The sequence below is a fragment of the Eublepharis macularius genome, chromosome 4 (genome assembly GCF_028583425.1).
Source record: "Eublepharis macularius isolate TG4126 chromosome 4, MPM_Emac_v1.0, whole genome shotgun sequence".
NCBI classification, from domain to species: domain Eukaryota; kingdom Metazoa; phylum Chordata; class Lepidosauria; order Squamata; family Eublepharidae; genus Eublepharis; species Eublepharis macularius.
This window is the reverse complement of record NC_072793.1, coordinates 179,024,454-179,077,947: the sequence shown is the minus strand read 5'-3', so window position 1 is coordinate 179,077,947 and position 53,494 is coordinate 179,024,454. Positions and strand designations below refer to the sequence as shown.

Sequence of the window (53,494 nt, the reverse complement as noted above, 5' to 3'; positions counted from 1 at the left end):
TGGGGGGCCATGTTATGGCCCCCCAAAGCAGGTCCCCCTATCCTCCCATAAGAAAGAGAAGGAGCAGCATATTGTTAGCATGCTGCTGCTCATCTTCTTCATTATTTCCTATGGGGAAAAAATGAAGAAGCAGGCTTCCTTTGCCAGGGGTGGCATTTTGCATGCAAAATGCCCCCTTACCCTCAGGGGCCCTTCTCCCACCCTTCCTCCCACCCCCCACCAAGGCTCAGCCTGCTCCCACTTTGGGGGGCCATTTCATGGCCTCCCCAAGTAGGTGCTCTGCTCTCATCTCTACCACTGACAGCTGGGGGAGGCTTGTCTTGCCAGGGGTGGCATTTTGCATGCAAAATGCCCCCCAACCCTCTGGGGCCCTTCTCCCACCCTTCCTCCCACCCCCCACCAAGGCTCAGACTGCTCCCACTTGGGGGGGGGCATTTCATGGCCTCCCCAAGTAGGTGCTCTTTTCTCTACCACTGACAGCTGGGGGAGGCTTGTCTTGCCAGGGGTGGCATTTTGCATGCAAAATGCCCCCCAGCCCTCAAGGGCCCTCCTTCCACCCCTCCTCCCACCCCCCACCAAGGCTCAGCCTGCTCCCACTTGGGGGGGGCCATTTCATGGCCTCCCCAAGTAGGTCCTCTCAGCCCCTAAAGTCCACCCCTTACAGCCCCACACAAACCCAATTCCCCCCCAGCTGCCACACACAGACCCAAATCCCCACATTAGCCCCTCACAGACCCAAATCCCCCCCACCTGCCCCACACCCATAACCCCAGGAACAGGCTGGCAAAGGCCAGCCCTCTCCCTTTGTTCCCTATGCTGGGAACTTCTAAACTCTCTTTCCCTGGGCAATTCTGCACAGCCCAGGGGTACCACAATGGTGGGCACACTTCTGAGTGCCAGCTGGTCCCTGTGAAAGAGCACCTGAACCACAGACACCCTCCCTCAAATTCCCCCACCACCTACAGAGATGGCTGGCCAGCCAGCCCCATTGTTCCCTATGATGGGAACCAACTGCACAACAAAGAATAAAACACGAACAACACAAAATAAAGTTTTTTAAAAATGATTTTCTCCCTTTCAAAGTACAAGTAGGCAAAGCATTATGACACATTACACCAGCAGTCCCCCACACAGAAAAATTAACACAACTCACTTAACATCAGAGAATCACAAAACACGATTCCTGTCAAAAACACTTTATTTCTTGAACAGCTTTACACAGCAGGGGGGCACACCAAAGGGCATGACAGCAGTATCTTACACAAAAATAACACAACTCACTTAACATCAGAGAATCACAAAAGCACAATTCCTGTCAAAAACACTTTATTTCTTGAACAGCTGTAAGATACAGCTTTAGGATACACAGCAGGGGGGCGCACCAAAAGGCATGGCAGCAGTATCTTACACAAAAATAACACAACTCACTTAACATCAGAGAATCACCCCAAAATATTGCTGTCAAAAGCACTTTATTTCCTTAACTGCTTTAGGTTACACAGTAGGAAGGCACAACAGGGCATGAAAGCAGTGTACTACATAAAAATAACACAACTCACTTCACATCAGAGAATCACACAAACACAACTGCTGTCAAAAACGGTGAAGTGGGTTGTATTATTTTGTGTAGTACACTTCTATCATGCCCTTTGGTGTGCCCCCCTGCTGTGTATCCTAAAGCTGTTCAAGAAATACAGTGTTTTTGACAGGAATTGTGCTTTTGTGATTCTCTGATGTTAAGTGAGTTGTGTTAATTTTTCTGTGTGGGGGACTGCTGGTGTAATGTGTCATAATGCTTTGCCTACTTGTACTTTGAAAGGGAGAAAATCATTTTTAAAAAACTTTATTTTGTGTTGTTCGTGTTTTATTCTTTGTTGTGCAGTTGGTTCCCATCATAGGGAACAATGGGGCTGGCTGGCCAGCCATCTCTGTAGGTGGTGGGGGAATTTGAGGGAGGGTGTCTGTGGTTCAGGTGCTCTTTCACAGAGACCAGCTGGCACTCAGAAGTGTGCCCACCATTGTGGTACCCCTGGGCTGTGCAGAATTGCCCAGGGAAAGAGAGTTTAGAAGTTCCCAGCATAGGGAACAAAGGGAGAGGGCTGGCCTTTGCCAGCCTGTTCCTGGGGTTATGGGTGTGGGGCAGGTGGGGGGGATTTGGGTCTGTGAGGGGCTAATGTGGGGATTTGGGTCTGTGTGTGGCAGCTGGGGGGGAATTGGGTTTGTGTGGGGCTGTAAGGGGTGGACTTTAGGGGCTGAGAGGACCTACTTGGGGAGGCCATGAAATGCCCCCCCAAGTGGGAGCAGGCTGAGCCTTGGTGGGGGGTGGGAGGAGGGGTGGGAGGAGGGCCCCTGAGGGATGGGGGCATTTTGCATGCAAAATGCCACCCCTGGCAAGACAAGCCTCCCCCAGCTGTCAGTGGTAGAGAAAAGAGCACCTACTTGGGGAGGCCATGAAATGCCCCCCCGAGTGGGAGCAGTCTGAGCCTTGGTGGGGGGTGGGAGGAAGGGTGGGAGAAGGGCCCCAGAGGGTTGGGGGGCATTTTGCATGCAAAATGCCACCCCTGGCAAGACAAGCCTCCCCCAGCTGTCAGTGGTAGAGATTAGAGCACCTACTTGGGGAGGCCATGAAATGCCCCCCCCCAAGTGGGAGCAGGCTGAGCCTTGGTGGGGGTGGGAGGAGGGGTGGGAGAAGGGCCCCTGAGGGCTGGGGGGCATTTTGCATGCAAAATGCCACCCCTGGCAAAGGAAGCCTGCTTCTTCATTTTTTCCCCATAGGAAATAATGAAGAAGATGAGCAGCAGCATGCTAACAATATGCTGCTCCTTCTCTTTCTTATGGGAGGATAGGGGGACCTGCTTTGGGGGGCCATAACATGGCCCCCCCCCAAAGTCCAATCGGTCTGAAACTTGGGGGGTTTTTAGAGAGGGGTTAGAGGAAGGTCCCCACCAACTTTGGGCTGATTCGGTGAGAAAATGCCTCCCCCAGACGTCCGGGAAGACGGAGGCATTTTCCCATTGAAAAGCCGAAAGAAAGCCGAAAGAAGCCGAAACGTTTCGGCTTTTTTTCTTTTGGCTAGCCGAAACGTTTCGGCTTTCTCTGAAACGTTTCGGCTAACCCGAAAGAAGCCGAAACACTTTTGTTTCGGCTTTCTTTCGGCATTCAGAAAGCCGAAACGCACATCCCTAGTGACGAGGCCTGCACTTTATTCCTCATCCTTTGGTGTTAATTTAACTTGGTCAAGATGATATAAAAATCATTGGACAAGCGGCAGTGATTGAAGGAGACCCATATCAATATGCATGTTTCCATCTGTGGGGCAAGTAACAACCCCATGGGGTTGTTTTAGGTAGGGAAATGATGAGAGGTTAGCTTTAGATCCTCCCTCTGCTTCTGTCATTGCCCTGATCTGAACTGGACTCCTGGGCCAATTCAGCACTTTCTTGAACCATTCTGGCATAGTATAGTATTTTGAATATTCATAGAAAAAACTCTCAAAAAAAGGAGATGCAAGTAGTTCTTCAGCACTGTATCAAAGTAGGAGACACCGGATGTATTGGGTGGACATGCCAACTTTCATCAACTTAGAAGAGTTATTTTTAAAAGAATTTTCTTTAAAAAAACAACTTTAAAAACTTTTTAAAGAACTTTTAAAAAACAACTCAGAATGGAAATAATAGGAGAAGAAACACCAGGGTGGAAGTGTGCCCCCCCCCGTATTGTTCAGCTAAGCAGGATGCATCTGTGTCTGCTCCCATAATCTCTGACATTTGTGTATTGATATGATATATGTGAAGAGTAGAGGTGGACATGAAAAACTCACGGGCTGTTATTCCATGGTGTTTTACAGACCATGGACCATGAACTTTTCATGGTCCAGTGCTGGTTTGTGGACTGACCAATTCATTGGTCTGGGCCAGTGCCAGGAACACTTTAATCCCCCTTGCTCCAGCTGACTAGTGTTCCTGCCAGTCAGCTGGAGAAAGGGGGATTTAAATGTTAAACCACTCCTGGTGCTGCTTGTGAGTGGGGCAGGGAGGCTTTAACACCTCCCCCCCCACGTCTAGATTCACGGACCAACTGACTGGTGAAAAGTCCATGGGGTCTGTGGAACATGGATGCCCCACAACCCAACGGTTTGCAAATGCCAAACCAGCCTGGTCCATCTTAAATTTTGGTTCATTTTCCAGTCTGTGCCCACCTCTAGTGGAAAGTGTCAGAGGCAGCAGCTGTATCCAAGGGCCAGAAATGTTGGTCTCCTTGACTACAGCACTATTCTGCTTAATAATTAGAAGCTCGTCAAACCTAATTTCAAAGTTAGTTGGCAGGCACATCTGCTGCCTGCTCTGATAACGTGCTTGTTGCTGGCCCAATTAAACTTAGTTGCAGGGGACTGCCTGGGTTTGTGCCTAAGGGAATTGCTACTTCTGAGCAGCTCACAGGCTTTCATTTAACCATTGGTTACAGCAAATGCTATTCATTAACGAGAGCAGAATTTTTGCTACTGATTCAACTTGGATCAGAAAGTTTCATCAGGGCCTTCTGACTTCCTTGTTGTCTCTAGGTATCAATAGGCCACAGCTGCGAATACATGTAGTGATTACATTGTGCTACAAGCATCTGCATCCACTTCAAAGTAAAGTTGAAGACTTGTTACCCAATGAGGAGGTCTCCTCACATTGGGATCTCCAGCTGTGTATATGAAGATTGTCCCAGCTAGAGAACTCTTTCAATGACCAAACAGATGTTTCAATCAAAAAGGGGGATTTTTATTGAAAATAATAAAGATTTAACAACACGCAAAACTCACACACAAAAAACACTCAGAGCTAACCTAAGCGACTGCCTCTTGCCATATGTTCCTCGGAGAGCACTTCGTTCGGCAGACCAACATCTGCTGGTGGTCCCTGGCCCCAGGGAGGTTCGTCTTGCCTCAACCAGGGCCAGGAACTCTTCAGCCCTGGCACTGACCTGGTGGAACTCTGTCTGTAGAGACTCAGACCCAGCAAGATTTACTATCTTGCCACTAGGCCTGCAAGGTGGAGTTGTTCTGCCAGGCATACAGTGGTGGAGGCGAGCATCCTCCTCCCTCAGGACCTCCTCCCTCAGGACCTCCCACCAGGGGGGGATATTATCTCCCCGGTCTGCTGAACATCAAGCAGGTACCACTGGGACAAGCACAACTGTGATTAACATATGTTCATGTAAAGGTGTGCAAAGGCCATACATTCACAGAATCATAGAATCAAGGTTGGAAAGTTCCTCTAGGGTCATCTAGTCCAACCCTTGCACAATGCAGGAAATGCACAGTTACCTCCCCCCCCCCAAACACACACACCCAGTGACCCTTACTGCATGTGCAGAAGATGGCAAAACACCTTCAGGATCCCTAGCCAAATTGGCCTGGGGAAAATTGCCAAAGTGGTGATTGGCATTATCCTGGACATGTAATAAGAGGCCACAAGAACTAAGTGCTGATGTACTATCTTTCTGCCAGGCCTGCAAGGTGTAGTTGTTCTGCCAGGCATATGGTGGTGGAGGGAAGCGTCTTCCTCCCTCAATCGGCCTCCCACCAGGGGGGATATTATCCCTCCCCTGGTTTGCTGAACATCAAGCAGCTTATGTGATAGTTACCATCCAGGAAAGGGTGTCCAAGAGAGAGACAGCATTGAGCAACCAGTACATCAACATGGAAAAGCTCAAACAGAGGTCTGAGGGTGGATGCTGGATCCAAGAGCACGCACACACCTATTGCAGAGGGGTAGTCCAATTATACTGTGGAACATAACTTGGGGCAAGATTGCATCTTCTCCCCCCCCCCCCAATGACTTAATGGTTGTTCCAGGAGTGGGACAAAGAATTGGAAAGTTGTCTCCAAGGTGAGATAATGAACTGGGAAAGTCTGATAGAGACTTCTCGGGTGGAACTAAAGTTATCAACAATGATTGATGACCCGTGAAGTAAGGGTGGATAAGGCTGTCAGAGCCCTGAGTCACTTCTGAATAGGAGACTGGATAAGGGAAGATTGGTAGGGTGTTTAACGGTGATTCATTCAGAAACTCCTGGAGGAGAGCCAGTTTGGTGTAGTGGTTAAGAGTGCAGGACTCTAATCTGGAGAGCCAGGTTTGATTCCTCACTCCTCCACTTGAAGCCAGCTGAGTGACCTTGGGTTAGTCACAGCTTCTAGGAGCTCTCTCAGCCCCACCCACCTCACAGGGTGTTTTGTTGTGGGGATAATAATAACGTACTTTGTAAACCGCTCTGAGTGGGCATTAAGCTGTCCTGAAGGGCGGTATATAAATCGAATGTTATTATTATTTGTCTTATGCTCTATGCACAACTTTGGGCTATGGGGGCTGAAAGCTGGCCTCGCCTTTCATCTCACATGCTAGCGACTTTCCATCTCCTGCCCAGGATCTGGTTTCCATATTTCCACCTGCTTGGACAGTATTTTGTGTTTGAAACATTCAGAGAAAGGGCTTATGGCATAGGCATATTCAAGAGTCTTCTTAATATCGTAAGGGCAAGTCTGACCCCTAACACTGTGACCTGAACAAATTAGGCCAGCAATGTAAAGGGGCCCAGGTTCAACTAGTTTAATAATTTGTTCTGTCTGCCATTCTGTTTTCCCACTGCCCCAACACTTTTCCAACAAAGGGAAAGTAAACATGAAACAGTGGAAAGTGCTGGAGTGGAGGAAGTACTACTGTGATAAGCACAACTATGATTTATACACATTCATGTAAAGGTGTGCAGAGGCTGTGCATTCATACATACAAGTGATTACTCTCAGGATAATCACATGAGCTTTGCACAAACATTCTAATAATAACAACAATAATAATAGCATTCGATTTCTATACTGCACTTCAAGATGACTTATCACCCACTCAGAGCCATTGACGAAGTATGTTACTATTATCCCCACAACAACAAACACCGTGTGAGGTGGATGGGGCTGAGAGAGCTCCTAGAAGCTGTGACTTCTGATTGTGCATTTGATCAATGTGCATTGGAGGGGACTGGTTATGAGTGCATTTGTCCTTTCCTCAGTCTCCATCTGCACCCTGCAACCTGCAACAGAACAGAGAACAGAGATTTACCTGGGTAAGCACCAAGACTCAGACTTACCTTGGAGGGTTGCAGGAATTTTATGATTGTAAGAACTTTTACATCTGAAAGGTAAGATGGAGCAGTTTCATTACACTTCCTGGCTGATAAGTGAATTCGCTGTTGCTATTTATTGTTGTAATCCTAGTATATTTATTGTGTGTTTATTGTATTTAAGGAAGTTATCATCTGTACACTTGCCTGGTTTGGATCAAAAAGGATATATTTGTAATGAAATGTTTGATAGTTTTGTAGCACTGAGCACTATATATTTATTAATACTTGTTTAAGTATCCTGTTGATTGTTATTAGGTCCTTGGTGGGGGTTTCTCCTTTGTAGTGAGGCTCATACTGAGGCTGCCTCTTTGTTGTTCAACTCAAACAGCATGCAAAAAGGATTGCATTTGCCCATTAGCTGTCATTATCAATGGCCATGGATGGAAATTATATGATGTGTGTGGGGGGATCTCAACTCTTCTAAGGCACGTTTGTTCTGATGTCATTGCACCATAAAACGGAGTCATGATGGGAAATCACGCAATGAAGATACCATTGTTCCATGAGTTTTGCACGATGGTTAAGATGTGTGAAAACGGCCAAAGATGGTGTCAAGGCAAAAATCTCTAAATCTCAGCTCAGGGGTGTCAAACATAGTCTGTCCACAGGCCACACAGGTTTGCCAGAAAGCACACAGAATCCCTCATTTTTACATGAGAGAGCACCTCTTTGGAATGAAGTGACACAGTCCATTCTGCTACCTCAGGATTCTGCCAGCTCATTCCATTGCTCATGTAGACCCCTCAGAAAAAGCTGAAGTCCAGTCCTATCTTGGGATTTCCCAGCTTTCTTTGCTTTGAAGCTCCCTGATTGCTTTAATGTAGCTTAATTTATCACTTTTAGTATGCTGGTGTTTTGTAGATCACTTCCCTTGTAGAGGATGACTGCTTTGTAGGGGTAGCCTGTATTTCACTATACCCTACTGAGACCCCTTTCCTCCCCTAAACCTGCCTTCCTCAGACTCTACTCCCAAACCTCCTGGAATTTCCCAACAAGAAGTTGGCAACCCTAGGTCCGCCAGATGTTCCTCAGTGGCTCTTCTCACTCTGCCATGAAGCTCCCTTGGTGGCTGTGGGCCAGTCAGCCTAGCTTGTCTCTCGGAATTGTTATAAGGATGTTTTCATTAGTATATACACAAAAGTTGTCTCGGTTGTGTTATTTAGACCTGCTTCTCACCCTTTCATTCTCCTCTCCCCAAAGTTCTGGGAATAAAAAGTTTCTGATATGTCTCCATTCTGAAATCTCCATCCTCTACACATGTAGATGTGCCAGGTTGTTCTTACTGTACTTTTTATAATTCCAAACTTTGAGCAAATGAAGCTTAATGAGATTGTAACATTGATTTTCTGCTACTATTTTAAAATGTTTATCTCAGTGGGTTGGTAATGGGGTCTCTTTAAGCAGGAGGCCTCTGGTATTGCAGGGTTTTTCTCCCTGTGGTGGGTATGTGACTGCAAGCAGAAAGACACAGCCTCAAAATTGTTGCTGAAAAGAATTAAATGGTTTATTGGAAGGCACTATGTGAGAAACAGCAACATGACGCAAATCAAATGCGTGAGACAAGAATACATGGTAAAAGGGGTGTATATAATACCAAGAATGTATTTTTAGCTACAGTAAATAATATGGATTACGCTCATCTTATGTATACACTTAAAGCAAATAACATGGAATATATATAACACGGAATATATATCCTACACTGACCATCTGCAGGGACAATACAAGGGTAGCACTGCACTCATTAGAGGTCAGGGCAGAGGAATGGACTTAATTCTCCTCATATGTGCTTTATTTTCACAACCAGGGGCAACAGTCTCATTCCCATAACTTCTTCTAGTATCCCCTAAAAATATGCCAGCCAAAAGAGGGTATGACAGGAGAAGGTACATTCATTATTGAAGATGAGTGAGATTTCTCTTCCTGTTAGTGTTTGGTCTGCAGTGATAGGACTCCATGCTATCCAAAAAATGTTTTATTGATACAGATTTTCCCTCATCATTAATTTGGAGATAGAGGAAACAGGAAGAATTCCTACACTCTTATATGCAGACGACACTGCTATCATGTCATATACTGAAGAGGGTTGAGAAGAGCCCTCCGGGAATTCACCCTGTACTGTAAGGAAGAACACTTAGCAATCCATTTTTCCAAAATAAAAATACTTGCATTTGCCAGAAGGTTTGTAAAGCACAGATGGCAGACAGAAGGTCACAAGATCAACCAAGTCAAAGTGTTCAACTATTTAGGGATTGCCTTTCAATCATCTGGTTCATGGGCTGCCCAACTTTCTCAGGTAATGGGATATACCCAAAGATCAGCCTTAGCGACATTTTTCCATACGAAAGGGGGATACCACATTAAATATGCACTGGAAATCTTTCAGGGCAGGGTGGTGTATCAGCTTATGTATGGATCGCAGGTCTGTTTATATAATGATTATTCTAGGCTGGAAGCTCTTCAATAAAAATTTCTAAGATCCCGATTTGGAGACAGGTTTGGTTGCTAGCTATAGGTTTCTGGTTGAAGTTAAACTTTTCTCCCCTTAGATTAACTTTGTTAATTTTTGCGGCTAGCTTTCAAACAAAGTGAATGGGAGCAAGAGAAGACAAACTCCAACTTTTAGATTTCTCTACTTCAGCACTTCTACATCTGGGCTATCAAGGAGTCAAAACAATAATCAGAGATGGTGGGATATTTCCTTCCAATTGGATAGATCTTGAGCTCACCTTGTCCCAGCAGTGGGGAACTACAACCAAAACTATGTTCTGCCCTCATATCTCCATACATTGGAATTCCCCAAACATCAGAGAGCTTTTACCCTTGCTCGACTTAATGTTCTCCCACCTGCCCTTCTGGATGGGAGATTTGCTTGCATTCCATATGAGAAATGTCTCTGTCCATGCCACTGTGGCATGGTAGAAAATATTGAGCATGTCCTCTTATACTGTCAATGTTACCAGAACATTTGGAATGTATATATTACTCCACTTCTGCACAATTATCCTAGCCAATTAAATCAATTTTATATGTCACTCTTGCTTGATGACTGTTATAATGAGAGATCTTTTAAAGTGGCTAGATTTTGTGCTCTGGCATGCTTAATTAGGCAGAAGAATATGGTTTTATCCTAGCAATTTTGATTAAGAACTATATTTTATGTATAATATATTTTTATATTTATATCCTATAAATTTACCTCTATAACCAGAATCTAACGTACATGTCTCGATGACTTTGAGTCTGACTTCTGATCTTGGATCATAACAATAAACTATACAATACACAATTTTTAAAAAACAGATCTGAAGAGTTGTGTGCCAGTTATGTTTTCCTTCCTAGTTGCTCTCTGGTGTTCAGTTGAGACCTGAAAATAATAATGTAGCATTTGGGAAAGAAGATACAAGCCAATAAGCCTCCACTAGAGGCCATGATGGAGAAGATCTCCACGGCCACCATGTCTTTCCCTTTGGTGCTCAGATAAGTGGGGACAAAGGAGATCCAAACACTGCAGAAGACCAGCATGCTGAAGGTGATCAGCTTGGCTTCATTGAAAGAATCCGGCAATGTCCGTGCTAGGAAGGCCATCATGAAACTGATGGTGGCCAGAAGACCCATGTAGCCCAGTACAATGTAGAACATGATGTCTGAGCCTTCATTGCACTGTATGATGATATGACTGATTTGGGAGTGCATGTCAGACTCTGGGAAGGGGGGTGAAGTTGCCAGCCACAGCACACAGATGCCAGTTTGAATTAAAGAACAGGGAATGATGACTGACATGGCCAGTCTCTTCCCCACCCATTTCCTCATCTGATTCCCTGGCTTGGTGGCCATGAAGGCAACCACCACAGTGACGGTTTTGGCCAATATGCAAGATACAGCAATGGTGAAGATGATACCAAACAATGTTTGTCGGAGGAGGCAGTTCACTGTCCCAGGCCGGCCGATGAAGAGGAAGGAGCACAGAAAGCCAAGCATCAGAGAGAAGAGCAGGACACAGGTGATGCTTCGATTGTTGGCTTTGACAATGGGTGTGTTCCACTGTGCACCAAAGATCCCCATCACTATAACTGTGGCCACAAAACATAAAATAGCGATAGAAGCCAAGGCTGCTCCCAAGAGGTCCTGGTAGGACAAGTAGGTTATGGATTTCGGAATGCACTGATCCCTTTTCTGGTTTGGATGTTCATCTTCTGGGCATTTCTCACATTGGTCTGCATCTGAAATTCATAATTGTTATAATAATTTGCTAGTGTTATGTTGTCCATTTTAATAATTCCAAATTGTGCAAGTTGAACAATGCTGTTGAGAAGGGTTGTTAAGGGAAATTCTCTCCAATCCTCTTTGCTCAGTTTCTCCCTGGAATCCCCCAATGAGATGAAAAAAGGGAAAGGAGAGCTCCTGACTGAGTTTATGTGCAGGTGGCGGCCCAATCCCACTGGCAGCCATGCTGGCGAAGGCAGGCATTTGATCATGGTACCCACAACCCACCCTCAAAAGCCTGAAAGTTCCAACAGGCGCAAGTATGTGAAGGAATGCAGTCCTAAGTGAACATATCATTTATACCTTAGAAAACAGGTGGGCAAAGGTGAAAATTTTCATCAGGTGGAAGGAGGCCATGAGGCTGTCACTGCATATCCATTTTTCAGAAGGTGGGGGATGGCATATCCCTTGGTACATTCACTGCACAGGCAAGTCCTAGTTATGGGAGTAGGACCAAATTCAAAACATCTGGAGCTTTTCTCTGGTAACTTGATATCTTTTTACTTACCCATCTGGATGGCAACTTTTCCTTCTGGGCATTGAGCACAAGCATAGCAACAAACTTGCTTCCCCTCTTGAACAATCTTGCTGTGTCCGGTGCGGCAGCTCTCAACACATGTGCTGCGTGGAACTCTCTAAAGATAAGCACAAGGAAGGGGTTGAGGATAGAAATGCACTGCTTGTCCTTTACAGCTATGATTCTTGATTCCTACCCGTTTTCCAAAAAGCACACCAGAAATTACATTCCCCCTTCTTGTATATACATACATACATACTTAGAAGGAGTGAAAATTGGTCGAAGGGATGTTAACAACTTGAGATATGCAGATGACACCACATTACTGGCAGAAAGTTGTGAAGATTTGAAACAACTACTGATGAAAGTTAAAGGGGAAAAGTGCCAAAGCAGGATTACAGATGAGCTTCAAGAAGGTACAAGTAAGGAATTACATAATTTAAAGTTGAAAATGAGGAAATTGTTCAAGATTTTCAATTCCTTAGTTACAAAGGCACGGATCTCAACCTTCAAATCCTGGCTTCGCCTACATTTTCGAAGCAGGCCTAATAGTCTCATAATGTATATGTTACACGAGTCTAACACATGTGACTGGTTGAACTATATTGAAAGGAAAATTACATGGATGGGGCTCAATGTAGAAGATCTGTACCTTTTATCTGAGAAGAATGCTTTTGTTAGGATTAAACAGAGGCTAATTGACATGGAGATGCAAGACCTTAGAAGCCTCGCTTCGGGACATTGCTCCTTGGCTCAATCATCAACCAAAGGGGAGACTGCAATGAAGAAATCAGAAGAAAACTGAGACCTCAAAGAGCAGCTACAAGGAAGCTAGAGAAGACCCTTAAAGATAAAGATGTCTCTGGGAATCAAGATAATCCAAACTATGGTTTTCCCCATTATGATGTATGGATATGAAAGTTGGACAGGGAAGAAAGCTGACAGGAAGAAAATGGATTCATTTGAAATGTAGTGCTGGAGGAGAGTGTTGTGGGTACCATGGACATCCAAAAAGACAAATAAGTGGGCACTAGATCAAATCAAGCCTGAATTCTCCTTAGAAGCTAAAATGACAAAACTAAGGCTATCGTACTTTGGTCACATCATGAGAAGTTAAGATTCTCTAGAAAAGTCAATAATGCTAGGAAAAGTGGAGGGCAGCAGGAAAAGAGGAAGACCTAAAACAGGATGGTTTGACTGAATAAAAGAAGCCACAGCCTACAGTTTGCAGGATCTGAGCAAGTCTTTCATTCATAAGATTGCCATAAGTCAGAGGTGACTTGATGGCACATGATATTCTCACACACCCACACTTACTTACCAAGATCAAACAAATGGATAAGAAAAAGAAAAGGAACTGGGTAAGCAGAGGGACCTTGGTTATCATCTTCATAGGCATCTTTCCTTCCCTCACCAAATATCCCTAATCATGTGTCTTTTTTCATGTGTCTGAATTTCCACTCTTTGGCCATTCTCTTCTGATTAATAAAAGACAAGACAAATTTTCAGTCTTCACAGCAAATGGTTTCAATCCTGAACCAGAATTCTTATTCTGAGGAAACGTATGTGAAAGTGCCGCCAAGTCACAACCAACTTATGGCAACACCAGCAAGGGGCTACCAAGGCAAACGAGAAGCAGAGGTGGTTTGCCATTCCCTTCGTATTGAGTAAATACCAGTTTAGAATCCTTCCCATAATTAGAGACAAACACTGCCAGCAAGTAAGCAAAGTAGCACATCATGGAGAAATGTGCTGCGTAACCTGTTCCTTACAGTTTTGAGGTCCCTTATTTCCTAGGGTGATACTTGCTCTGCATTCACTCTGTGTATTGTAGGGAGCAAAATGGTGTTTTTCCTTCCAGGATACTAGTTATCACTACGTGTAGGCTCTTTCCAAGTGTTCCTGCTATCCATGAGATCATATATTGTTTGATAAAGGTATAGACTAAGAAACACAACGAATTTGAACTCACAACATATAGGTTATTATTAGAGGTGTGCTTCTAGAAAAAATTGTTGTGGTTTTGATTCTAGGTTAAGCAGGGAATCCCCTTCCATCCCAATGATTGCTAATTTGGGGCTAGATTGTTACCAGTTCATGATTCAATTCCAGGTGTAGTTTTTCATACTCCAAATTTGGGGGTCTTTGTTTTCAATGGGGGGCCAATTATTCACAGCTGGTGGCAGCTATTTTTAAACATTACATCACTGAACTCATACGGAATACAATCATCGCACTAATCCAACAAACGTAAGTTTCAATCACTTTCAATGAAAGGATTTACTTTTCAACCCCCCAAGTAGGTGGGTTTCTGCACAAATGCAGTTCTCTCCACTGATTCTTATGGAGAGCAAAGCCAAGGCCAAGGAGCACGGTATTGCAAGTTGGTCAGCAATTTTTTTAAAAAATTGTAACGTTAATTTTACGCTTAATCTCTTTCACTGTCTAATTCAGTGCCAATTATACCATGAAAGAGATATTTTCAAGGTTCTTGCAGCTTCATTTTTTGTAATGCAGGCCTCTATTTATTATTACTAAGATGGATATTGTCTCCACTATTTTGCTTAACATATAGTGAGTCTTAAACATTTACAGTATATTGAAATATTATATCTTTACATGAGTATGCAGAAATCCAGGAGAGAATTGAGAATTCAAGCAATGAGAACAGGTGACATAAGAAACTGCTCTCTCTCCCCCCCCTCTCCGTAAGCCATGTAAAGAAAAGTCCATGGACCACACGGGCCAATGATCATGTCCGACATGTCCGCTTGCTTTTTATGGCTCTAGAGGATAGGAATGGTCTACAGCTTTGGAGGACTTATCTATGGCTTGGATTTCCAAGGACATAGAAGGCAGCAAAAAGCGTCTACAATTTTCTAAAATACTGTTATTCATTTTTAAACATATTATTCATACCTGCTGAAATTTGTGATTCCATATCACCAAACTTTGATTAATAGTAAATTCTTCACCTGCAGTTGTTTTAGATTCTATCTGACCAACTTGGATTTTTCGGAAAGTTTGATTTGGGAATGTGACCAAGTTCAGGATATCGTAGCCAGCTGCCAGGTCCCCATTTTCATCAAAAAAGATTTCATCTCCAGCACAATTGTTAAAGCGAACATTTCTTAAAAATGAATAAAGCTAGGTTGGAGAAGAAGCAGTTTATGTTTTAACAAAATCTAGTTAGAAATTATGAATATACTTTTATGGAATTTAACATGGAACCCCCTTTTCTGAAATACGGACTTACAACTGTATTACTATTATCAAATATGAACCAGCCTGATTTTTTTATTTGATCAAAATGCAAAATTTAAAGATAAAAGGAAGCCACCTCATACATCTGACATCCTAATAGAGAAGCTGTTACCCAAATAGGTCTCCCTAAGTAGTTGTGGGGGGGAAAGCAGGTAGCGAGAGGGGGTAACTGAGACCCTTCCTTAGAAAACTCTCTAATAAACAGGCTGATGTTCAACAGAAAAGATTTTTTATTAAGAGAGAAATAAGAGACAGAAAACCTCATACAGCATAAAGACTACATAAGAAACAGATGAGGAAATGGGAAGACAATTACATAGGAAGAGGGATAATTCTCAGACGGGGAGAGAAGAGGAGGTCCATAGAGGAGCAGCAAACTGACCGGCATTTCGCAGAGAGAAGAATCCCGAATGGATTGGGGGTTTCTGGGTGGATCCCAAGGCACTCACAGACTGAGCACATCGTTGGAATGCCCAGTTCTAGGGCCAAAAGGGGCAAAGCTGATGTCTTGAACTGTGACAAAAGAACCGTGACTGACCTGCCATGGCTGAGCATAGAGAAGACCTCCCTCCTCCATCACTCTCTGCTGAGCTCTCGATGAATACATGGCATGGAGAGCATGTGCCACAGCATAGACAGCATTGTAGATGACATAGCTCTGACCAGACATTCCCATTTCAAACACAGTGCCGGGGACGCTGTCAAGCTTCTCTTCGCCTGTACAGTTTTTGGTTTGGGGCCAATAAAGGTTATAAAGTGGCAGTGAACAGTGAAATACGTTCAACCAAAACTGCTGGACAAAATAAATCTTAGATTGATATGGATTGAGGGTCTCAATGAAGTCTTGAAATCCTGGCACTTTATTCGCGTGCAGTGCAAAAGACAAACTTCCATTGAGGGATTTTGGTGCGAATTTCCTTCCAGGTAAAACAGAAGTGATATCCCATTGAGAAGTTGTAATCCAAACTCTCCCTATAGGCAAGCTTGTATTAATCTCAAAACATTGTATAATTAATCGGAAACCATCCATATACTCATCATCCCCATAGATAAGAATGACACTGAGTTTGCTAAACAAGATTTTTAGGCCTATCCCCTCCAAGATTATTTCAAGATACATATTTTCAGCATAACTTCTTGTTGCTGGAATCATTTCTTTCCAAGCAATGCAAATATTACTCTGGAACAACCTTGGGATCATGTTTTGAAGGAACGCTTCTCCACTGTCATCCTCTGATGTGAGGAGGCCGATCCAGTTCCATCCAAAATGCTTCAGGAGATGTACAATCCCAATATATTGAAGTGTTTCATTTGGAACTATCCGGAATAAATAAGGGAACTGAATTTTATCATTCATTGTAGGATGAAAGGAACCATAACTGACCTAAGATGAAAGATCATGACTTCATGAAAGCTGGCGGAAATCTTCATTTATTTCTGAAAATATGCTTCTTCCACCAAATACATACTAATATAAATTCCATGTGTTCCATTTGGTTAGCTAAGAAATGTTATACTTTGTAATGATCCTTATTACCTAAAAGTTCTAATCATGCCATCAAGGCAGGGCAATGAATAATAGTAGTAAATTTATTGTCCTTAGCCATAGGCCGCCACAAGATAAGAAAAACACCCTTCATCTAAGAACAGTCACATCCAGCATGATAGTTCCTGGAGTGGGGGGCCCCAGTGTCAGCTAGAGTGTTCACACAGATCAATAGCTCAGGCTTGATCCGTCCCCCCCCCCATCATGGAAGTTGAGTATTATGGTACCTATTTACAAAAAGGGAGCTAAATCTGACCTGCAAAATTACAGACCAATAAGCTTACTAGATATAGCAGTGAAACTATATAGCAAACATTTGCTGACAAAATTGGCAGATTGAGTGGCCAAAGAACAAAATCATTTATCCCGTGCAAGCGGGATTTGGGAAGTGTCTTGGAACCATAGAATATTCCCAGACTCTCTCTTGATTGGTTTATTCCGGCATTAATGGGCCAGCAAAGTCACTTTATGTAGCATTTGTTGACCTGAGAGGCAATTTCAATTCAAATGACAGGTCCCATTTATGGGCAAAATAGGCCAAATGAAATATAGATAAGAGGCTGTTTTTTCTACTCTGTGAGCTGCAGAAAGATACCTCTAAGATTAGGGTGGGAACTTCTGAATTCCTAACCAACAGTATCCCCATTAATAAAGAGGTAAAGCAGAGTTGCTTGTGGGCTTTGTTATTATTCGGTTTATACATAAATGACATTAACAAGTATGTCTGTGGCCCATAATTCATGTCACTCTCATTGGGAAAACAGAAAATCACAACCCTGCTTTATGTGGATTACATGGCCTTACTCTCCTTGACCAAGATGGTTTTGAGGAGATAATTACATTGACTAGGCCGCTACTGTAGTGAAGAAGCTCTAAAAGGCAACTATATACAGACAAAAGTAGTGATTTTTAGGAGAAAGCTAAAAATCTCCTTCTGGAGCATCTGTCCCCGTGTCTATATTTCAGCATGTCTACAAACACACATACCTGTGGAATCTTGTATGTTGTTAAAATGCTGGCTATCTGGATGGAGTTTTTGGAGGTGAAGCCACCGATGATGGCCATTAGTTTCTTCTTCCTGTCACAGTCGTAATTGACACGAGTCGGCTGTTCGCTGAAGATTAAATCCAGAATGCCTTGAGAGCTTATACGTGAGTCGAAACCATTTTCATAAATTTCTGCTCCCAGTGTAGTGTTGGGTAAGAGTTTGGGATTCTTCTTGATTTCAATAAAGGCAAAAACAAAGGCTAGGATATGCTGATATTGTTTAGTCAAATACCTGCAATGAGAGTTTAGTGTAGTCTCACACCACTTTATCATAAGAAACAGTTGTGGCTTCTATTTTAAAATGCTACTTAGGGCAACAGCAAATACTTTGAGTTGCTATGCTTTTTCTCCCCTCAAGAAGGAGAATTTTATCTTGTGCTACCCCCTCTACTTCAGGAATTCAGTCACTGAATATAATTTTAAGCAGGATTCAAGTCCAGTGGCAACATAGAAGCCAACAAGATTTTCAGAGCTTAAAATCAGAGCATCCTTCTTCAGACATTGAATGAACACTACAGAATAGTTTCCTTTTAGCAGTTGAGATACTAGCAGTTGAGATCTCAGTAACTTCTCTCTCTGAGTCTCAGTGTTCAGAATACGAGGACTGCTTAATGATAGAAATATGGATGGATCAGTATAAATAGGAAATATGTTGGTGGCCATTGGAGAAGAACAAAATGAGAGCCTGGTATGGTGACCACAGGAGGAGAGAAAAGAACCAGAAGATTGGCCCGAGGTCAGGCATAGGAAGGATTCTGCTTGATATGAATTCCCTGGCCAAATCCAGGCTTAAACCTGAGAGCAGCAGCTCTCCCGAAATGGTGGCTGATTGTCAGGTGATGGATAAGAAGGAACCTCCAAGGGATCTGCCGCTTGATTTCTTCACATAAGATTGTGGCACCATGAGTTTAGCAAGGCACTCTCGTCCACGCCCTGACAAGCACAGTACTGGTACCCTGAAAACTGAGGACCATTGCATTCTCCACTTTGCTCAAATTTGTAATGGCTTGAGAAACTTCAGTTTCTCCGCTGGGGGATCGTTTTTCTCCAACTGAATTTTTTGAGTGAAATTCATTATTTGATCATTTGCTTTGAAATGCTTACAACAAATGTGAGCATTCTCCATGTTTTAACACATCACGGTGATGTTAATAATCTAGAATTCTGCAGAATTAGTGTTGGTTCACAAACATATAAGTGCTATGTATAATAATAAAGGGATCCATCCATCTGTCAGTCCATCCATCTACCTGTGGCACAAATAATGCATCAAAAAATGAAATGAGGAGTCTCAAACTTGCCCTCCTGCTTCATAATGACTGTGGGAATTGCTATGCCAAACACAGAGGGAATCATAATATCTTGAGCCATCGATCCCCATCTCCCTCCCCCTGCCTTTTCAATCAAATCCGTGGTTTACTGTGGCAGGTATTATGCATCAGAAAATAAAAGACCCTCAAAATTGGCCTCTGACCTCAAAACAATAATGGTTGTTTCAGTGCCAAAAGCATGAGTAATAGAAACGTTGCAGCCCACTGCCAGGAGTCCCACAAAGGTATTTTGCAATTGAAGTAGAAGTTGACTTTGACAAGCATCTGCAACTATGGTGAGGAGTCATGAAATTAGCCATTGGCACCCAGGTGGTCATGGGAATTCTAGTTCCAGACACATTGGGGAATGTGTGGTCCATGACATTTCAGTTCCTTTCCTGTTTGGCACTGCAACACTCATGACCATCCTAAAGATGGTGGCCAATTTTGAAACATCTAGCTTACTTTTCGGAAAAAATTATGCCTGTCGCCACAGACAGATAGAAGGACATATGAACGGGCAGCCATACAGATGGACAGGTGGATGTTCCCTTATGTACATAAGTAACTGTTCGTGGAGCTTGTGAACAGACTGCATGGAAAATAAAATAAAATAGTCTGAGACAATAGTTCTAAATGTGATGTTAGATGCATGATATTCATTTCATACTTGGAAATCATCATTTTCTGAACATGCATGTGTGAAATCTCAGTCTCCTCTGCTCTGCATGCTCATGTTTCAGTCTCATTAGAATGTTTTAAAAACTCGATGCAGACCTTTTAAACATTACAGAGCTACTCACCATCCAATTGAGGAAAGCTCTGGACGTACTGTAAAGTTGAGTAAAAACATTTTAAGGTGCATAATGGACACACATTCTCCAATGATAATTTTTTCTCTGAAGCTCTGCACGTGCTGTGGAACTCGTGGTTGCCAACTGCTTAAGGATTCTGACCTGTGGCTGGAAGTATAAGGCAGCAATAGCAGGAGGAATAAGAACAGCAGCGTACATCGGAGTGCCAGCAAAAGATTCCAGCTGTAAATCTTCATTTCCTCACATACACCTGCTTGCATTTCTGAGAAAAGCAACAGCCAATTGTCTGCCTTGTAACTTTTACTCTTTGTTCCTATGCCGGCTTTCCTTCTCCACGTTTGCTCTTGGAAAACAATGATACAACTTTAAAGAATCAGAAGTTTTATTCTCACAAAAGAAGAGAAAAATTGTCGTTGTTATTTAAAGCAGCAAAGAGGAGAAATTGAAAAAGAAAATCTATAGACTCCTATCGGCCCAATGCCAGCAGACAACCATCAACTCAGATTTAAGAAGTTTTTGCCTCTCTGTGTTTTCCAATGTGGGCATAAAGAAAAAAGTAGAAAACCTACCTATGACAGATCCTGCCTGATGCAATTCAGTCTGCCACATCTCTGAGGTGCAGCTTGTTTTTATAGACCAAATGCAGGACAGCAGAAGCTCTTGAGCTGAATTTGCCTCTTGATTTTCAAAGTCATCAATCACTCGTGTGTCTACAAAAAGGGAGTTTAATTGTAGTGTTTTAAATAATTGTAGGGCAAATCACCTTCCTTCTCAAACCCTCATGATTTCCCATGCCACAGTGTTCCTTGTTTTTCTCAAAAATGGTTAATGATATTTGCGAGACTTGAACATGGCCGATGCTTTTCTTGAGACCACTGATGTGGCTCAATGGCCCCCCCAAGTTGGAATAAAAGACAGAAACTGTGTTGGGATATAAAACAGGACCACTTTATTAATTAACATAATGTAAAATAGCCTGTCATTGAAGCAAGGGATCTAACTGCCGTACAGGTCAAGTCCTGAGGTCCCAACTGGACCTCCGCCTTGACCTGTCTGGGTGACACCTGCTGCTCCTGGGGTGTTCCATCCAAAGGATGGCTGGGACCCAACGGCCAGGCAAGTGATTCCCCTTTAAAGCACCAATACCTACTAGTCGTGGAGCCTGGGGGCAGTCTTGTCCAGGGGTCCCACCAGGGGTCCCACCAGGCAGTCTGCCCTCACAGCTGGCAGCTGTACAGCCTCACCAGCTGCTCCTGACAGACCCCCCAATTCCTGACTAATGGGAATGTGCCAAGGGGGTCACCGGCCTCCGCAATTTATCCTACCTGCCACTGCTAAGGGTCAAGCCTCTGCTTAGACCCTTTCATCCCACAGGTGGCTTATTTGAGCCCTTGCCACAAATCCTCCAGGAAAATGTTATTGCCACTCACTGACAGGTGGACCCCATCACTACAATATAGGTCAGCCACCTCGGCCTTAATTGTGTGATGTGGCAAATATATCCCCAATCCTTGGTCTAAAGCCTTCTCCAAGGCTCTGTTGGCTCTATGTCGTGCCCTTTCGATCCCAACTGGATCCAAGGCTTCCCGCCACACACAGCATGAAAGAATTGTGGACCACATGATCAGCGTGCCAGGCCAATGCTCGTTAATAAGCTGCAAGTTGGCCTCTGCCTGTAGAGAGAGGGTCTTGCCCTTTACAAGGCCTAGGTCATTGACACCAAGGTGGATGATCAGGATGTCCGGCTGAGGACAGCTCTTCCCCTCGAAGAGGAGGGGCATAAGACCCAACCACCTCAGACCCTGGTGGCCCTGCCATTCCACTGTGGCCCACTGGCTGAGGCCCAACTGTGAGCCGAACTGAGTCCTCTCTGCCTGATGAGCAGCCCAGAAGAACATACTGTGGCTGCAAATAAGGACTCTCATTCATGTGTAGCTAGCCACAGCACCTGAAAAGAAAAGAAATCAAAAAGTGCTTGCCAAACCACTCAAAGGGCGAACATAAGACCGAAAGGCCGCAGACCGCCACCACCCCAGTTTCTGTATGGCTGGCCCTGGGTAACCCATAGCCACTGCCGTAGAGGCAGCCCCAATCCTGAAAGAATGGTTTCTGAATCTCATCCCCGTAAAACACAATTCCATCAATGCCTTCCCCGTAACTGACCAAAACTAATATTTGGTTAGCAGAGTCCCATCCCTGTGACGGAAGAGTGGCCCCTCACCCACTCCCTGCATGGCTATGTAGTGCTGGGCAAAAGCCTGGTTCAGCACATGGGCCCAGTCGAAACAACAACCCCTTACCCTTTTGTTCGGTCTTAGACCTTCATACGCTGAGGGTGACCTCGTCACCCTCAAATATAAGATCCTGCACCATCAAAGTGCGACCCAATCGATCGGCCTGGGACAGAGCAATGAGCTCGCTGACCCTTAATGCCCCCCCAAATGCAGTAAGGGCAGCTGGATGGAATAACGCCGACTTGAACTCCAAGTGGCGTACCTTAGTCCAGATTTGCCCTAAACCCCTAAGAATAGCAGGTGAAATTGGCTGCCTGTCATCCCTGGGCACCCCAACTTCAGGGGACCAACCCTCCAGCATTTTTCTCAATCGGAAATCACCTGTCGTGTCTCCCATCCTTCTGGCCTTGCTGGCAAAGGCCAAAGCTGCCAACTGACCCCTGATAGACTTAATGGCCAAACCCTTACCTTACTGCAACACGCAGAAATGCATAAGGTGCCAGACCGGGATGGGCCATACCTGCTGGAGTCCCAATTCCCTCCTAAAACCTGCAAACTGGCGCACTGTCTGATCATATGACCACCGCATGCTGAGGGCAATTGCCAATTGAATAGCTCTCTTGGCCTCTAGCCTTCAAGGTTCCACAGCTCCAGTGGCATCGCGGCCGGTAAAGCGTCGGCCTTGGGGGCAAGCTGCCAAAATCGGCCCATTTGAAAGTGAGAGAGAGCATCTTCCATGGTATTGTCCAACCCTGGGATGTGCCTGGCTGTGAACAGAATATTTAATTGCAAGCACTGGAGGGTGATAGCCCGGACCAACCTCATGACCCTTACGGACCTGGATGTAAGGGACCAAAGGTCATGAACCACCGCCTGGTTGTTGCACCAAAAGTGGACAGGGTGGTTTGCCAGTTCATTCCCCCACAAATGCACTGCCACCAGGATTGGGAACAGTTCCAGGAATGTACGGTCCCTGCATAGGCCTCTTTTGACCCAGTGCTCCGGCCAACACTCAGCACACCAGTGTCCACGAAAATAGACACCAAACCCCAGAGATCCTGCGGCATCTGAAGACACCTGCATGTCAGCTGCCAACATGAGAGATTCCCTCCAAAAGGAAACCCCATTGAAATCCCAGAGGAATTCCTCCCAGACTTCTAGGTCTGCCCGCATTCCTCTACTAATCTTGAGTTGATGATGGGGGAGCCAGAGACCGCCCCCCCATCACATCGCACAGGCCCCTGAGAAATGCTGTCCCTGGCGCAACCACCCAGCAGGCAAAATTCAAATGCCCAACCATCTGTTGCAGCTCCTGTAACGTAACCTTCCTCCTTTCCTTAAAAAAGGCAAGCCATGTCCAAGATCACGTCACTTCTTGGCCAGCAACGAAGAGGTCTGCCTGACCGTGTCGAGCTCAATTCCCAAAAAGGTGAGAGTGGTAGTTGGACCCTCTGCTTTCTCATGGGCAAGGGGCACACCCAACTCTTCCGCCAAAGCAATGAAACCAGACAACAGGCGGTAACACTGCCCCCCCTCCAGGTGGCCCAACGAAAAGGAAGTCATCTAAATAATGGGCTGTGGCCTGGCACTGAAGCCGTGACCTGAGGGCCCATTTGAGAAAAGAGCTGAAATGCTCGAAAGCTGCACATGAAATAGAGCAGCCCATAGACAGCACCCTATCCATATAAAACTGGCCTTCAAACAAGAAGCCAAGCAACTCGAAGTTGTCTGGGTGAACAGGCAGAAGGCAAAATGCAGACTTAATGTCACCTTTCGCCATCTCCGCTCCTACCCCACATTGACACACAATCTTGACCGCCTAGTCAAAGGAAGTACATCTAACCGAGCACAAGTGCTCCGGTATGGCATCATTCACCAACCCCCCTTTTGGGTAGGACAAATGGTGTATGAGCTTTAACTCACCTGCAGCCTTCTTCAGAACTACCCCTAAAGGAGAAACCCTCAAACAAGGGATGGGGGGTATAGGCAAGGGACCCAGAATGTGCCCTTCTGAACATTCTTTAGTTATCTTATTCCAAACTACTTCCTCCATGGCCACAATGGAATGTAAATTGGTGGACATGACAGGGGCCTGTGGGCCCTGGAATGGAATCCTAAAACCAAACCGGAAACCATCCAACAGAAAACGCGCTTCAAGGCGCTTGGGATAATTTAACAGGAGGTGCTCAAGGTCTCTCAGGTTTATAGGGAGGGGACCCTTTTCCAGCCGAAGCTGGGGGACCTCCACCCCTGCCTCTGCCACCACATTTGCCCCTTTTCTGGGCTGCCGGGGGCAGGAAGTGAATGGATGGGGGCCTTTGCAGATTGGACACTGGTGCTTAAAATTGCACACTTTTCTGGAGCACACCCCCTGTGAGCTATACTCCCAACACAAAAGCTGGGGTTGAATCAGCTGCCCTGTGGATGCATGGGTGCCCTGTACATTCTGACCTCTTTGTACTAAGTGACTGCTGTCAGAGCGATCACCCATGTTTGGTTTGGCAGGGGACATGACCTGAAGCCACAGCTGCTGGTGAATCCTGTTCCACTGCCACGTAGGGTTGAGGGCGGCCCGCATATGAAATTCCTTGTCATATTGCAGCCAAGCCACCCCAAAAAAGTCCATATACCCTCTATAAATGATGTCGATGTATTGAAATAACTAAGCCACCCTCCAAGCCTGGATCCTAGCAATAACACCAGCATAAAGCAACATGCCGTGGAGCCAGTTATGCCAGTTACTCTCTATCTTTCTGCGTTTTAACCGTTCCTTATCTCAGTCGTCTAGATCCTCCTTCTTCTTTTTCTCCATTTCCCTGAATAGGAGATTGAAGACATCTACGTACTGTCCCCGGAGGATCTTTTCCCTAGTAGCTGGGGTTAGATGGTCTCCAAGGGGAGACAATCATAGTACTTTGAAGGATCTCAGAAGGAATGTACTTATCCTACAGAACGAGGATAAGTACATTCTGAAATCTCCATCCTCTACACATGTAAGTGCATCAGGTTGTTTTTACTGTACTTTTTATAATTCTAAACTTAGAGCAAATGTAGCTTAATGAGAAGACATGGGCATGAACCAAAAAAATTTAATGAACCTATGGTTTGTGGTTCAGTGCTGACAATGAACCTGAGATTGCGAACCGCAACTAACATTTCCCATTACCGAACCGGTTCACAGTTCATGGTTCGTGGGGGCCAGAATGGCCCCCTTTGCACTTAAACAGCCCATATTCACAGGGAGTGTTTAGCAGGCTCTCCTCCAGCCAGCATCCACGTTTGGTCAAGATTGCAATAGGGATCTTGGAGTTATATGCTCTCCAATCCAAGGCCCCCAGGAAACTCCCACTCAATACAATTAGAGCTACCAGTTGACATTGCCCCAGTGTACAAAGGGTGTACTCGAAGGCAGGCTGCCTCCCTTCTAGTGGGCAGGAAAGTATGGCTCCCACAGACCTGACCAGATCAGACACTAATAATACTGTGTGAGCCCTCAGCCAAGGTGCTCACTGAGCTTGACCCCAGAGCCAGACAGCAGCTCTGGAACCAGAGGAGATAGATCCCTAACCCAAAAATTCTAGCTCAATTATACTCTCTCTCTCTCTCCCCCCAAAGGCTAGCAAGTAGCAAGCAACAGCTCTGTCACACTCCACTGCTCGCTGAAAGTGAAAGCCATCCTGGGATACCAGTGCTTTTTATAAGCAGAGGTCCCACAGAGCAACGCAGGAGGGCTGTGGTTGGCCGTCAGAACTGCCAATCAGGGACAGGGGGTGTTGTGAGCGTGTATGCTCTAATATTAGCTGGGTTAAGGCAGAGGGTGGGAATTGCAGGGGATGGGCATTGCCACCCGCTCTGCATCTAATACCAGCTGGGTAAGGCTGGGGGAAGGTATTGCCACCTGCTCTGCTCCTGATCCCAGCTGCCTGAGGGGGGTGGGTATTACCACCTGCTTTGTTCCTAATAGCAGCTGGGTTAAGGCAGTGGGTGGGCATTTCTACCTGCTCTGCTCCTAATACCAGCTGGTTGAAGGCAGGGGGCAGACATTGCCACCAGCTCTGCTCCTGATCCCAGATGGCTGAAGGGGGGCGGGTATTGCTACCTGCCCCGCTTCTAATACCAGCTGGGTTAAGTTGGAGGTGGGTATTACCACCTGCTCCGCTCCTAATATCAGATGGGATAAGGCATTGAACGGGCGTTGCCTCCGGCTCCTCTGCTAATACCAGCTAGGTTAAGTTGGAGGTGTGCATTGCAACCTGCTCCACTCGCAATATTAGCTGGCTTAAGGTGGGGGTGGGTATAGCCACCTGTTCCTTTCCTAACACCAGCTGGGTAAAGGTATTGGGCAGGCATTGCTACCTGTTCCGCTCCTAACACTAGCTGGATTAAGGCGGGGAGCTGGTATTGCCACCTGTTCCCCTCCTGATCCTGGCCTGGTCTTCCTGCCACAGCACGTTTTCTGGAGGGGCATGGTGCCTTGCCTGGGCTTCCCTCCACAGCAGTGCCCTCTGGTGGTGCAGTAGGGTATAAAGTGAGTTGTCTGAAACATGCTTACTCAATTATATAGTAGGATGAGTTAGATTTTTCTTCCTGTTAGTGTTTGGTTTGCAGTGATAGGATTCCGTGCTATCCAAATAATATTTTATCTATACAGATTTTCCCTCATAATTAATTTGGAGATAGAGGAAACAGAAAGAATTGACTCTTCCTATACTTTTATATGCAGACGACACTGCTATCTTGTCGTTGAAAAGAGCCCTTTGGGAACTCACCCTGTACTGTAAGGAAGAGCACATAACAATCAATTTTTCCCAACAAACAAACCCTTATTTTCCAGAAGGTTTGTAAAACACAGATGGCAGACAGATGGTCACAAGATCAAGCAGTCAAAATGTTCAACTATTTAGGGATTGCCTTTCAATCATCTGGTTCATGGGCTGCCCAACTTGCTCAGGGAATGGGATATACCCAAAGATCAGCCTTAGCAACATTTTTCCATACAAAAGGAGGATCCCACATTCCATATGCACTGGAAATCTTTCAGGGCAGGGTGGTGTCTCAGCTTATGTATGGATCGCAGGTCTGTTTATATAATGATTATTCTAGGCTGGAAGCTCTTCAATTAAAATTTCTAAGATCCCGATTTGGAGACAGGTTTGGCTGCAAACTATTGGTTTCTGGTTGAAGTTAAACTTTTCTCCCCTTAGATTAACTTGGTTAATTTTTGCAGTTAGCTTTCAATCAAAGTGAATGGGAGCAAGAGAGGACAAACTCCAACTTTTAGATTTCTCTAGTTCAGCACTTCTACATTTGGGCTATCAAGGAGCCAAAACAATCATCAGAGACAGTGGGATATTTCCTTCCAATTGGATAGATCTCGAGCTCACCTTGTCCCAGCAGTGGGGAACTACAACCAAAACTATGTTCTGCCCTCATATCTCCATACATTGGAATTCCCCAAACATCAGAGAGCTTTTACCCTTGCTCGACTTAATGTTCTCCCACCTGCCCTTCTGGATGGGAGATATGCTCACATTCCATATGAGAAATGTCTCTGTCCATGCCACTCTGGCTTGGTAGAAAATATTGAGCATGTCCTTTTATACTGTCAGTGTTTCCAAAACATTTGGAATGTATATATTACTCCACTTCTGCTCAATTATCCTTGTCGATCAAATCAATGTTATATTTCACTCTTGCTTGGTGACTGTTATAATGAGATATATCTTTTAAAGTAGCTAGATTTTGTGCTCTGGCATGCTTAAATAGGCAGAAGAATAAGGTTTTATCCTAGCAATTTTGATTAAGAACTATAATTTATGTATAGTATATTTTATATCTATATCCTATAAATTTACATCTATGACTAGATTCTAAGGTATATGTCTCAATGACTTTGATTTTGATTTTTGATCTTGGATTGTAACAATAACCTATACTACATATTTTTAAAAATGGATCTGAAGAGTTGTGTGCCAGTCATTTTTTCCTTCCTAGCTGCTCTCTGGTGTTCAGGTGAGACCTGAAAATAATAATGTAGCATTTCGGAAAGAAGATACAAACCAATAAGCCTCCACTAGAGGCCAAGATGGAGAAGATCTCCACGGCCACCATGTCTTTCCCTTTGGTGCTCAGATAGGTGGGGACAAAGGAGATCCAAACACTGCAGAAGACCAGCATGCTGAAGGTGATCAGCTTGGCTTCATTGAAAGAATCGGACCATGTCCGGGGTAGGAAGACCACTATGAAACTGATGGTGGCCAGAAGACCCATGTAGCCCAGTACTATGTAGAACATGACGTCCGAGCCTTCGTTGCATTGAATGATGATATAACTCACTTGGGAATGCATGTCAAACTCTGAGAAGGGAGGCACAATTGCCAACCACAGCGCACAGATATCACTTTGAATTAAACAGCTGGGAATGATGAGTGACATGGCCAGTCTCTTTCCCACCCATTTTCTCATCCTGTTCTCTGGCTTGGTGGCCATGAAGGCAACCACCACAGTGACAGTTTTAGCCAATATGCAAGATACAGCAATGGTGAAGATGTGCCAAACAACGTTTGCCGGAGGAGGCAGGTCACTGTCCCAGGCTGGCCAATGAATAGGAAAGAGCACGGAAAGCCGAGCAGTAGAGAGGAGAGCAGGGCAATTGTTGGCTTTGACAATGGGTGAGTTCCAGTGTGCACCAAAGATCCCCATCACTGTAATTGTGGCCATGAAAAATAAAACAGCGATAGAAGCCAAGCCTGCTCCCAAGAGGTCCTGGTAGGATAAGTAAGTTCTGGATTTTGGAACACACTGATCCTTTTTCTGGTTTGGATATTTGTCTTCTGGGCATTTCTCACATTGGTCTGCATCTGAAATTCATAACTGTTAGAAACATTTACAACCATGAAACTGTTGTCCATTTTAATCAGTTGAAAGATGTTGCTGAGTAGGGTTGTTAAGAAAAATTCTCTTCATTCCTCTTTGCTCAGTTTCTCCCTGGAATCCCCCAATGAGATGAAAGAAGGGAAAGTAGAGATCCTGACCCAAGTTATGTTCTTTTTTTCATTAATAGATTTTTATTGGATGGGTCAATATATATATTCAATTTCAAATACAAATACATTCCATGTCAATTCCCCTGTGTATATTTCCCCACTCCTCCCCTCCCCCTTTTCAATAATGACTTCCAACAGCACTCCAACCACCCATTATTAATAATACCTTATTTTTATACTAAAGTTGTTCTCTTATTATTATTAGTAAAGATCTTAATTATATCTTACTTAATTTCTTTAAAACCCCTCGAAAGACCATAATTGTCCCTTAACATCCCATTTCTTTTCCATATATTTTTTCAACTTTTTCCAATCTTCCAAAAATGCTTCTGGATCTTGCTCCTTCAAATTTCTTGTTAGTTTGTCCATTTCAGCCATGTACAACAATTTCCTTGTCCATTCTTCAATTTCAGGTATTTCTTCTCTCTTCCAGTACTGAGCATATATTATTCTAGCTGCTGATATCATATAATATAACAATATTTTATCATTTCTATTAACATCTTCCAAATGCAACGATAATAACAACATTTCTGAATTTTTTGCAACATTATAACGAAGTATCAAAGACATCTCAGTACATATTTTGGTCCAAAAGTCTCTAGCCTTATGACAAGTCCACCACATATGAAATAGAGAACCTTCATGTTCCTTACATTTCCTTATCATACCACATATATGCATGCCATCCAAATAATTTATTATAACCTTCCAAAGTTAGTAGTTTATGATTGGTTAAAGACACCCATTCTTTTGGCCAGACTAAACATATCGCTTCATGGTAAAGTCGAAGATCAGGTAACTGCATTCCACCTCTTCCCTTAGCATCACAAAGAACTTTCATCTTTACTCTTGGTTTCTTTCCTGCTCACACAAATTCCGGTATCTTCTGCCATTTTTCAAATTGTTTTTTATCTTTTACAGTTGGTATTGTTTGCATTAGGAACATCATTCTAGGCAACACGTTCATTTTAACTGTGACAATCCGACCTAACCACGACAAGTTTAGTTTATTCCATTTTATCATATCTCTTTCAATTTGTGTCCAGAGTTTTTCATAGTTATTCTTAAATAAATCAATATTTTTAGCTGTCAGCTCTATTCCCAAATATTTAGTCTTGTGTGCCACTTCTCAGTTTATTATTTCACTTAGTTCCTGTTGTTTCTTCTTGGTCATGTTCTTAGTTATTATTTTTGACTTCTTTTTATTTATATAGAAGCCTGCCAAATCTCCAAATTCCTTAATTTTTTCCAGTAATCTTGGCAGAGTTTGTAGTGGATCTTCTACTATAAACATCACATTGTCTGCAAACGCTCTTAGTTTATAAGAAGATCCCTTTAATTTTTATTCCTCTTATGTCATCATCTTCTCTGATCTGCCTTAGTAATATTTCTAAGACCATTACAAATAACAACGGTGATAGTGGACATCCTTGTCTTGTACTTTTTCTTATTTCAAACGTCTCTGTCAGGTCATCATTGACACAGATTGTCGCTCTTTGTTCCTTGTATATTGTTTTTACTGCTTCTATAAATTCTTTGCCTAGGTCCATTTTTTCCATTGATGGGAATGTGAAGTCACAGTTCAAATTGTCAAAGGCCTTCTCTGCATCTGCAAAGAAAAAGCCAACTTCTTTGTCTGGTCGCTTATCAAAATATTCAATGGCATTTATAACCACTCTCAAGTTGTCCTTTAGTTGTCTGTTTGGTAGGAATCCAGCCTGGTCTTCTCCTATAAAGTCCATTAACCATATTTTAAGCCTGTCTGCTAATATTCTTGCCATTATTTTACAGTCATTGTTTATAAGCAAAATTGGTCTGCAATTTTTCACATCTGTCAAGTCTTGTAATTCTTTTGGGATGAAAGCAATACTCACTTCATTCCATGTATCTGGAAGTCCTTTTCCTTGAAGTATGTCATTCATTATATTTTTTAATATCGGTACAAGGTCTTCCTTCATTACTTTGTAGAATTTAGCAGTGATCCCATCTGGTCCTGGTGCTTTCCCAATCTTTGCTGCTTCTATTGCTCATACGATTTCTTCCTCTGTTACTGGAGCATTCAGTCTCTGCTTCATTACTTCTGTTATCTTCGGTAGATCTGTTTTTTGCAAATATCAGTCTATTTCTTCCAGATTTACTGCCTTCCTCTGGAATAATTTCGCATAATATTTGTAGAAGGCATGCTTAATTGTTTGATGATCTTTCAATTCCTTTCCTTCCTTCATTATCCTACTAATGATTTTCTTCTCTTTTTTCTAGGTACTTCCCTGGTTTATTTGCTCCTTCAAATGACTTATGTTTTAATACCTTTAAATTCCATTCCTATTCCTTGTTGCTAATGGCTCTTATTTGCTCCTGCAGTATTTTATTTTCTTGTCTTATTGATTTTTTCCCAGGTTTTTTCTTTAGTTCTTGTTCTTTTTTATGCAATTTCTCCTGTATTTCATGCCATTTCTCTTGTTTTCTTTTCTTGTCCTTGTTGTTTAATAAAATTAAATTTCCTCTTATAATTGCCTTGTATGTGTCCCTTACCATTTGGATTGAAACTTCATTATTATTATTTATTCAAAAATGTTTTGTCTCCTCTCTCAAATAGCTCAAGTTGTCCTGATTTTGTAATAGATCTTCATTTATTCTCCATCTTACTTTTCTCTGACCCATTATTGCTTTCCATAATATTGGATTATGGTCTGAACTCACCCTTGGTTATGTACAGATGTCCCCTGCTACGATTGCAACAGAAGTTTGGATTGTCTGTTGCAGGCAGAACTCAACTGATAATAAAGCTAGAAGCCTCAAAATTGACAAAGTGCTTCAGGGTGGTCATGGGAGTTGCAGAGGCATGGTTTAAACGGCATTGGGAACATCCTGGCCCCCATGATCCATTGAAAACCCAGCCCCTCCTTTTTGCTTTGGAAGCTATAGGTATATACGGCATGCATAATTCACCAAATAGGAGCCACAAAATTAGCCATAGACCACCCTCTTTTTTTTCTTTGGACTTAATGGTTGCAGGCATAACTCACTGGAAAATAAAGTAAGGGCTGGTTTTAAGAAGATAGTGAGACTTGGAGTAACAAATTAAGGGAATCATGCCATCCTGGAATAAATAAATCCTGGAGTAGATTATCTCTGAAATAAAACTGGTCATTGCAATGGAAAGAAAGGTTTAACTTACAGGAGACCAACACAAGCAGCCAGCAGAGACAGGGAAGGGAAGAAAATATTCTCTCTATGACAACATGAAGGGGGCGGGGTTAATACTTACTTGACCTATCAGAGCCTGTCTGGTGCAGTGGTTAGAATATTGGATAAGGATGAAGGAGATCCGGGTTCTAATGCTACCAGGGTTCTAATGCTGACTGACTTTGAATCGGTCACACCTTCTTGGCCTGACCTACCTCACAGGGTTGTTGTGGTGAGGACACCTTGGAGAACAGTGATCCAGAGGAGTTAGCTGTGTTCGTCTGTAGTAGCAGAATAGTAAAGAGTCCAGTAGCACCTTTAAGACCAACTAACTTTACTGTAGCATAAACTTTCTAGAACCACAGTTCTCTGCATCTGATGCAGAGAGCTGTGATTCTCGAAAGCTTATGCTACAATAAAGTTGGGTAGTCTTAAAGCTGCTACTGGACTCTTTACTACTGTGGAAAACAGTGTCAGCTGTTGTATTGTCGAAGGCTTTCACGGCCGGAGAACGATGGTTGTTGTGGGTTTTCCGGGCTGTATTGCCGTGGTCTTGGCAAGACCACAGCAATACAGCCCGGAAAACCCACAACAACCAGTGTCAGCTGTTTTTGGTCCCCAATGGGAAGAAATGGATGGTATGACATTTGTTATAAATCTGTTTTGAACTACAGCGCAGGGTCAGACTTTGATGGCTTTTGCTGGGGCTTCATCTGCTCTTACTGCAGCTCTTTCAGCAGGAGGAAGAATTGCTTGTTTAGTATTCAAACTACTGTTAAATATGGCAAGTAGATGGGGCTTTCCAGTTTGGCGTGTGGAGCCCAGTAGAACAATAGGGAACATTCATTTCTTTACAAATACAAACAGAAGAGTAATGGCTCTAGTAAAAGACGATATGAAGAACCTAGAACTATTTTTAAGGAACTTATTTTGCCAAAAGGAAATCCCCTCCCAGTAACAAGCCTGCCACTGAGTTTATGCAAGAAAACCCAGTTTAATATCAAGTGATGAATATTTTGTCAATATCGCGTACAACGATGGTAAACAGAGTTAGTGGGAATGGGAAAGAATTAGTGAAGCCCACATTGGGAATTTCTATTGTGATGCTTCTTCACAGTCCCTTGGAGCTAATTGCTTAGACTGCAGCCACTGTAGATGGAACTGGGAGGATTTCCAATCCTTTTGCACACATATCACTTTTACTTGCCATCATTCTCTACCACATATATCAGTTGTGCCTTACATGTGCATTCTGATCAAAGAGATTCCATTGTTACATATAATTTAGTCTCTAGTCTACATAACTCTCCGAGGATTTGGCTTGATTACAAAAACGGGATTCAAATGAAAAAAGGTAAGTATGAGAATAACGTGGTGGGGACTCACTTCCTTCTTCCTCAAAGCATCTCCTCATCAAACCAAACAGCTCTTCCTGGATTTCTTTCACCACAGTCGAGCAGCTGGTGCTTCAAAAGGGCCCAGGAGACATCACCCTTGGGCCTTTTGGAAGCAATCATTTAGGAACAGCTGCCTCCATCGCAGGGGGACCTTTGGTTTGAAAACTCCAACCATTTTATGATTGGCATCAGTTCTCATGGCAGCCATGTTGGCCATGACAGTCATTTTATCATGGTACCCACAACCTGTCCTCAGAATCCCAAGTGTTCCTATGGACTGAACTAAGTTAAGGAATGCTGTCCTAAGTGTAGATATTGTACAGACATTCGAAGATGGGACAGAAATGTTGAAAATCTACCTCAGGTGGTAGCAGGCTACGAGACTCTCCCTGACTATCCATTTTGCAGAAGATGGAAGTTGGCAAATCCATGAGTATGTTTATTGCACAGGAAAATTCTAGTAAATGGAATAGCATCAAATTGGAAACATTTTGCAAATTTACATCCTTTGACTTACCCATCTGGACTGCAACTTTCCCTTCGGGGCATTGAGCATAATCATAGCAACAAACTTGCTTCCTCTCTTGAACAATCCTGCTGTATCCGGTGGGGCAGCTTTCAACACATGTGCTGTGTGGGACTCTCTACAGATAAGGACAAGGAAGGGGTTGGTGAGGGAAATGCGCTGCTTGTTCCTTACACCTATGATTCTTGATTCCATCCCCTTTGCTCAAGAACACACCAGAAATCACATTCTCCCCGTTTGTATAAGTACATATGTAGATACAAAGATCAAATAACTGATAAGAGAAAGAAAAGGAGCTGGGTAAACAGAGGGAACAGGGTTATGCCCTTCATATGCACCTCTCCTCCATAAATATCCCACTGAGAGATCTCTGTCTTTTGGTGCTACACCTCTGAAGATGCCAGCCACAGCTGCTGGCGAAACGTCAGGAACTACAATGCCAAGACCACGGCAATACAGCCCGGAAAACCCACAACAACCATCGTTCTCCGGCCATGAAAGCCTTCGACAATACATCCCTTGTTGTGCATCTTCCTCATCCTCTGAATTTCTACCCTGTCACCCCCTCTTTCCCATGGCAGTATGCGTCTCCAGAGAGTGCACCACAGAAGGAAGTGCAGGTAAGGTGGCCAGTCCCTCCCTCCTGCCCCCTGCCTTCAACTGGTGATGGCTGGGGCAGGGAGAAGGTGGTAATGTCCTCCTGCCCCCCCTCACCTGGTAGCGATTGGATGAGGAGGATACAGCAATTCCCAAATGCCCTCACCATCACCCTGCGGTGAACGAGTCGTGGAGCAGTTGAAATGCTCACACACACACCCCTTTACTGGGCTGGGATCAGGAGTGGAGCAGGCAGCAATGCCCACCCCCCTTTTACCCAGCTGGGATCAGGCACAAAGCAGGTGGCAATGCCCACCCCCCCTTCATCCAGCTGGGATCAGGAGTGGAGCAGGCAGCAATGCCCACCCTTCTTTTACCCAGCTGGGATCAGGCACAAAGCAGGTGGCAATACCCACCCCCCTTCATCCAGCTGGGATCAGGAGCGGAGCAGGCAGCAATGCCTGCCTGCCCTCCCCTTTCTAGAGCTTGTTGTATTTCCCCCCACAACGGGCTTTGTTACTAGTAGGTAAAAGAAAGCTTCTCCTTTATTCTAAAGAAGTGTCATAAAATTTAAAAACTATTATCCATACCTGCTAAAATTTGTGATTCCATATCAGCAAACTGCTATTAATAGTAAACTCTTCACCTGTAGTTGCCATAGATTCCATCCGACCAACCTGGATTTTTTTGGAAAGATTGATTTGGGAATGTGACCAAGTTCACAATATCATAGCCAGCTGCCAGGTCCCCATTTTCATCAAAAAAGATTTCATCTCCAGCACAATTATTAAAGCGAACATTTCTCAAATATGAACAAAGCTAGGTTGGAAGAGAAGCAGTTGATGTATTTAAAATATCGAGTAGGAAAAAATGAATATAGATTGCTGACATTTGTTTTTTTTTTTTTTGAAAAATTTTTATTGGGTTAGAATCCATTATTTCCACATTTACATTCAATTTTCCCCAATTTTTTCATCTCTAACCCCCTCCCTTTCCCCCCCTTTTTGTTGACTTCCAACAGCTTTCCAACCCTTTGTCCCCTTTCCCTTACTTTTATTAGCTTCCTCTATCTAAAACAAATATATATTCTCCATTATTCTAAGCAGTACATCCTTAACTATTTTTAACATTATATGCCCAAACTGTAAGCCTTTGTTTCCATCTTAGATAAACAATTTATCCCAATTTTTCAATTTCAGGTATTTCTATATATCATAAACCATATAGATCATACATTCGTTTATATCAAACAATTTGACTTATTCTCTATATATATTACTCATTCTATCTTTTTATAATAGTTCTATATATCTCTCCTCACGTAGTCAATCAATTTGACCCATCTATATCTTCAGACATTCAGTTTGGTACAAAACTTGTCAGAAAAAAAAAGAAAATATTGTTAGTTAATCGCTCCTTATATTTAGTCCTTATAATTAATTATTTTCTCTATGTTCTGTTTGTTAACCTATATATATCTATATATATGTCAATCTATTAATCTGACTGCTTATTAATTCACATTTATCTCTTCTCCCCCCGGTAAAGTCTCCCCCCTCTACTTCAATACTTCAGTAGTTCTCAAACTGCCACAGTTTTCCTCCCACCTCCCATTTCTTCTCCAGGTATTGTTTCAGCTTCTCCCAGTCTGTGTTGAACTGCCCTGAGTCCAGATCTCTCAATTTTCTTGTCATCTTGTCCATTTCAGCCATATACAGCAATTTGTAAGTCCAATCTTCAATAGTTGGCACTTCTTGTACTTTCCATTTTTGCGCATACAAAAGTCTAGCTGCTGCTGTCATATAAAATATCAACGTCCTGTGTTGGGCTGGAATTCCCTCCATTCCCAAGTTCAGTAGCAGGAGTTCTGGGTTCTTATTAATTTGAAATTGTAAAATTTCACTCATTTCTCTTATTATTTCCCCCCAGTTCTGCCTGGCTACCTCACACGACCACCACATATGATAGAGGGAGCCCTCATGCTTCTTACATTTCCAGCATTTATTAGAAGTATTCGAATTCCCTAGCGCAATCTTCTTTGGTGTCATGTACCAACGATAGATCATTTTATAAATGTTCTCTTTGATATTAATACATGTCGTTGTCTTCATTGTAGTTTTCCACAAGTATTCCCATGCCTCCATTGTTATTTCTTTATTAAAGTTTATAGCCCATTTCACCATTTGTGTTTTAACTATCTCATCCTCGGTATACCACTTCAACAGTACTTGGTATACCTTGGATATTCTTTTCTTATCTTCTTTAAGAAGGGTCTGCTCTAGTTCCGAATTCTCTATTCGTATACCTCCCTTTACAGAGTCCGAATTATATAAGTCTCTGATCTGTCTATACTGGAACCAATCGTAGTTAGGTGATAGTTCCTCTTGTGTCTTTATTCTAAGTTTGGATGCTTCAATTTTAGTTATTTCTTTATACGTTAAACATTGTTGTTCATTATCAACAGCTCTCGGGTCTATCACCTCATATGGAACCACCCACAAAGGGGTTCCTTCTTGTAGATAAATTCTGTACTTCTTCCAGATTATGTATAGACTTCTCCGAACAAAGTGATGCAGGAACATCGAGTTGACCTTTACTTTGTCATGCCATAAATATGCGTGCCATCCAAATATTTTTTTATATCCCTCTAGGGCTAATAGTTTCTTGTTCTTTAATGTCATCCATTCTTTCAACCAAACTAGGCAGATTGCATCATGATAAAGTCTCAGATTGGGCAGCTGCATTCCGCCTCTTTCCTTTGCATCTTGTAAAACTTTCACTTTCACTCGAGGCTTCTTGCCTGCCCAAACAAAATCTGATATTTTCCTCTGCCATTTTTCAAATTGTTTGGAGTCTCTGATGATTGGTATTGTCTGTAGCAAAAACATTACTCTTGGTAACACATTCATCTTAACTGCTGCAATCCTGCCCAACCATGACAAATTCAATCTATTCCATTTAATCAAGTCTCTCTCTATCTGAGTCCATAGTTTTTCATAATTGTTTTTGAATAGATCTATATTCTTTGCAGTTAATTCGACTCCCAAATATTTCACTTTACTTGTTACTTCACAATCCGTTGTTTCCATTAACAATTGTTGTTTCTGCTTAGTCATATTTTTGCATAATATCTTTGACTTCTTTTTGTTAATGAAGAAACCTGCCAAGTCTCCAAACTCCTTGATCTTATCTATCACTCTTGGCATGTTCTCCAATGGGTCCTCTACAATTAACATTATGTCATCCGCAAATGCTCTGACCTTGTATGAATAGTCCTTTATTTTTATTCCACGAATTTCATCATCTTGACGTATTTGTATCATCAGAATCTCCAATACTAAAATGAACAACAATGGAGATAACGGGCAACCTTGTCTTGTTCCTTTACTTATCGTCAATTTCTTGGTCAATTCATCATTCACCACAATTGCTGCAGTCTGGTCTCTATAAATTTCCTTAATTGCTCTGATGAATCTTTCTCCCAATTGTAGCTTTTCCATAGTGGCAAACATAAAGTCCCAGTTTAAATTGTCAAACGCTTTTTCAGCGTCAACAAAGAAGAAACCAACCTCTTTGTCACAACGCTTGTCATAATATTCAATAGCATTGATCACTGTCCTTAAGTTGTCTCTTATTTGTCTGTCTGGCAAAAAGCCTGCTTGTTCCTCCTCTATGACTTCCGAGAGCCACCCCTTCAATCTCTCCGCCAATATCTTCGCAAAAATTTTGTAGTCATTGTTGAGTAGCGATATAGGTCTATAATTTTTCACATTAGTCAGGTCTTGGCCCTCTTTTGGGATCAATGATATATTCGCTTCACTCCAAGTTTCTGGAATCCTTTGATCCCTTAAAACCCCATTCATCACCTCTTTTAGGAATGGTGCCAGTTCATTAGCCATTGTCTTATAGAATTTAGCCGTAAGTCCATCTGGTCCTGGCGCCTTTCCTAGATTTGCAGATTGTATTGCCTTACTTATTTCCTCGTCAGTTACTTCACTATTCAACTTATTTCTCCAAGCTTCCGAGATTTCTGGAAGTTTGGTTTTCTCCAAATATGACGCTATTGATTCTTTGTTTACTTCTTTTTTATTATACAGCTTAGCGTAAAATTTATAAAAGGCTCTACTAATGGTAGCCTGCTCCAAATACGTTTTGTTATCTTCGCAAATTTTATTTATTATCTTCTTTTCCCTTTTCTTCTTCAATTGCCATGCCAGGTACTTCCCAGGTTTATTAGCACCCTCAAACGCTTTTTGATTCAGTCTTTTGAGATTCCACTCCAATTCTTTATTGCTCATTGCTGTTAGCTGTTCTTGAAGTATTTTAATTTCCTGGTATACCTTCTTTTTCCCTGGTCTCTTTTTTAGCTGTATTTCTTTGGCTTTTATTTTCTCCTCAATCTCTTGTCTTTTCTCCTCTTTCTTCTTTCTTGCTCTACCATTTAAGTCCATTAGTATGCCCCTTACAACCGCCTTGTAAGCATCCCAAACTTTATTGGTTGGTACTTCTTTATTCACGTTGTATTGTATAAAAAACTTTGTCTCTCTTCTCAGTATTTCCATATTCTCTCTTTCCTGTAACAAGTCCTCATTTATTCTCCATGCTTTCCTTTTTCTCTTTTTTCCAAATTTCCACATAATTGGGTTGTGATCTGAGCCTACCATAGGCATTATTTCTACCTCCTTAGTCCATAATGCTAAGTCTTTTGAGGCCCAGATCATATCAATTCTTGATAATGTAGAATGCCTTGCAGAATAAAAGGTAAACTGTCTGCTTTTAGGATATTCTCTCCTCCATACATCTTCAAGAGTCTCTTGTTGAATCAACTCAAAAAAAAGCTTTGGTAATAGTCCTCTTTTCTTTTGTGCCGTTGTAGTCTTTTTGTCTAGTTCCAAGTCTGTCACTCCATTGAAGTCTCCAGCAAGAATTATCTGGTCGTATGCAAGATCGTCTAAATGCTTCCTTAAATCCTCAAAGAAGCTTTCTTTTGCACCGTTAGGTGCATAAAGTTCGACTACCAACACTCTCTTTAAATTCCAAATACATTCCACTGCTACAAATCTAGCTTCCACATCTCTCATAACAAATTTTGGCTGTAGCTCCTCTTTTATGTACAACACCACTCCTCTTTTTTTCTTGTTGGAGGCCGCTACATATTCTTTGCCCAATTTTCCAGATTTTAAATATTTTACATCCTGCTTTCTGATATGGGTCTCTCGCAAACAAACAATGTCACATTTTTGTTTTAGTAGCCAGTGAAAAGTATTTTTCCTCTTATTCGGTGAGTTTAGTCCATTTACATTCCAAGATAATACTTTACACTCCATACTCATGATCTTGTTGGTAAGTCTTTTTCATTGTCCTTAATAAATCGCTCCATCTCTCGCTCAGATCTGATGCGTTTTTTGGCCCCTCCAAACTCAAAGGACACTCCTTCCGGTAACTCCCATCTGTACCTGATTTTCATGTCCTTCAAAATCTGAATTAGCACTTTATATTTTTTCCGGTCCAGTAACACTGATCTGGGCAGTTCCTTCATTATAATAATCGTCTTGCCATCAATCTCCAATGGATCTTGAAACTGTTTTGTCACAATCCTCTCTTTCATATTTCGTGTTGTAAACTGCACAATCACATCTCTTGGTAGTTTCCTCTGGGTTGCTATTCTCGAATTCACACGGTATGCCACATCTAGGATAGCCACAACTTCCTCCTCCTCCTTCCCCAGGTACTCAGCCAACACCTCAGTCATCTGTTCTTGCGCTGACTTTCCTTCCACTTCTGGCAAGCCACGAAAACGTAGCTGCTTCTCCATATGTTTAGTTTCTGCAACTGACATTCTCCCCTTCACCAATCTCATCTCTGTTTGTTGTGTGTCTGCTAAATTCTCCATCGCGTCTTCTACTTCTGCTGACATTTGTTGACATGGAACCACTTGTTCTGTAATACTGATTTGCAATTGAATTCGTATTTTCAAATGTTTTATTTGATCAACATGCTAAACATAAAAATGAAGGTGAACATGAAATTCCATCAGAATCATAATGGAAGGATACACCTTTTGAAAAGGAGCATTTGGATTGCTCTCATGTTGCTCTAGTAGGACTGGAGCCATCTTGGATATACGCCCTCTATGTAAACGCAAAGTCAAGATATCCCCCATGTGTGGCAACAGATACACATTTTTCTCTCTCACACACCATTGTGTCCACCTTTAGACATGGAACCTTTTTGTTGCAGAGTCTGAATCTATAAAATGGCACATGAGTTCTTATACACAACCCGGTTCATGATATATAGTACCGTAACACTGTGGTTATATTCCACTCTTCTAGACAGAACACTCAGAATGTACTACAGTGCACTCAGAATGCTGGAAAGTTAGTATTATCATTATCCTCATAATACAGCGGGGGAGCTGGGGCTGAGAGGAGTGGCTTACCCAAGCCCCCTGGCAGAGCTAATGGCAGTAATGGGATTCAAACCAGCAGAGTGCTGATTCACAGCGCAATCACTTATCACTATGCTACAGCAGCTCTCATAATGGATGAACTGTGACAAAAAGAACCATGACTGACCTGCCATGGCCGAGCACTGAGAAGACCTCCACCTCCCATCACTCTCTGCTGAGTTCTCGATGAATACGTGGCATGGAGAGCATGTGCCACAGCATAGACAGCATTGTAGATGCCATAGCTCTGACCTGACATTCCCGTTTCAAACATAGTGCCTGGGATGCTGTCCAGCTTCTCTTCCCCTGTGCAGTTTTTGCTTTTTGGCACATAAAGGTTATAGAGTGGTAGTGAACAGAGAAATACAGTGAACCAGAAATTCTGGATGAAATAAATCTTGGATTGATATGGATTTAGAGTCTCAATGAAGTCCTGAAATCCTGGCACCTTATTTGTGTGCAGTGCAAAGGACAAACTGCCATTGAGGGATTTTGGTGTGAATTTCTTTCCAGCGAAAATAGAGGTGACATCCCGTTGAGAAGTTATAATCCAAACTCGCTCTATTGGCAGTCCACAATTAATTTCATAATTTTGTAGAATTAATTCTAAACTATCCATCGACGAGAATGACATTGAGTTTGGTAAACCAGATATTTAAACCTATCCTCCCCAAGATTTTACCAAGGTACCTATTTTCTGCATAACTTGTCGCTATTGGAATAATTTCTTTCAAAGCAATGCAAATATTACTCTGGAACAACCTTGGGATCAAGTTATGAAGGAACGCTTCTCCACTGTCATCATCTGATGTGAGGAGGCCAATCCAATTCCATCCAAAATGCTTCAGGAGATGAACAATTCCAACACACTGACGTATGTCATTTGGAACCATCTTGAAGAGAAAATGGAACTGAGTTTTTTCATTCATTGCAGGGTCAAAGGAACCATAAGTGACCTAAGATCATGACATTATGAGATATGCCAAAAATCTTCATTTATTTTTGAAAATATGTTTCTTCCTCTAAATAATACTAATATAAACAGGGCTTTTTTCTGGGAAAAGAGGTGGTGGAACTCAAGACTGCACAATGATGTCATTTTGGGTCAGCTGGAACAAGGGGGAAGTTTTTTAAAGTCTAAATTGCCCTTGGCAAAAATGGTCACGTGGTGGCCCTGCCCCTGATCTCCAGACAGAGGGGAGTTTAGATTGCCTTCTGTGCCACTGCACAGAGGGCAATCCAAACTCCCCTCTGTCTGGAGATCAGGGGGTGGGGCTACCAGCCATGTGATCATTTTCAAGAAGTTCCAGAACTCCGTTCTACTGCGTTCCTGCTGAAAAAAAGCCCTGAATATATATATATCCATTTGTGCTGTTCGGTCATCTAAGAAGTGTTATACTTTGTAATGATCCTTATTATCTAAAAGTTCTAATCATGCTATCAAGGTAGGGCAATGAATAAACCCAACTGATCATGGCTCCTTCAGGGCTAGGGCAAAGAATGGCACTGGATAGCATGGACCCAGGGAAGGATATTGGCCTATCATTCCATCTTTCATTTATTGACCAGAAGATCATGAATAGACATGGACATGAACCAAAAAAACCCTGCACCATGAGGTTCATGGGGTTTTCACGAACCAGGAACCACGAAATACCATGAACTGGGGCAAGTTCACGAACTGGTTTGTGGTTCGTGGGGTTTAAATGCCCCTTTCCAGCTGCTTAGCAGCAGCAGGGAAATGGGCATTTTATAGTTTAAAGGGCCCTTTCCTGCCGCTTGCAAGGGACAGATCCTTTTAAACTATCAGCTGGCAGGGTGGGGGGGGGAATCCCAAAGCCCACAAAGCCCGCGGCCTCCTTCCCCTCCTCCTGTGAGGGGCAAGAAGGCTATTTTTGGCCTCTTCCACTGCTGCGCAGGCCCACAGAGCAGTGGAGGAGGCTGAAAATGGCTTTCCCGCCCCTCAAATAGCCATAGCGACCATTTGTGGGGCAGGGAGGCACTTTTTGGCATCCTCTGCTGCCCTACAGGCCCACGTGGCAGCAGAGGAAGCCGAAAATGGCCTTCCTGGCCCTCCCTAGAGAAAGGGGAGGAGGCCACGGACCACAGAGAGGCTAAGAAGGCTGTACCTCTGCTGCTGGGCTGCAGCCTCCACCACCCCAGCAGCTACTACAGACTAACACAGCTAACTCCTCTGGATCCACCCCAGCAGCAGACTCCAGAGCCAAGGTAAGTGGGGGGCTGGGGTGGGGGTGTGTGGGCTGGGGTGGGGGGTGGGGGATGGGGCTTGTTGGGTTTGAGCCATTTAAAGGGCCCTGCCACCTGCCAGCTGATAGTTTAAAGGGACCTGCTGCTTGCAAGTGGCAGGAAAAGTTTAAACTGCCCCTTTCCCTGCTTCTTTGCAGCAGCATGGAAAGGGGCATTGCCCGTTAATACGAACCAAATGAACCAGTAGACTAGTTTGTGGAAGTTCGTGGAAATGAGCTTTTACGAACCACTGGTTCACGAACCACAAACCTGGTTGGTTCGTGAGGTATTTTTTGGTTCGTATTTAGGTTCGTGCCCATCTCTAATCATGAACCATGCACTAAACATAGAGATCTGAGAAGTTATTGGAGAGGATTTCTGTTTCTATGTCTATATTTCTTCATCTCTATAAATGTACTTACCTGTGGAATCTTGTATGTAGTTAAATGGTTGGCCATCTGGATGGAGTTTTGGGAGGCGAAGCTACCAATGATGGCCATTACTTTCTTCTTCCTGTCACAGTCGTAATTGACATGACTCTTTCGTCCTCTGAAGAGTAGAATCCTAATGGCTTGAGAGCTTTTCAGTGAGTTGAAAGAATTGTCAAAGATCTTTGATCTGGGGGGCGTGGCGTCGGCTCGAAGCGAGATGGACGCGTTGTGCTGAAGCTCCATCTTGATTCCACCCCAGGCCCCTAAAACAACACATTCTACTTCACGTTTCTGAAATTGACATGAAGGGTAAGCAGGATCAGTCTTTCAAGAAGCAAAATATAAAGGCAGTAAAGAACTTACAAACGTATTTCCCTAGTTCTCAAGCTGAAAGTGCTGAGGGGGAAACGGAGGGAGGGAGGGCTAATATGGCGGCCGCGGGAAGCTCAGCTGAGGCACGGAAGCTATCGGCCGTACCCTATGACCCTGCACTGAAAACGCTGCTAAAAGAGATCGAAATGAGCTTTGCTGATCGGATCTCTATCATGATGGAGCCCCTATCTAAACAAATAAATGAAGTTAAGCTGGTGCTAGATGCGGTAGCTCAAAGGATGGACCAAGCCTTGTCCCAAACGACAGCTTTAAAAGACGATGTTCAGCTCCTTCAGTCTGAGAACAACAAAGTCCAAAGCAAAATCCTGGGCATTGAATTTCAGCTGAGGAGTTCTAATTTGAAGTTCAGAGGACTGGAGGAGGATTTTACAGCAGACGTAGACCTTTGTACTTTTCTCTCTGACTGGCTGGCAAGTGAACTACAATTGCAGGAGGGAGCAACCGTCGCCATTTCTAAAGCGTACAGAATTGGCACCAAAAATAATGAAAGGAGGAAGGGGCCGAGAGACGTAGTGGCAATGTTTGTTGATTGGAAAATAAGAAAACAAATCCTGGAAATGGCCAGAATGAAAAGATTTCTAACGTACAAAGGAGAAAGAATTAATGTTTTCACAGATCTCCCTTCTGAAATACTTGAAAAACGACGGCAATTTAAAAGCGTAACAGAAGGTTTCAGATCGGCCCAAGTCGACTACAGCTGGACCCGCTTCTCTATGCTCCGTGTTAATATCAACGGCAAGATTCATTTCATTTCGACACCTGAGGAGGGACGTCGCTTCATGCAGGAGCTCGGCATTGAAATCGCCATGGAGACGGAAGCGGGCGCACAACGGAGGAAGCGCAGCATGCCTTTATCGCCACAGAAGACCAACAAGATTGCTGCCCGTGATGCCTAACCACGACGGTTCTGATTGACATGTCTGTGTGAAGTAGAATGTTTAAAGCTAATACTATCCATTTCATTTGAGGGGGGCAGGGTGGGATTGAATGAGGGGCTTTTTTGCTTTATTTAGCTCCTTTTTACAGGCAGTCCTTTCTGTTGGTCTGAAGCCGAAGCTCAGAGGGGTTCTCTTCGCTGAGCTTCTGAAGACTGCCTAGCAACGAGATAACCAGTACTGAATTACTGAAGTTTTATTTGCGATCTCCTTGCTTGCCCCGCCACTCAAATAGCCCACTTGATTCTAATTGATAGATCAGCTGTGCGGGGGGCCACCACTGTGATTTTCAGCCACGTTGAGATCTTCCCTTCCCTAATTAATTAACACCACCTTCCCAACTGTAATAAACCCTGACACAAAACGCGCTAGTTACACTAGCTAATTGATTAATTCATTGAATATATTTCAAACTAGAATAAGGGGGGGTAAAGGGAAATCTTTTTAACAGTACTTGATTTTGGGGGGATTGATTCACATTGCTGAAATTAGTAAACACTGTAATTGCATAGTTAAAAATTTTTATTTTTTTATTTTATTTCTACCACATAAGGGAAAGCCAATAAATTCTCCAATTGATCAAATATACCCCACGTGATTGACTACCCATTAGGGATTGGTAGGGCTTCATAAAGTGATATAGGGGTTGAATCTTAGGATCTCATCAACTGTTTTAATATTTATCTCTAATCAACTTGAAATATCATAATTAATTGAGGGGAGAGGGAGGGGGGTTGTCTAATATTGGGGGGTTTGATTAATAGCTTATTGATTTTGCACTGATTGAGGACGTAAGAAGCACTATCAACAATTAATTTCTGAGTGATCGCCTCTTATTGATTATCCTTGAAGCCACTTCATATCTGTGTATACGTATCAACTTGATCTCCTACAGAACCGCTTGCAAATTCCTCCATTAATTGATCATAGCTGCTAAACCATCTATTCATATAGCCTACCATATAGATACAGAGTAATCAACTACTTTACTATCCATTTCAAATTGACCTTCACAATCCTGAGTGTCTTAGAGACGGGGGAGGAGGGTCCTATTATTTTGGAGGAGTCAATCTTGCAGTCAGCTGTCTGCGAATTATTGTGTGATTCCTCTCTCATAACCAGATTGGTTATATGTTATATGTTATATAGTTGGATTTAAGGTATAATATTTTCTCCCTACATGTGAATAGTTAGAAGAACTTAGCTGTGTTTGGCACTAGTGTTGATAACTTCTTATTTTGCCTACCTTACCTGCCCGTGCTAAGCTGCACTATCTTAACGCAGTACTGCTCGGTTGGCAACGGAAGCACCTTATTTGCTTGTAACACTCCGATAGTACCACTTTGGCCTAAAGAACCTCACACTTCAATCACAGGGTACCTGATTGCTTAGCAATGACCTCGCAATCAGGTTTGCATGTTGTCACCCAAAATTTAAGGGGGCTTAACAACCTTATAAAAAGGAGACGGGTCCTATCGAAATTAGCAAAACTTAATGCTGATGTGGTTATGATTCAAGAAATTCATCTCCATGCGGTGCACGATGAGGAGCTTAAGGCCCCCTGGATTAAAATGCAGTTTCATGCGAAAGGCTCCTCAAAGGCCCGAGGAGTGGCAATACTGTTAACTAAAAATTGCCAGTTTGTACATAGGGCTAGTCTAAAAGACTCTAAGGGACAATACCTCTTCATCAAAGGCCTACTGGATGATCGGATGGTCACACTGGCCTCAATATACGCACCTAACGCAAGCCAGCTTGATTTCTTATCTGAAACACTGCAAAAACTACAGAACTTTCAAGAGGGACCGGTGATAGTAGGTGGGGACCTCAACTTGATAGAGAACCATAAATTGGAGGTTAATAGCGCTCTCAGCATCTCTATACAAAGCTAAAACGCAGCAGAAACAGACCCTGATTGACAAAATTAACACCCTAGAACATCTACACAAAAGGAATGGCAGTAAAAAGGTATATAAACAGCTACTACATGAACGTAAAACCCTAGAGGCATTGGAAACTCAGCAAATTCAGAAAAATCTTTTATACTTAAAGCAAAAATACTGGTACCACTCCCCTAAATCCCTACGATACCTAGCATGGAAAGTAAAAGACAAAAAAATCAATAGGCATATCAGGCTTATCAAGGATTCCAACAACCGGGTGCTCACTGGACCTGTCGACATAGTAAAAGTGTTTAGAGACTTTTACGCCAAGTTATACTCCTCAACCAAGCCAGACAAAGAGAAAATCAAACTATATCTGTCTAAGCACAAAAATATTAAACAATTAGCGGAGACCTACAAGATGATAATAGACAGTCCTATCTCCAGTGTTGAGCTCCTTGACTCCATCAAGGGCTTGAAACGCAATAAAGCCTCGGGGCCGGACGGTTTCCCGGCCGAATTTTATCAGAAATTTGCGGCAACACTGCACCAGCCCTTGCTTTCGGCTTGCAATGACATTTTTGTGTTAGGCACCTTACCTGGAACGTGGTCAGAAGCTAACATTACATTAATTCCCAAGGAGGGCAAGGATCCTTCGAACCCTAGCTCTTACCGCCCAATATCTCTTCTAAACACAGACTATAAAATCTTTACCTCGATCTTAGTGAAAAGGCTGAACTCTTTTATAGGGAAATATATTTGTAAAGATCAAATAGGCTTCATCCCCAACAGGGATATCTCGGAGAACATTTATAAAGCTTTAAATATACTAACTTATAGCAAGCATTACAATCAACAACTACTGCTCCTATCCCTAGATGTAGAGAAGGCTTTTGATTCGCTTGAAATCACCTACCTACAAGAGCTCCTGTCCCACATGAATTTTGGTTCTGATTTCCAACATGTAATTAAAGCCATATATGACTGCCCCCATGCAAAAATTAAAACCAATGGTGTCTCCTCCCGCTCACTCACCCTTTACAGGGGCACACGACAAGGTTGTCCGTTGTCTCCCATCCTTTTTGCTCTAGCGATCGAACCCCTTGCTGAAGCTATAAGGTCTAATGTGCAAATCCATGGAATAATGGTCACTGACATCACCTTTAAATTGTGTCTCTTCGCCGATGACATTTTGCTGTTTATCTCTCACCCTCTAGACTCCCTGAAGTACCTCCACAAAGAATTGGCCCAATTTGAACTAATCTCAGGGCTAAAGGTTAACCAGAATAAGTCAAGTCTTCTCCCCATAAATTTGCCTGATCCTTTGAGAAACGAAATCAGACGGCTCTACCCATATCAATGGGCACAATCTCACTTACATTACCTAGGCGTAAATATCCCCCAAAACCCGGACCACCTGCTCCGACTTAATCACCAGCTGCTGATGAAAGAAATTAAGAGCGTATTATTCAAATGGAACAAACAAACGTTATCTTGGTTTGAGAGGTATAACTTGATTAAATCCTTCATCCTTCCAAAACTAATATTCCTTTTCCGAACAGTCCCAATACAGATTCCCCATCACTTACTGAGCCAATGGCAGACGTCCCTCAATGGGTTTCTTTGGGATCATAAGCGTCCCAGAATAGCTTTTAAGATCCTGAGGACCAAACGCTCTAAGGGGGGATTTAACTTCCCTGATGTTGGCATGTACTATACAGCAGCTAGGCTATCGGACGTAGTTCAAATCTTGCACCATAACACACACTTTGACTGGATGGATGCGCTGCATCCACAACATCAAACCCACACGATTGGCGAACTATTCTGGACCAATACTGCTCACCGCTCCGCTTCATCGGGCGGAAACATCTTCCTCATGGTCCTTCTGAAGCTCTGGGATAAACACAGGTCCAAACTGGTCCCTAAAATCTCTAGATTCTCACTATTGACCTCGCATGACGGGGCACCGCCTCAGCATAACAGTGCAAACTCATCAACCTGGGAGAGCCTTAGGAACAAGAGGCTGACAGATATAACATCTAAAACTGGCATCTTAGACAGAACAGAACTAGCCCGCAAACTCGGTGGGGAGGTTCCGTGGTACCTCTACTTTCAGTTAACCTACTTTTTGAGACACCTGGAAATAGGGCAAGTCCTATCCAAACCTATGACGGAATTTGAAAAGATTCTTGAACCAGATTCTCTCTCCCGCAAAGGGCTTCTGTCTAAAATCTATAATATGCTGATTAACTCTCATACTAAACAGAGTGAGACACTGAAAGATAAATGGCAACTAGATTGCGGTGTTGACATCTCGCAGTCTGACTGGGAACGGGTTTGGACTTCCAAACTACTAAGCACCCCGGTCATTAATGCCAAACTACAAAATTACAAAATCCTTCACAGGTGGTATCTCACCCCACAGCAGCTAGCAAGGATAGACCCCAAAAAATCCCCTCTCTGCTGGAAAGGGTGCGGTGAGCAGGGAATGTTTATACACGTATGGTGGGGATGCCAATCCATTCAAGGATTTTGGCGCTTAGTCTTCAAAGAAATCAAAACCATCACCTCCCACGCTATCCCTCCTAGCCCTGAACTGATCTTTTTGGATGTCTGGACTGACTCTCCTGTACCTCGCCAACGGAGGGATCTAATTCGCACGTTCTTGAATGCTGCTAAGAATGCGATAGCAATCAAATGGAAATCACCTGTTCCCCCGGATTTACACATATGGTACAGGATGGTGTGGGACCATCTTATAATGGAAAGAATATCTGACAGATTGCAACTCTCTACAAACCCCTTGAAACCCTCTGACTTTGCATCCAAGTGGTTCCCTTTCTTGGATCATCTAGCCAAAAATGAGTTCTTAGCATCAAAGCTGCCCTTTCAGGCAATCATAAATCCAGAAGTGTGAGGATCAAGAGGCCATTGTGGTACTGGAGTAGTTATGTTATCTTGTCCATGAGATGTAGTTCAACAATTATCCTTGCTTGTATGTTCGCAGATTAGTAAAGTGTGTCAGCTAAGGTATATGTATTAGAAATCTCCTCTTATGTCCCAATTGTATATACAGAAATCGTTTTGTGTATTGTTATATGATATATCCTCTTACAGTTGATGTTGTTATGACTTATTGTTAATAAACTTTTAAAATTGAAAAAAAAAGATCTTTGGTCTCAGTGTGGTGTTGGTCAAATTATATGCAAACATTGGCACCCCTCAAAGGTGGGGTGGTGGGCATTACAACCTACTCTGCTCCAAATACCAGTTAAGTTAAGGCATTGGATGGGCATTGCCACCTCCTCTGCTCCTAATACCAGCTGGGTTAAGGCGGGGTGGGCATTTCCTCCTGCTTCACTCCTAATAATAGCTAGATTAAGGTGGGGTGGGCATTGCCCTATCCTCTGCTTTTTTTGCTCCCACTCACTATATTTACATGTGGAGAACCATACCTGTTGGACTTATAAGACTTTATGGAGCAGCTTGCCTGCTATTGATTTATGTATAGCTTTTCAGTAGCCTTTCAATTATGGGGTAATTATCCCCCCCATCCCTCAAATCTATTCCTCTTTCACCACTGCTATTCATAGGAATCTTGCTTGCTTGTGCATTGCTTCTTGTGCATTTGTGAGTTTTCTCCTTTAAATAAAAATTCTTTAATTCCAGAACATCATCCTCATCAGTTTCCTTGGGGAGGGGACCCCATAAATATTTATGGTGTATCCCACTTGTTACCCTCTCATATAGCCTTCTCCTTGCTGTTAATTCCCCCCTCTTACTTGCAAGGAGTCCCATTCCGGTAACAAAACTTCTAGGAATTTCTCAGTACGGTTGGCAACCCTACGTGCACTGGATGTTCTTTAATGGCTCTTCTCACTCTGCCATGCGGCTCCCTTCATGACTTTGGGCCAGTCACTCTCAGCCTAGCCTGTCTCACAGTATTGTTGTGAGAATAAAATAGAGAATGGAGAGGCATGTATGTTTCTCTCTGCTACTTGGAAGGTGAACAGCCTAAAATTGTACTAGAGAGTCAAAGTACTCATCTTATATAGATCATAGACTCCGGGGTTTTTTTGAAAACTATCTCTATAAGGGTAGCTGAGGCCCCATTTACTGTACATGCCCCACAAATCTCACTGTCTGTTTAAGTATTCTTTGGAATCAAATAAGAACATAAGAACATAAGACAAGCGCTGTTGGATCAGGCCAATGGCCCATCAAGTCCAACAGTCTGTGTCACACAGTGGTCAAAAATCCAGGTGTCCTCAGGAGATCTGCCAGTGGGGAAGGGACACTAGAAGCCCTCCCACTGATCCCCCCCCCCAAAACACCAAGCATAAAGAACACTATGGGCCTAGACAGAGAGTTCCATCTATACCTTGTGGCTAAAAGCCACTGATGGACCTCTGCCCCATATGTTTATCCAATCCTCTCTTGAAGCTGTCTATGATTGAAGCTGCCACCACCTCCTGCGGCAGTGAATTCCAGGTGTTAATCACCCTTTGGGTGAAGAAGTATATCCTTTTATCCCTTCTAACCCGAATGCTCAGCAATTTCATTGAGTGCCCATGAGTTCTTGTATTGTGAGAAAGGGAGAAAAAGACTTCTTTCTCTACCTTCGCTATCTCATGTATAATCTTGTAAACCTCTATGATGTCACCCCTCTGTCATCGTTTCTCCAAGCTAAAGAGCCCCAAGTGCTTTAACCTTTCTTCATAGGGGAGGTGGGAAGTGTTCCATCCCTTGAATCATTCTAGTTGCCCTTTTCTGCACTTTTTCCGGTGCTATAATGTTTTTTTTTGAGGTGTGATGACCAGATTCGTACACAATATTCCAAATGAGGCCGTACCATTGATTTATACAGGGGCATTATGATACTAGCTGATTTGTTTTCAATTCCCTTCCTAATAATCCCCAGCATACCGTTGGCCTTTTTTATTGCTGTTGCATGTTGTATTGACATTTTCAGAGCGTTATCTACCACGACTCCAAGATCACTCTCTTGGTCAGTCTCTGCCAATTTGTACCCCATCATTGTATATTTATATTTGGGATTTTTGGCCTCAATGTGCATTACTTTGCACTTGGCTACGTCGAACCTCATTTGCCACATTGATGCCCACTCACTCAGCCTCGACAGATCCCTTTGGAGGGCTTCACAATCCTCCTTGGTTCTCATCAACCTAAACAATTTGGTGTCATCTGCAAACTTAGCTGCTTCACAGCTTACTCTCAACTCCAAAACATTAATGAATAAGTTTAAAAGCACCTGACCCAATATTGAGTCCTGCGGTACCCCACTGCTTACCACCCTCCACTGTTAATATTGTCCATTTATACTCACTCTCTGTTTCCTATTCATTAGCCAGTTTTTGATCCACAAGAGGACTTGTCTTTTTACCCCATGACTATTGAGCTTACTTAGCAGCCTTTGATGAGGAACTTTATCCGAAGCTTTCTGGAAGTCCAGGTAGACAACATCTATTGGTTCCCCCTTGTCCACATGTTTGTTCACTCCCTCAAAGAACTCTAACAAGTTCATGAGACAAGATCTTCCCTTACAGAACCCATGCTGAGTCTTCCTCAATAGCTTTTGTTCATCAATGTGCCTACTAATTCTTTCTTTAATAACGGCTTCCTCCAAGATACCCGGTATTGATATTACACTGAGTGGCCTGTAATTTCCTGGATTTGCTCTGGAACCCTTTTTAAAGATGGGGGTGACATTAGCTACCTTCCAGTTCTCAGGAATGGAGAAAGATGCTAATGAAAGGTTACATATCTTTGTCAGGAGATCGACAAGTTCACATTTGAGTTCTTTCAGAACTCTTGGATGTATGCCATCCGGGCCTGGTGATTCGTTAGTTTTTAAATTGTCTATCAGTCGTAGGACCTCCTCTGTCATCACCTCAATCTGACTAAGGTCTTTCAACACTCCTCGCGAAATCAGCAGTTCTGGAGTGGTTCTGCATGTTTTTGAGCCCTTTGCTTTTTGTTTCTATTTTTGGTGCTGCTGGGAAAGAGCAGCTGAGACTCCACATTCTTTGCTTTCTGCATTTTTGTGAAGAAGACATGATTCTCAATCAGGAACTTTTTATTAGTAATATACACAACAGTTATGTTGGTTGTGTTATTTATATTTGCTTCTCATTCTTTCATTCTCCTTTCTCAAAGCCTTGGGAATAAAGAATAAGATGGTTTCTGATATGCCTCCATTATGAAAACTCCAT

General features: G+C 43.0%; 1 protein-coding gene across 1 annotated transcript; it reads right to left on the bottom strand.

Moving 5' to 3' along the window:
- Positions 1-10,488: 10,488 nt before the first annotated feature.
- Positions 10,489-44,290, bottom strand: LOC129327963 (vomeronasal type-2 receptor 26-like). The gene is made up of 4 exons (XM_054976711.1): positions 44,104-44,290; positions 15,750-15,928; positions 11,939-12,065; positions 10,489-11,360 (listed from the first exon to the last, which is right to left on the bottom strand). The coding sequence occupies exons 1-4, from the start codon at positions 44,288-44,290 to the stop codon at positions 10,489-10,491; spliced, it is 1,365 nt and encodes a 454-aa protein (XP_054832686.1).
- Positions 44,291-53,494: the final 9,204 nt, after the last annotated feature.

Excerpts from the sequence above, each read along its gene's own strand:
- LOC129327963 (XM_054976711.1), bottom strand. The coding sequence starts at position 44,290 with ATGGAGCTTCAGCACAACGCGTCCATCTCGCTTCGAGCCGACGCCACG. Across the intron at positions 15,929-44,103 it reads GAAAGTAATGGCCATCATTG|GCGAAGAGAAGCTTGACAGC; the intron begins GTAGCTTCGCCT and ends AAAACTGTACAG. Across the intron at positions 11,361-11,938 it reads AAAAGTTGCCATCCAGATGG|AAGATGAACATCCAAACCAG; the intron begins GTAAGTAAAAAG and ends AGAAATGCCCAG.